At 47.5% G+C, this 63,912-nt stretch overlaps 1 protein-coding gene across 1 annotated transcript; it reads left to right on the top strand.

The window, feature by feature from the left end:
* The first annotated feature begins 15,606 nt into the window (after nucleotides 1-15,606).
* On the top strand, nucleotides 15,607-57,445 carry Mapkapk2 (MAPK activated protein kinase 2). The gene is made up of 10 exons (XM_063240091.1): nucleotides 15,607-16,211; nucleotides 52,433-52,572; nucleotides 52,749-52,813; nucleotides 53,030-53,109; nucleotides 53,532-53,658; nucleotides 54,155-54,230; nucleotides 54,628-54,752; nucleotides 55,036-55,121; nucleotides 55,239-55,319; nucleotides 55,902-57,445. Exons 1-10 carry the CDS (start codon nucleotides 15,924-15,926, stop codon nucleotides 56,043-56,045), a joined length of 1,212 nt encoding a protein of 403 aa, XP_063096161.1. The 5' UTR covers nucleotides 15,607-15,923; the 3' UTR covers nucleotides 56,046-57,445.
* Nucleotides 57,446-63,912: the final 6,467 nt, after the last annotated feature.

The raw sequence follows: 63,912 nt of genomic DNA, 5'->3' as shown, positions 1-63,912 counted from the left end.
TTTAAAACAATGTTTTAGAATGACTGCAACTAACTTCTCCATCCTCTTATTAATCTGTCCTTAAAGATCAAACTTCTCAAGAGGGTGTTCTTGGTTTTGGGTCCAAAATTGCCTGAAGATCTTCTATGAAGCACTAGGGAGTCTGGCCTATTTCTCTGGGCTGAGGGAGCCATGGAAGGTGTTTTAAACCCTGGAATAGTGTGATGAAATTTCTAGTTAAGTTACTGGGGTGATATTAGGAGAATGAATTGAAAGGGGAAAACCCAGAAGCCAATCAGGAGGCTGGTACCACACTCCAGATGGAAGCTGGCAGGGCCCTGCAGCAGAGAGAAAGAGAGAGAGAGAGAGAGAGAGAGAGAGAGAGAGAGAGAGAGAGAGGAAACAGCAGGCAGGGAGGTGGGATGAATTGGAATTGGTAATGTTTGAATGTTGGGATGAGAAACAGTAAATAGTAAAAGCTGGCCTCCTGCTTCTACCTTTGGCAATCAGATGGAGAACAGTACCGAACAGCAGAATGAAGGAGTATGCATTTGTGTGCTACAGATGATGAACTCAGTTGTGCGAATATTGAATTTAGGTGTTTGGAAAGATCTAGTGCATTTGCCAGTGTATTTGGCTCCTGGTTTCAGGAGATTCAGTCCATGGTAATTTGGCTCATGGAAGGCCGAGGGACAGCAGAGCTACTTAGCTCATGCTGGCTGGAAAGCAGAGCAGAGGAGCAGTATGAAAGCAGAGAGGCCCAGCACCAGATGTAGACCCCAAAGTTACTCCTCCATCAACCACCCAGACACATCCATTTGTGTGCTTTCTAATCCCCTGGGTGGCTCCCAAACCAATCAAGTTGATAGTTTAACTGTCACACCTAGAAACAGAAGTCTACTGTGGATATAAGTTCAAGAGAAATATTTGGCCTGTATTTGTAGATTTGGGAGTTATAGGTGTGGTGTGAGCCAGTAGTTGAAACTTGGGAAACAGCACAAACGATTAGACAGTTAAGGGTGGAGCCTGAGAACACACTGACATTTCAGAGGTTGGCGGGAAAGAAGAGCTGTGGAAGGAAATGAAAAGTGGGGGAGAGATAGAGATGTAAAAGCCAGAGTGATATCTTGCAAATCAACATAGGAGAGAAAAGGATTGGTTCAAAGTGTAAAATCCAGGAGGGGGGCCTAAACTGAGTGTATATGCTTAACAGGAGAAGGAAAACTCAAAGAAAACTGAAGGAAAACTCTCTCTCTCTCTCTCTCTCTCTCTCTCTCTCTCTCTCTCTCTCTCTCTCTCTGCTGCAGGGCCCTGCCAGCTTCCATCCGGAGTGTGGTACCAGCCTCCTGATTGGCTTCTGGGTTTTCCCATTTCAATTCATTGTCCTAATATCACCCTAATTACTTAACTAGAAATTTCATCACCTATTCCAGGGTTTAAAACACCTCCAAAATCAGACTTCAAAAATCAGACTTCCAGAGAGTTGAGTGATCAGGAGGAGAGGAACTGGAGACAGAAGAACAATTGCAGGACTCCTGCAGGGGGTTTTCTAATGAAGAAGGGAATAGGAGAAGCCAGGCAGGCGGCAGACAAAGGCAGGGCTGAGGATAGAAAGGAGGTACTTCAGCATGTTACAGATTCAGAGGAAGGAGTCCTCTCTGAGTGTGAGTTGCTACTCAAAATCCAGCCCCCTACCCCAACTGTGTGGTGCACTCCCATAAATCCAGCAGCTTGGGAAGCTGAGACAGGAAGATTCCAAGTTTTAACTCAACCTGGGCAACTTATCAAGTAAGAGAGACCATCTTTAAAAAATGATTGCGGTAGTAGAAGGACTTTTGAAATGTTAAAGTAAGCCACAGTAAAACATCTTTGATTGTTGTCTCTTCCCTACAGCAGCTGTCAAAGACTTCACTCTTTAAAATCATCTTGACTGTTTAAACAAACCAATTACTTTGCAATGGACCATTAAGATTTTTGAAGTCAAGTCTTTCTTCCTCTTGGCTAGGAGCCAAGCAAATAAACTTTCCAAGTGAGACACACCCATGGCTTCTCCTGATCATCCCCATCTTGCATTGGCCCATTAAAAGCAGATCTCCTTCATCTTTCCAACCGGTCAACTTGTGATGGTAACATGGGGTCAGGCTTTGGGTGTCACACTTTCCTCTGGGATTTAATTCAAAGGGAGTGCTCTCTCCATGGAGAGTTTAAAAACCTGAGCTATAGCCCAGCACAGGGACCTGACAGAAAGCAGAGGAGAGGGATGTGTAGGGAGGTGTTGCCTAAGTCAGCACAAGCCCTCCTCTAGGGCTACTGAAGGCTACGCTGGGGCTGAGGGCAGAAGGAGGTCCTGGGGCAGCTGACAGCCTCCAAGGTGAAGAGTCCTAAAAAGGAATGAATATGAGCCCAAGCTTAACAAGCAGGAGGCAGGGTGGGGGTGGGGGATTGGAAAAGCAAGAGGCTGAAAGCAAGCAACCTAGTTAGCGAGCCGGTGGAATGTTCTAGATGAGAGAAAACTAGGACGTTGGCAAAGGGGATGGAAAAGAGGACAGGATACAAGAGGGCTTGCTGAGATAAAGTCAGCAACGACTGCCAACCAGCTCAACATGGGATTAGGAGAGAGATGGATAGGAGGACAGATCTCCTAATACAATAAAGAGAGAGATCATAAAATTATCATTCTCCTCCAACCTTCTGGAGTCTTCCTCAACAAAGCCATGCAAGAAAGGCAAGGGTGGGGTGTGTTTTTCTCCTTTCTGTTTCTATGTGCAGGGGTTAGGCACATGCAGGGTAGTAGAAAGAAGACTCAGAATTGTTCTGTGCAAAAATTCCAGGAGGTTCCGCTGAGGGCCAGTTCCACAAATGTGAGACCCACACAGTCACATAGGAACCCATACTTAGAAGGGACTCGTATTTGGTTTAATGGTCTGCTGTCACTAGCTTGAAGTTCTTCATAATTTCTGCAGGAAGAGCTCTGCAGAACTGACATGGTGGTGAACACCTGCAATCCCAGCACACTGAGAGGCTGAAGTGGGATGATCTTAAGTTTTGAGTCCAGGCCAGGCAACTTAGTGAGACCTGTTTCAGGGAAAAAAAATTAAAAAGAGTGGGGGAGGTAGGTCAGGGCAGAGGTCTTGGGTTCAATTGCCAGGAACCCCACAAGATAACTGGTACTGAGGAGAGGTAAGAGACGAAGGAGGCCAGTCCTTGGACAGTCTCAAGGCTGCTGAGATGGGAAGAGCATGAATAAACATAAATTCAGAATGAACGTGATCAATAGCAGCACCTCATAGTCTGTTTCACAGAACAAATGCACGGCGAACATTCATAGCTGTGTCTGGTGCGTAGTGCGCGCCTCGGAAGAGTCTGGTATCATTATTTTCTCCCTGCACTGATTCAGCTCTGACAGCGTGAAGTGGGTTATTCACAGGGCCAAGGTTGACTTTGCGCATTTTCACATTTTCAACCTGCCACTCATCCTCCAGTCCGAGGCTCGTGAGTACCCTTTGAAGGACAATTAAAGCTCTGACAATGACAGTTATTATAGTAAATAAATGTGTGATATCATATCCTCTCTTCTTCCTTAGCGTAGCTGGATCTCTTTGCGTCTGCAGGGGAATTTTTTTTTTTTTTTAAAAACTCAATTAATTAGAAGTACTCTCCCTTGGCTCTATTTTTCGTTTATCTGCCTTTTTTGTTCATTTTGAAAGGGCACTTAAAGCACCTTCCTCCCCCTCTCTCCCCTTTTCCTCAGCTCCTCAAGGGGAGGGCAGGATCTAAAGAGCTGTGTCACTATTGTCATCAAGATAATGGCTCCCCCCTTCCCTCCTCCCCCGTCATTCTCCTGAAGGAGGCAGGAGCTCAACTGTTGTCCTTAGAGCTCAGCCCCTAAATGCTAGCCCAACACCTCTGTTCCAAGAGCCTGTTATCCCCATGGATGTCTGGCAGCTGCCCCTCCTACCCACCTCCTATCCTTGAAGTTCCCATTCTCAACCCAGGGGACTTTCTCTTCATCCTATGGTTCCAAGTTTGCAGGAACTACATACTTTTTTCCTTGGCAGAAATAGTTGTGGTTTTCCTAATAACTTCTCAGTTCCCCATAGAGTTGGAAATTCCCTTCTTTGTTACAGCTCTTGATAGATGCAGAAGCAGTGTCCGGTGCTGTCCTGTCTTCCTTCTTGCCTGCTGGGTGACCTGGGCCTCAGATCACAAGGAGTATCTGGGTTGGGAGGTAGATTAGAGGATGAGAAGGTTCAAGAACGAGTTCATTTTCAGAAGATCATGAAAGAAGGGTTCTACAAATGTCTCCAAGGAGAGAATAGCCATTTGGGAAACTACCCAGCCATGTGTATTCTTCATCTTTGAACAAATGAGTTTATGCTTTCTATTGCTAATTCCTGTTTCTCCACCTATGTCTCCACACCTCCTCCGCCCTCCACTGTGGGTTCCACTGTGGGCTGATAGAGCAGATACGTGGTATTCTCCGCCTCCCACTTGCCCACATGCTGATGGGAGGCCCTAGATAAATAGAAGGCAGAGGCAAGGCTGTGGAATTATTATTATCATTATGGCGCTGATTATACTTTCGGTATGAGAAAACAGGAAGTGAAACTGCCCGGTAATAAATGCCTGGCCCCATCTTCTTAGTTGGATCTAAAGTGTGTGTAAGTGTGTGTATGTGCATGTGCATGTGTGTGAGCATGTGTGTGAGTGCATGTGCGTTTGTGTCTGCGTTGGGGGGAGGGGTGTACATGGGTGTTACAAGGAGTGTCTGGGAAGATGGAGTTTCCAGAGTAGTCAATGGTCTTTCAGTCTTATTTAGTGCCTGTCCTTCCCTCTTTGCGTGATCACCCCAAGTTGCTTCCTTCCCTGTTTCCTCGAGAGAGTGTCCCACAACTGTGGGAAATGGTGCAGGGAAAAATCTGAGGCTGCCTCGCTTCCTGCTGGACACACCTCATCTGCACAAGCCAGGCCTCAGCTATGTGCCTTTCTTCGAGGTCCATTCTGTCCCTGCAACAGGCACATCCCGGGGCCAGTGACCTTTCTTCCCTGCCCCTTGCTGGGCGCTGTGCTTTTTCTCTTGTCCTAGCAGCCTGACACTCCATCTGCTTGGTTGATTATTCGTGTCCTTTGTCTTTTTCAAGAATCAATGATGGATAAATGGAAGACAGCACATTAAGACCAATGTAATTATCCCACATTGACATTTCCATTAGCAGCTCCCTGGCCTCTGGAAACACTGGGAACAGGACAGTGACCTGATTTTTTTTTTAAGTGCCTTGTTAGCTGTACTTCCCAGGGAGAAGACCACAGACAGCCACATGGGGAGCAAATGAGCCAAGCCGGGGTTTCAGAAACACCTCCTCATGTAGGCAATTTTCAGAAAAAGAGAAGTGTGACCAGGAGAGAAAAAGGCATGAGAAGGGGTAGCACAGAGAAAGGACAGATCACTGCCCACTATGCAGGACGCTGACCGGTCCTGGTTCCCCCAGGACTAATGCCTTTTTATAGCTTTTATACCAAGATCTTGAGCCACTTAACAGATTATCACAGTTTTGGTTTGAGGAAAACATGGCCATATTTCTGTTAATTGTAGCATTGTTCATAATAGCCAAGATGTAAAAACAATCTAAATTAACATTATTAGATGAATGGATGGATTTAGAAAGTGACATATCTATCTATCTATTATCTATCTATCTATCTATCTATCTATCTATCTATCTATCTATCTATCGATCCTGCTGAGGCAGGAGAATCACAAGTTCGTGCCCCATCTCAGCAACTTAGTGAGACCCTTTCTCAAAATAAAGTTTAAAAAAAAAGGCCAGGATGTGGCTCAGTGTGAGGGCTCAGGGTCCAATTCCCAGTACACCCTCCAAAAAATATGCTAAGAGGGTAGATGTCTTGTTAAGTGCTCTTAGCATGAGACCAGAACAGGACATGGCTTACATAAAATACACAATGCTCACAGCACACATGATATCATTGCGCATCTTATCTTTTCCATTATTTTTGCTGAACCTAAAATAGGGTTCTGGAGAAACCCACCAAGGGTTGGGGTGGGGATGAGGATCACACAGGAGAGCTGACTCGGAAAGAAAACCTGCAGAATGGAGCTATTTAGTGCAGACTCTCTCTAGGAGCTGGATGTCGTGCTCTGCTTTGGAGAACACAGTGGCTGAGAAAACAGGTGTTAAGTCCCAGCTTCCTGTGTTCCTACCCCACTCTGGGTCTTACTTTACTTATAACTTACTTGATTTTTTTTTTTTTTTAAACTCAGGCTCCCTATGTAGCTCAGGCTGGCCTCAAACTCACAGCAATGCTCCTGCCACAGAGCCCAGAGGCTTTCATTTAAATCACTTAAATTCAGGGAGAGATGGGCCTCAGCATCTTCATCTGGACCTCTCAACTCCAGGAAGGATGTTGGTATTTCTGACCTTGTTAGGTTGCTATGGAGCACTGAGTCAACACATGTGACGGGGGATAGTCATGCCTGGCACAATGCTGAGTGCTCAGTAAATGACAGCAAATACTATAACTTTTCACTTGTCTTTTTCTGTCTGCCTTCTACTTCCTCCAGTCCATTCACCGAGCAAAAAGAAAAACAATAATTCTGTGACAGGCATTTGGCAAGTTGCTAGGGAGAGATACAGAGTTAGCAGCATGTAAATCTCCGAGGGCTCACCCTGTTCCAGGCTTGCTAGCTTCCCGATTTCTCTCAGTGCTGGGGATGAATCCAAGCCCTGCACATGCTCTGTCCCCAGCGACCTCCCCAGCCTCTGTTATTTCTTTACATAGAGCAGAGCACACAGTAGGTATACGTGGTGTCTCTGAACTCACTTTGTCCTGATTTCGTGCCCATTCTCTCCTGCTTCCTGACTCTTTCTTTCAGAGTTCTGTAGGAAGATAGGCCCTTGGTTTCTTGGCTGAATAAGGTCTCAGAATAATCCCTCCAGACTCCTTGTCTGGGTGAGGGAGCTCTGGGAAGGCCAGGGGCCCTGGAAACCTGCTGGCCCTTTTACTCAGCAATTCTCTCTTGGCCAGGCTCCCCTTCCTATGGCCCTGGGCTCCTCTACAAGCTTTTTTGGGGAGCTGGAGGAGGGCCACTGGTCTTGTAATAACCACATTTCTTAATGGTAAACAAAAACCAGATTCCTGGGCAGTGACGCAGGTGGGAGCTCTGGCCAAGGCAGCTGTGATTATACCAAGTCATGAAGAAACACCTGTACTCTGTCTGTGGGGCAGGCAGAGAGGATGCCCACAGGCCCCACTCTGTACCCATTCTGATCAGTTGTTCTTAGCCTGAGTTAGAGAGATGTTGGCACTGACTGGCTCTTCAGACCCAGTAGACAACCAGTCAGCCTAGGGCAGAGAAGCAGACTAGCACCCTACTCATCTCTTCCGAGACCTCTCCCCCTCTCTTCCCTGCTCATGGGCCCAACTCTCACACTTAATTGTCATGCCCAACTCCTATCCTTGTGCCTCCATGTACCTGGCCCTCCCTGATGCCAGGAGAAAGGCACCATTCCTGTGAGGACACCTCGACCCCAGGAACCCCAGGGTGGAGACTGCAACCGACTTTGTTCCTGGCTCAAGTCTGTCAGTCTGACTTCCCAGGGCATGGTCTAGGCCGAGATTTTCCTCTTAACAATGTGACTTCTGGATTAGGATCAGAACTCCTGGGATTTGTGCCAGACACAATCCTGGTTGGCCCCTTGGTGGGCACAGGAAATGGCACAGGAAACTGAGGTGAGACTGGCAGGCTGAGGGGTTAGGGTGAGATTGACATATTTTATTATGCACCCTTTGGCCTTTTGCATTTTGTGCCATGAGAATGTTTCAAAAGGTTAAAAGGGGGAGGATTCTACAATCTTTAAATCCTTTATATGTCAAATATAGAGAATGGCTCCTTGCCTCTGTCCTCATGGCAGAAGGGACACGAACGGTTGTATCTCAGAATCCTCATTTGGACAGGCTTCAGGTTTAAAAAGGGCTGTTAATGGCAGATGCTTCTCCAGTTTGAGATTTTTCCAGCATCTGAATGACTCAGAATCTTGCACTACAAGGAGACTTGTACTATGTGCAGTGGGCCAGGAGGAAGGAGGATGGGCCTGTGGTCCCTGCAGCCCTGGAAGGTCACTACTCTCTCATGTGATAGATGGTAGGAGCCCCATGACCCTCAGGAGTCAACAGAAGCAGGCTATCTGTGCCCCTCAGTTCTCTCTGTACAGGGAGGGAATGGACCAGTGCCTGTACCCTGGGAGCCACTGTCTTCCTTCCAGGTAGATGCTAAAAGCTGCCAGTACTTTCCAGGCACTGTGTACAGAGGGTGATAGGTGCGGGGGTTCAGTTTTGCAAAATGGAAAGAGTTCTGGAGGTGGGTGGTGGTAGTGATAGCACAACAATGTGAATGAACTCAATGCCAACGCATTGTGTATGCAGAGACATCATTCTGGATCCTAGCATCACTTTCACGTACATTACCAATAGCTCTCCATATTCGCAGTCCAAAGCCTGACAGACTGTCTAGCCTTTCTCGCTGCTTCACGCTTCGCAACTTGAAATTATGCCTCACAAATGCCACCATCCAGTGCTGACAGCCCAATGCGTCTAAAGGTGCCCCACAGTCTCTTATCTACAGTTTTGTGCTTGGGGTAAGCTCTTCCTGTACGGTTTTTTTTCTTCTGCCTGGGGAATTCCTGTTCATGTCTGGAAACCCGGGTGACATGTCACTTAATGACACTCCTTGTGGACTTTCTGGGTGAATCTCTCCTAGTTTGAACCATAGGGCACCATGCTTAAACTTCCCCGAGGCTACTACTATTATGGTAAAATTACTTAAATGTAGCCAAAAAATAATAAAGGTGATCCAAAATATGGGGAAATGGGGCTCAGTGAAAGCTGGTGATATTGTAAAGTGGCACAGGCACTATGGGAACACTACGGTGACTCCTTAAAAATTAAACATGAGTTGGACTTGCTTGTAACCCTAGCACTCTGGGCGGCTAAGGCAGAAGAATCATAAATTCAAGCCCAGCACGGGCACTTAGTGACTTAGTGAGACTTTGTCTCAAAAATAAAAATTAAGGGGCTGGGGATTTAACTCAGCGGCATAAGTGCCTGCCTTGCAAGCAGGCAGTCGTGAATTTGATCCCTGGTACCAATAAAAACGAAAAAGAAAAAAGACCAAAAAAAATTAAAATAAAATAAAAATTAAAAGGCTGGGCATGGTGGCACATGCTTGTATTCCCAGCATTTGGGAGGCTGAAGCAAGGGATTTCTGTGTGTCTGAGGCCAGCCTAGGCTATCAAGTAACTTCAAGCTCAGTCTAAGCTGCAGAGTAAAACCCTGTCTCAAAAAGACAAAAAAAGAAAAAAAAAATTAAAAAGGACTGGGGATGTGGCTCAATGAGAAGGCCCTAGGTTCAATCCCCAGTATTGCAAAAAACCCCAGAAATATAGAATCTCTGTATGATTCAGCAATTCCACTTCATCCACATTGAAGGCAAGGACGCTGATACATGTACATCCATGCCCACAGCAGCATCATTCTCAATAGCCAAAAGGTGAGAGCAACTCAAGGGTCCACTGATGCATGAGTGTGGATAAATGGTACAGAAATACAACGAAGCCTCATTCACCCTCAGGGGATTCTGACATGCTGCACTATGGACAAACGTCAGCAGCAGCATGTTAATGAAAGAGGCTGGCACAACAGGACAAAGAAGTGTATACCTTCACCCATATGAAGCAACTATACAGTCAAATTCATAAAGACAGTGAATCAAGCGGGGGTTGCCAGGCACTGGGTGGAGAGCTGTATGAGGAGCTACTGTTTAACAGGCACAGAGTTGGAGTTTTGCAAAAACTCTGGAGATGCACAGTGGTGATGGTTACACAATAGTGGGAAGATGCCCCAGAGCTGGGCACTTGAAAATGGTTAAAATGGTAGACTTTATGTTGTGTACCTTTTACTCCACTTACATAAATACATGTGCAGTGTCCATACGTATGTGAATATGAATATACACTAATATATGAATGAACATTCTCAAGCCATTTTGAACTGTGGCCCCCCTACCATGTGACAGAGCAGCACAAGCCTCTGGCACCCCTTACCCACTACAGCATTTGACACTAACCTGTGCTCAATGATCATTGCCATGAAAGAGAACACAAAGTTGATGGTATGTGTTGGGTAAATGCAGGTCCCAGGATGGCCCCCATGCTGGCTTCGCTCTTCCAGGACATCTGACCTGTGACTGCCCTCCTCTAGGAAGCTGTGAATATCCACCCAGGGCTGTGGGCAGACCCTCCCCATAACTGATGGATGCACTTCCACAAGAGAGAAAGACCTGCATGCAGCATGTGCTACAAGGGCCACACAGAAGGAAGGACTTCCTCTTGCAGTACAAGGACACAGCAGAGGTTTTGAGAGCCTAGAATTTTCAAGGTCACACATTAGATGTGATGGTATAGATGTGCCCTGTGGAGGAAGGGGATAGAGTATGACTCTCCATGGGTCTCTTTCATGTCTGCAAGCTTGTAGCTTTTATAACCTTATGAGAAATGTGGGGTAAAGACTTAGCTCCTACCTCCATCTGTCATGGAACGAGCAGGAAAAAAGTACAGTAGTACAGGCTGAGGATGCCTAAGCTGAAAACCTAAAATCGGAATGTTTTTGATTACTGAAAAGACCCTCAAAAAGCTCAAGTTTTAGATGATTTTGTAAATGTATGCACATAGTCCAACATCTGAGAAATACCAAAATTTGAAACACTTCTGGTCCCAAGTATTTTGGATAAAGGCCCTCAATTGTATGCTTCCTCAAATGCTAGGAAAAAATTCTATTGTCCTGGACAAATTCATTGTCCTTAACTTCTTCCTTAAATGGAGAGTCTCTGGCAGCCCAGGTATTTTGCAATTACAGGCTACTTCCCTTTTTTGAGCAGTGCATATGGGCTGACAGGTATCAGGGCTGCTTCCAAGAGCACTTCAGAAGAGGAGTTCTGACATACATGGACACACCATTGCTTGGTTGTGTCATGTCTTTGGCTCAGGTGTCAGCTGTTACTGCAACAATGTATTGGAAAAAACCAATTTAAAAATAGGAAACATTAGCTCAGTGTCAGGGACATGTTTGTAATCCCAGCACTCTGGGAGATTGAGGCCAGGAGGATTGTAAGTGTGAGCTCAGCCTAGGCAATTTATCAGTTTATTGATACCTTCCTAGTCTCAAAAAAATAAATCAAAGGAAAAATTTGTTTAAGTTCATCATCTTGAAATCTTCAGTTCATGGCATTCGGCTCTGTGGCTTTTTTGGACATGTGGCAGAGCAGCACATCATGGCAAAAGTGTGTGGCAGAAAAAATCTATTGGTCTTCTGTCCAGGAAAGGAGACCAGTTTTCCACAACCACCTCAAAATCACCTTTGAGAACATGCATTCCCACCCCCGCAAAGACCTAAACTCCCTCGTAGGCCCTGCCCCTTAACCACCTAATCATCTTTGAATAGTGTCACTTGGTAGGGACCAAGACTTTTTTTTTGTAACCCATGGGCCTTTAGGAAACATCCAAAATCCAAAGTATAGCACACAGTTTTTCACACTTTCTGAGCAACAGTGTTTTCACTGATGAAAATAATACTATTAGAGCACTGTTGAGAGGATTAAATAGGTGATGGTTAGAAAGAACAACCACATAACAACAGCTCACACGTACAGAGGCTAAGTGTTATATGTTGAGAATGGTGCAAGATGTCGTTTTGTGTTTAATCTAGGAATATTATCTCCTTTTTCACTGTACAATGGGACACTGAAGTACAGTTAGGATTTGAACTCTGAGTTTGATTCTACCATGCTCTGCTGCCTCAAAATTATGTTCTGTGAAGTGACTCCCTATACATTCTTGCACACTTCTCTATGTTTTCTGTTCTTGGACTTCCATTTAGCTTGAGAAAGGGGAAATCCCCCCGCCCAGACATCACCAGGTCTCCAAGCAAAGATCCACTGATCATTTTTGCTGACCCAACCTGTTGTGTTCCTGGACTGCAAGTTCCCTTTTCTTTTCTCCTTTACCCAATTCATTGTCCAGGCTGCATGGTGAGGGTCAGCATCTGTCCGACAGTACATGGCCTGGGGCCCTAGTGAATGCAGACCTTTCTTTCCTTCACTTTCCAACTTAAATAGCAGGATTTATAATGAGGCAGCCTTTAGTTCTAATTAGCTTCATTTGGAGTCACTTAGAACCACACTATGTCTGTGGATGTACAGAGGTGAAGTTTCTCTTCTCCTTTGTGTACTTCTTTCTTTCTCTTTCCATTCCTATTCTTTGCTCCTCTCTATTGTGGTTTAACTGTCAAAGGATGGGGTGCAGACAAGGGCACTGCCAATGGGGGAGCAGAGCTTTCTTTTTCCAGGATACCATCACAAAGGACTGCTAACAACACTTGCTTTAGGTAGAATGCCTTACTGTACATGAGCCCTTAGCACTAGGGAGAGAGTTAACATGGAAGGAATGATAGAGGCTGTCGAGATCACAAGCTTTGAAATCACATTCTGGGTCAGAATTTTTGCAACTAATGATTCATATGCATCTCTTACTTTTGCTTTGGAGAATTTCTCACTTTATCTAAGAAATATCCTATGATAGGAAAGCTGCTTATTTCTCCCTGGCCACAAGTCACTGTCCTTTAGAATGGCGAGTTGTTTAGAACTGTGCCTATTCTGTGATATTCTGTCTATCACACTAGCAGGAGACAAAAAGACCACTTCGTGTGTGCTGGCGTTCCACCAGCCTAAGGGTGGTTCTGTGCCATCCAGAGACACTACCTGAACATTTCCAAGGAATCCAACTCTGTGTCATCCAGAGACACTACCTGAACATTTCCAAGAAATCCAGTTCCATAGATTTCCACCATCTAGTATCCATTCATAATGCCATATTGTCGTAAAATGGGAAATTTTACTTCTTGGTGGAGGAAACTTGGGGCAGAGATTGTACAGGATTTCTAAGATATAATCCATTCATGCACATTAACGTATAACAAGTTAGGCCACGATGGAAGGAAATCAAGACGTGGGCAATTTAAAGATGAAAGTTTATCTAAAGTAGAAAGGACAGCCAGTAGAACAGAGTTGGTTGCACTCATTCCAAGAGAAAAGAGGAGAAGGAAAAGGACCTACCTCTTCTCTTCAACCTCTTCCATTTCCAGATCATCAGGCAGAACTTAAACTCATGAGGGGCAAGTGACTTTGGTGGGGTCATTTAGCTAGCCAGGACTAGCAACGAATGTAAGACTGTGAACCACATGCCTAACACATCTTCCTTTGGCTCACTGATTCTTCAGTTATTCCTCATCAGGCATTTACATGGTAATGTTACATGGCAGGCACACTGTACCTCCTTCTCCTCCTCTTCTTTTTGTCTTTTTGAGACAAGATCTTGCTGTGCAGTTCAGGATGGACTGAGCTCACTTTATAGCCCAGGCTGGTTTTGAACTTGCAATAATCTTCTTTCCTCAGTCTCCCAAATGCCAGGATTATAGGTATGTGCCACCATGGCTGGTTCACCATGCTCCTGTGTGGTGTTCATATATGTGTGTACTTGGATGCCATGTATGCAATCTCTATATACTGTGTACATATACTCTGGCTGCTTGTGGATCCCCTTGGCCCATTCTGCCCTGTAACCCCAGAAAGAATCTCCAGCTGGGGTTCAGTTGCCCCTTTATGCCTAGGTTCTTTGCTCAGGCACCTTCTCAGAATCCCAGCTAGACAGAAAAGTGATTCTGATGTCAGACACAGTTCCCTAGGTGGGAAACACAGTGCAGAGAGGCACGTTAGCAATGCCTGAGAAATGGTGATGTTTAATATTTCATGACGACTTACAGTTCATGATTCATGAAGGGGTCTCATAAATACTCCCTCATCTGATTCTCACGTAGGTCTAAAAGCAGATTTTATTATTCTAGTTCTTTCCAGATACACAGAGAGGTTAATGGGCTTGCTTGCTCAAGGTAAGTCACTTGGAGACTTGGATTCTGCTTCTGTCTCTAGAAGGATCTAGTAGGGAACTTCTTCTTCTCTCTCATCCCTGTGCTCCTTCCTCAATCCTTGATTATCTTTGTGCTTCCAGGAGGGGACAGCTATACTACAGAACTGGTGAGGTGATGATAATTTTTATTCCCTATGACTTAGGTAGTGCCATTGTCTTTGAAGACGCAGGGGATATTTGCAGAGTACACTCTTGACCTCCATCTTCGCTTCTTGCCTAGGAGGAAGTGACTCTGCCTTCCACTCCCAGGCCTGTGCTGACCACACTTCTGACCCCTCCAACTTGTCTGTCTTCTCCTCAGATTAATAACACCATCCACCACCTCAGGGTTGAGCATGATATCTTGTACACAGTCAGTACTAAATAAGTTCCACTTGAAAATAGCAAATATTCTTATTAGGAGAGCCTTGCCTGTGTCTGAAATGGAAACCCGCCCCCCATGCCTGCCTCCCTGCGGATACAAGTGTCTTTGGGTGAGAGGAAAGAGAAAAGAGACACTGGCTTTTGTGCCTGGTCCACCTTGGCATGCTCCCAAGAAGTCCTATCTCAGGATGTTCTTTGGAGTTTATTGGGACCTGTGTGGCCACAGGTCAAACCTCATTCTCTGATAATTTGTATCAGCTGAGGTTTTATCCTCTCCCATTTGTTCCTCTGTCTTACACTCACTTACTCTACTAGCTGGAGCATGGAGGCCAGCAGGAATGGACCTGGTCTAGGATGTGTCCAGCCAGACCTTGGTTCTGCATCTTCTTCAAAGACAGGGGCCTAACCCGGACTAGAATTAGGTTTCTTTAGAAGTACCCGCTCTTCCTATGACTGCAAGCTCGGAGACCAGTATTTCCACACTGGGAGTTAGAGCCATCCTCCCTCCAATCTCCTCTGCCACGAAGTCTCTGGGGATTCTGGCCAACACCCTAGGAAAAGGTCTAGCTCTCCTAGAGACAGGTACCAGTCTTGTCACCGTGGCACTGCAAGTCGCAGGGAAGCAGGTGAGGATGGAGGCAGCCTCCCTCTTAATGCACCCTGTCCTCTCCCTGGATCCCTTTGAGTTTATTTATATAAAAATATACTCAGGGGCCTAATTACTGAAAGGTCCATGTAACAAAACTTTACTAGAAAAATCAGAAGCTCTGGAGAAGAGGCATGTATGACTCACAGGACAGCGCTAAGGACATACTTCACGTTCGTCATACCCTCGTTCCCTCTGCTCCCTCCTAGCCAGCAGCCTCGCACTCCAGCCCCACGAGGAGATCTTTCCTCCTGGCCATGGCCCTGCTTCCCACAAGCGACAGCCCCTCTCCCAATTCACAGCAGCAGGTTTTCTAGCTGAATTACTTGGTAACTTTCGCATGTCTCCTTCTTCTCTCTGAGTTGCCTTAGCGAAGGACTAAGATTTCTCCTTGCCCTCGTCCTGTGCCCCAAACCCCGACCCTCAGCGCCAGGTCCTTCGAACCACCTAGACTCCTTGCGTCCTTCCCTTTAAGGGCCGCCCCTCCCAGGCCCCGCCCACCACCAGGGCCCGCCCAGTGACCCTCCCCTTTAAGGACCGGCCCCGGACGCAGACGAGCCTGTGACGCGGCCACCGGCCCGGGGCTGGGTACTTCGTCGCGCGGCCGCTTTCCCCCGGCCGGGCCCCCGCCTTCGCGCGTTCCCCGGAGTGCCAGGCCCCCGGGGGGCGGGGAGGGAGCCGGGCCGGTGGGCGCCGGCCAGCGGCGCGCGGCGGGACCCACGGAGCCCAGCGACCCGCCGAGCCTGGAGCCGGGCCGGGGCGGGGGAGCCGGCTCCGGCCCGGGGCGCACTTCGCCGCTGAGCGGAGGGTGGCGGGGACCCCGTCCCGCACCGGAGCAGGGGACGGCCGCCGGCCCGCCCGCCTCCACGGCCCCGGGCATCATGCTGTCCAACGCACAGGGTCAATCGCCGCCGGCGCCCTTCCCCGCCCCACCGCCACCGCCGCCGCCGCTGCCGCAGCCCCCTGCCCCAGCCGCGCCGCACCCCCCGGCCCAGCCGCCGCCGCCCCCTCAGCAGTTCCCGCAGTTCCACGTCAAGTCGACCCTGCAGATCAAAAAGAACGCCATTATCGACGACTACAAGGTCACCAGCCAGGTCCTGGGGCTGGGCATCAACGGGAAAGTTTTGCAGATCTTCAACAAGAGGACGCAGGAGAAATTCGCCCTGAAAGTAGGTGTGGGGCTTGGGAAGGGGCGGGGCCGGGCCGGCTGGGGCGCCCGGGGTCCGGCGGCGGACGGGGAGGTCGGTCCAAGTTTCCGGCGCGCTCGGGCCACGCGCGGAGACCCGGGGACTGGGACGCGGAGGGCTCTGCCATCTTGGCGCCTGAGCGCGTCCCGGGGACGTGTTCTCCATCCTCTCCGCCCTCTTTTCTTCCTTTCTGCGGGCACAAAAGGCCCATTACTCATTGAACGGGTTGGTCGGTCGGTTTGGAGAAGTCGGAGCTCCGAGGTTTATTTCGCCTCGCTCCTTATTTGGGAGCCGGAATGTGTGATTTCACTTCCCTGGGCCTCGCGAGGGCGGCCGCTCCGGCCCGGAGGCGCAAAGCTGGAGATTCCGCGGGACGCCGGCGTCCCCCCCCTTCCCCCGGCCTGCGCGGGGGAGGATTGTTGTGATTCGCGCGCGGGCCTCCCTTGCAGCGCCCGCCCACCTCCAGATGGGCGGCCCGCCGGCCCCGCGAGCTGACTGCTGTCTCCATAAGCTTCATTGATCCCTGCAGGCCAGGTCTCCGCCAACTGGAGACAGCCACTTTGGTCCTGGGTGCGGGCCGCTGATGGACAACAGGAGCAACGCTATTCTTGGCCTGGGGAAACCCAGCATTTTTTTCCCCCTAACTTTCTTTCTTGAGTGGGTGTGACAGGGGAGCATGACGATTTAAGTGACCACACCACTTCAGAAGTTAAACACAATAGACTGCTGCATTGGAATGGGTCCCAGATGAAGTCTGAGCAAGTCGTTCAGGGTCACCAGAAAGGTTTTCTTCCTAGAAGTGTTTCAGGTCAAACCACATCCCTAAAGGTGACAGAGTAGGTTTGTTTCCCCTGAGTTGCTTTAATGATTGGAGGAGGAGAGAAATACTTCCTGTGTTATGTTTTTTCTCTTCCTCTTTGGTCTGCACAGCTGGCTGGATTTCAATTATCAAATACTAAAGTAAGCTATGATTTACTTTAAGGCCCACTTACTGTGGGCCTATTGGCATATGCAGTCAAATGTATAAAACCTGGTACTTTGCGATAGGGCAAGCGTGTCTAGTTTCTGGATTTTAAGAACTCTGAAATTGTTTTCATTATGCCTTTACTCTCAGTGCTGTCAGATTTCTTTAGTTTCTTCTATAAGTCCCTGCCATGGGATCTCTGTGGTTGCCTTGGACTGTTGCAGAGGGAATTTATCAGTGTCTTGAACACTAGCATTTATGCCTTTGACCTTCTGTTCCATGATGAGGGACAGCGTGGGAGGAGGTGTCCTGTTGCTTGACCTTGTGGGTTGGAGGTGAGTGAATACAGTTTGCCCACAGTTGCTCTGCACCCTTGAGGAAGTGACAGACGCGCTTTCCAGGAGTGTTTTCTGTCTCTTCTGGGATGCCATCTGCGTTTGCCTGTCAGCAGTGGCTGTTGTTGCTCTTGGATAGTTGGAGTATAAAGACTAAAGAACAAAAATTCTCAACATCTCCGTATTCTGTTCAGTACACATGTACACACACAGATGTACGAACACCATAATCCAGAATGTTTTTGGGTGGCAGTTCAAGTTTCTGTCATAATTAAGAGGACAGAGACTTGAGTATTTTTCTCCTTTGAATAGTTTTAACAGAAAGAATCCAGCAGTATGTTAAACAGCACTTAGTTTATCCTTGCCTGCTTAGAAGTGGGTGATGACTGAAGTCAGTCTGTTTTGACAGGCAGCTTGTTCCCAGCTGAGCAGTTGACTCAGCTGTTAAATTGTAGATTTCCTACACATCTTTGTGTTAAAATTTAATAATAGAGGAAGAAAGGAGGGACAAGGGATTTGGTGACGGACAGCACTGTCAACAACACTTTCATATCCAAATATTGGCTAAGACATAATTATAGCTTTGCAGGAATCATGTTCAAAGGATCCTCCTGTTCCAGAGACATGCACCAGAGAGACTTCCTGATCTTGAATTTTGATTAACTTCAGGTGCTGAGTAGTGAAATGATTTTCAAAAGTAGGGGCCTTTTGATTATAAAGCAAGGGAGGAAGTTGTCAGGCAGGCAGGATTGATGACCCCATTGGGAAGATGCTTGAGTAAAAGGGAAGCGACCTGTCCTCTGTGCTGAGCTGTTCCTGAGGGGCAGGAAGTCTGCTTTCTTGTGGCTGTAACTTTGTTGGAAGTGGTGGCTGCCCAAGTGTTCTACTTGCTTTCTGTGGTCTTGTGACCTATTTGTCCTGTTCAGTAAAGTCAGTGTCTTATGAATGGTCCCAACTCACTCTGCTGCTCTTCGGCTGTCGTCCTGCAGAGCTGGGTTAGAAATGCTTTTGGTGAGTGCTATGACCCCATCTCATCTCTCCTGCACAGTTCTGAGTCATGCTCAGAAGGAACTTCCAGGCAGAGTTGGAAGAGACTTGAGTGATCACCTCATTTTGCAGATGAGAAAGCCATGGCCAGAGTGAAGAAGTGTCTTACTGTGGGTAAAACAGCCCTGCATTTGGCAGAGGCAGGATTAGAATCCAAGTTGCCCTGCTCCTCCTCTGAGGCTTCTCTGTTTCCTGATACTGACAGGCAGAGGCTGGTGCTGCCCCCATAGGGCTTCTCTGACCCCAGGCTGTCTTTTGGGTATCTGCCACCTTCTAGTCATATCCCCAAAGCAGCAGTTCCATGAGTTTTAGATCTGTAGTGACAAGCTTATTTAGCTCCCTTCTCCATTTCTTAGGGAGCATTTGATAGAAATATTATTTGTAGAAGAATATGGTAATTCTGTTATTGCTTTGGACCAGACTCCTAGTCTTGACTCTTTTATGTTTAATTGATTGTATTTCCCATGGAGTCTCTTAGCTGCTTTTTGCCTCTCTGTATCATGGTAACTTTCAGATATTAGCTGAACAAATTTAATTAAAGTTTGTACTGTTGTCCTGCTCTGCTATGCAACACTGATTTGTTGAAGCATGTTACTGCTTTACAAAACATGGAATGTTGTCATAACTTATCTCTGTTTATCTTTCCACTTCCTAGTCTAGAGGAAACAGTTTCCTGTAGTTTCTTCTTTCCTTTCTCCAGCAGGCCTCCTCCATTCATGTGCCTCTGTGATGTAGTTTCCTTTGGTGTCACCAAGGGAGGATTATTAGACCCTCGCTTGGTTGGTCTGGACCCTGTCGGAGGGGAATAGTCCTCACATCCTCCCTCCACCCCAGGCACTGCCCTATTCCATACAGCTTATCTTGCACACCTGAGAGATTGAAACCAGGTAATACACCTGAGTGAGAGGCAGTGTCTCAGGTTGAGGTTTGCTAGTGGTACGACAGCATGATGAAGTCACCCTGACCAAGCCAGCCTCTTCTGTCCAGTATGGTTCTGAGGAGTTAACGGTTTGCTGAGCACTTGCCATATTTTTTTCCTGTATAAAATCACCTATAAAATTTTGGGGTGTCAAGGAACCTATCTGGAGAAGGCAACATGAGCAAATGTAGTCAAGGCTGCCCCATTGAATGTGCTTGCCACTACCTAGATGTGGCTGCTAAATTAGAATTAATAACCATGGAGGAATGAAACTAACAAATTCACCTGCTGGCCACATTTTCATGGGTTGTGGAGCTGCATGTGTAGAGGCTGCTGGATGGGGCTGTGTGGGGGGGTGTGGATGAAGGCGAATGTATAGAGCAGAGGGAAGGAGTAGGAGAGGCAGGCAGTGGGGCCCAGAAATGAACCTACCTCGTGTTTGTGTTGAAGCAAGTTTTATAATGTTGGAGGGACTTGAGGATGTTACAAAGAAAGATTAGGCATGGCTAAAGTGGGGTTTATGGATTTTTGAAGGAAGGGCCGGTTTCTGCTTTCAGAGACCGTCCTTGTGAGCAATTGCTCCATGTGTGCCGTGCTGGCCTTGGCCCCAACTAGTCAGCCGCAGCAGGACTTCTGACATCACTGAGGCAGTATCGAAGCTGGATTGGCTCATGGTCCTTTTTCACTTTTGAATTTTGGGTTTCAGTAGAGCTTGAAAAGATTCTGCAGCTAATATCTAGAATCTGTGGCTGATGGGAGGGGAAGAAAGAAAGTCCTCTCAGGGCCTCAGGGACATGTATTGGTGAGGTCTGGGAAACAATGGGCTTTTTATGGTGAGGATGAAAGTATTGGTATCCACTTCTGAGAGATGTTTTGATTGCTTGGCACCCTGAGGGACTGGACAGCTTTAGTTCCCAGTTTCTTCAAGAAGCAGGTGCCAGGGATTTGGAGGAATGTGGGGAGGAGCCACGCCTCAGGACTGCTGGAAACAGTCCCTGGCTGAATCCTGGGACTGTGGAATAACAGGGATGGGAGTGCTTTGTGCTGGCGGTACCATGCCACAGTAAGCAAGAGCACAGTACCAGTACCAGTGTCTGAGTTGTTCATGATTCCTGAGCTGCTTTGGTGTCTTCTGAGCTAGGAATCTCCCTGATGGCCCAGGATCTGTGGCATAGGAATTGCGCTTTGCTGTGTTTCTCTGTCTACCTCAGGCCCTTTCCTCATGTCTTCTCTGCACTGCAGCTTCCCGGAGGCTCGGTGTCTTGCTGGGAGGCTGGTGGGCTGGGCAGAGTGATTTGCTGGGCTGCAGCTTCTTTTGTTTATGGTTTAAGGCCCAGGAGTAAATGAGCCAGACTTCCAGCAGTCCAGAGCCAACAGTCCTTGCCATCTGCTTGTCTTCTTTCTCATAGAGGAAGAGACAGGGCCTGTGTAAAAAAGGTTCAGTGTTTTACTTAGGGTTGGCATCTGAGCCATATCTTAGCACCTGGTTCCCTGGACCCTTCTCTGATTTGGGTTTCTTGGGTTTTTAGTTGTCAGAGGGTGGTAGTATTGGGGCTGTAGACCTAGAAGTGCAAAGCCAAGGTCTAATAACCCATCAGGTAGGATCTTTTCACGGCAGTGGCCATTAGACGGGCATTAATAAGGAGAGCCATGCCACTGGACAGCTTAGTGTACACAAGGGATATGACCCAATCAAATTGTGGGTTCTTTTCTGGCCTTTAAGACAATACTGATGTTAATGTTAGTATTTTAAGATGTAGGTGCATATATTTATCCCCTTGTAAGTATAGATATAAATAAGTAGAGAAGAGCTTGCTTCTGGGAGGTAAGTGCTAGATAAGAAAGTGAAATAAAACACAACAAAAACTAAAACTTCAAAAATAGTTGTGGTCTTTGTGTCCTATCAAATTGTGTGGCATTGCAAGGTCAGTTAAACTTTCTGGGCCTTAGGGCCCACATCAGAGGGTCAGGGTCCAGGAGTTTGAGAGTGCTGGCACTGTGATCAGGGAAGAGGTCATGCTAGAGGCCACAAGTGGAGTGAAGGCAGGGTAGGTGCTGACTGGCTTCAAGTCTGACCAACAGCAGTACTGGGGCCAGTGTGGATGCCCTTTAATAGGGCGGCTCGTGTCCAGTTAACTAACGGTTATCGCTGACCATTGGTTATATGAGGACTTGGAAAGTGTTCCAGCTAGCTGTTAGTAAAGATTAGGCTTATAAATCAGTGAGGTAGGTATCTTTTCTTCCATTGAAATCACAAGAATCTTAGTGTGGTGGGGATAGGGACAAGGATTTCTTTATTTCTCACTCCAGAGTCCCTTCTCATTGGAAGTCCTGGGGTATTTTTGTTTTGTTTTGTTTTGTTTTTGTTTTGGTGCCGGGGATCGAACTCATGACCTTGCACTTATCAAGGAAGTGCTTGAGCCGCAATCCCCAGTCCTGTCCTGGGGTATTTGAAGGCCACTGTGATTAGCTGCACAAACCATGCCCAGTGCAGGGCTCCTGACAAAGGAGTTAGTGTGTTTACTAATCACTTGCTGGACTCTGCCTTGGTGTGTGGTCAGTTCACTCACAGGGGTGCCGTCTTTCACATCACCCCCAGACACAGCTATGGGCTGCCAGAACTGACAGTTGGGGACTGCTTGCCAGCACTGATGAGAAAGTTAGATTTGTATCTGAGTCCATTCAGCCCCCAGAGAATGCTGGTCAAGATGAGAAATCTGGAGTCTAGGAAGCAAGAGGTGGAGAGGACTCCTGAGGATGTTTGTTCTGTCTTGCCCACTCACAGCAAGAGCAGTGGTTTCAGCTTTAGGGGTTTGAATTGTGGGGTCCTGTGTACTGGGTTGTTTCCCGTTGCTTTGGAGGAGGAAGCCAGGCTTACAAGAAAGGGGCATGAAGTTGGGCTTGGCCTCTGCCATTGTAGAGTTCTTGGGGAGTTTATTTCTCGGTCCAGTAAACACCTCTGTGTGCCAGCTGGCAGGTCAGGTGATAGGGCCCAGGACAAGGCCTCAAGGTCGGTCAGTCCCTATTTGTATGTGATGTTTCCTTCCAGGATCAGCCAAGCTGTATGTTCATTGTACTAAGAACCCAAGGTCTCCAGAAGGGTTATGTGAAAGGGCATTTTGTTCTTGAGGGATACTCGGGCAGCTCCTGGCCAGTGCCTATGTGAGACTCATTTGACAAGTGGGAAGTGGTGCCAGGGTTGAAAGTTTGGTGGCCCTTTTTGGAGCTGGTTCTGTCTCCGAGGAGGTGGTAGCATGGGGAGCTGCACTGAAGATGACATGTCTGTCTCTCTGGCTTATCTCTAGGACTGTTCTTTCAAACCTGAAGCAAAGGTGCCATCTCTCCATGGCGAGCGCTAAAAGGAGACCCATGGAGCCTTCCATGCCAGTGTCTGTACTTGGTTCTGCCATTTCTCTGTGGAGATACAGAGCTGACCACCTTGCTGCCATCTTGGGCATCCATATTGTTAGGAGGCTTCCAGCACATATTCACCATTTGCTGCCAGCCTCCTGCCTGGGGACTAGGACTGTTACTCAGCCTCTTGGTCCCAGTGGCTAAAAACAACCCTGCCACTGCTGCAGTCCTCCCCTCATAGCCAGGCCCTGATAGTCTGTCCCAGGTCTTCCTGCCACCCTGCTGAACCATTTATCTTACTTTTCACCTGCATCTTCCTCTTTGCCATCTCTTTCCGCCTGAGCTTCGAGGGCAGTTTGGGGCCAGTTCGCTGTGCTGAGTACAGCTGGTGCTTCTTCAGGTGCCTGCCTTCACATGGACAAAGGCGCTGCGGTGCTGCCTTACCCATTTCTCAGTAGGGAAAGGGTTGGACAGAGGAGGGTGAACTGGTTCCCCAGAGCTGACTAGGCCTGTCACTCTGCCATCCTTCAAGCTCCACCTCCAAGCAGGCCTCTCTGCCAGGAGCCATGTGGGGATGAGTCCCCTTACCCTGATGTCCTGCGAGGGAGCTTGCTCCCTGCTCACACTGCACTCCTGTCCCGAAGCTAAGAGAGCCTCTCCACTTCAATGTTGGGCTTCGGGTTACTGCCTCCTGGAGTATGACCTCATCTTGTTGGCGTCCAAGAATAACTGGGCCCTGGCTTTGGGGCCTCCTTCCTGAGTCTGGCCCTAGCCCCTCTGGCCCTCGCAACTCAGCCACCTGTAAAATGTCACGGAGAACTTGAGTTTCTTTTTCCCCTCTGACTGAAAAGGCAAAGGTGTTGGTGATCTCTGTGTACCGTGTGGCCTCTGCCTCCTGCCCGAGGATCCTGGAAAGCTTTGGAGCCAGAGGAGGAAAAACCCAGGTGGCTGGAGCATCTGCTTAGCTGAGAGATACAGGGCAGGGTGCTTCCTTCAGTGTCACTCTGGTATTCTTGTCTTTGTGATTATTCCATTCCCTGGACAGGTGTTGGTCCTAACCGTGGCACAGGAAGATTCTGTGGGTGTTTTCTGGGATAAAGGTTTATTTAGGGGAAAGGGCTCATGGGGAGCCAAGAGGTAGGAGGAGTTGGGAAGCCTGCTGCCTCCATGGAGGTATATAACCAAATCATGTCTCCCCAAGTGCCCTTTTCCTTCTGTCCCCAGGGGCTCATTTCCTATGCAGGAGGAGATTCATCTGCCAAGGCCCATTGGTCTCTGGAGGGGAGGAGCTGGGTGTAGTAGCTAAGAGTTTATTTTTAACTTAGACAGACGGAGCCCCTGTCCTTGGAAGAGTTTTTCCTTCTCTCTTCTTGGCCTGTCCGTGTGACCTTGCCTGGCTTCTATAATTCTTAGGAGAAGGCTGGGGATTCTAAAGAGCAGACTTAACAGGAGCTGTTTGAATCTGCAGATTGCTTGTCATGCCTGGCTTCTGCAGAACTCTGAGAATCTGGTGAGGAGTGGAGGGGCATCAAAGGTGGCTGGTGTGTGGAACTGGAACTCAGAGCATCCCAGGAATGCAGGTAGACTCTGGGTGAGGCCATGTGCCCTGGAGCTGTGCTGGAGTGGCCGTCCAGGAGGCCACAGAGAGCAGATGAGCCATACGGGACCTGTTCTATTAATGCTCACATTACAGAAATGCTGAGTGGTGATGTTCCCTGTGACCGCCAGGCCCACAAGCGTCATGTCCTGTTTGGCAGAGCTGTTTCTCATTCTCAGTGACACCCTGCCCTTCGTGTTCTTCTGTGCTCCTGCATCTTACTGCCCTCACTTTCTGGACGTGATCTGATTACTTTGGCTTAGATTCTTTGAAAGAACATAAAATTGGATTTGATGTATAATTAGAGAAGGATTAGAGAGAATCGGTGGCAAGGGTTGGGGGAAGGTAAAAAGTACAGCTGACTCTGAGCACCCTCTGTCCTGGAATGAAGGTTTGCTCTCTGCTCTTTAGCATGCAGTGGGAATTAGTTTGCCCAGAGCCCAGCTCTGATCTTGTAGCTTCCCTACTTAAGCCCTTCAGTGGTTTCTTTTGTCTCCTGAACTCACAAAATCTCCACATCCTTCCCAGATCTTGCTCTAGTCTCTCCATTGCACAGTTGAAGCAGTTTATGTGTTGTGTTCTTAGTAGGACTCTGCTTGCCATGCCACACCTTTGCAACTCTCTGTCTGTATCAATTTTTGTCCTCCCTGTGCCACTCTATCTAGTCCAGAGGCCTTGGAGTCCCTGTGCATGCGCATGAGGCTCTGAGGTGTAGTCCCCAGCATGGGCTGGCATGGCAGGGTAGTGAGTTTTACATCCTTCCCCATCAAATTGCTGTGACATTCTTGTCTGTGATAGTATTTTAAATTCACTTCTCCTCTGCAAGGTGTTTCTTTAGATACTAGATGTGATATTTGATAGTAATTTCCTTGAAGACTTACTTTCTCCTCCTCCTCCTCTTCATCCTTCACTTCTTTTCCCTTTTCTTTCAATGCTATGATTAGATGCCCTCCTCTAGGAAAAAGGGCATGGCAGGTCTAGGCATGACAGTTCTGGGCTGGCTGTGCTGAGCCTGAGCTAGGAACTCATGAAGATCCTGTCTGTCTGTCCGTTTTCTTCTGTCTGCTGGAAGCTGCTCAGAATAGCTTTCTGGGCATTTCTTCCCTCCACCCACTTGCTGCTACCTACTGGCAGAAGTATCATGTGTTTCTGTGAGTAGAGTTTTCTTTCAGATTCCCCAGAGTTGCAAGAACTACTTCTCCTCCTCTTCCATGTCCCAGCACCCCTCCCTTTCCTGTTGTTTATAGAGATGACCCTTTTGCCCCTTGGAGGACATTAACTGAGGGAGGTACAGGTGGAATATGCCAACTTTCCTACAGTTGGTAGCATTTACTCTTTAGCTTCAGCCATACACAGGCACACAGACACAGTCCAGAGTCATCTAGTGGCTGGCCCTGTGCCTGCCTATGCGTTATAAGATGGACCAGCTTTGAGCACCAAGTCTTGGGGACTGAGGTTACAACCTAGACCTTTCTGGGCCCTGTATCTCCATGCACAACAGGTTTGCACAGGAAGGAGAACCTGAACACCTGGCTTTCCACCCTACTATGTGTCCCTGAGCATATCCAAAAGCCTATCTGCACCTCATTCTTGCTTGTAATCACAGGGATCAGATTGCCTTCCCGTGGCTTCTGCCCTGACTGCCTCTGTTCATCACTCTATTCTTCACGGTTGCTGTAGTTCGGCTGTTGGGAAGATGATCTGTTGTTGGGAAGGAAGTGGTCAGTGTGGGTCCTCGGTAGTCCTGGGGCAGACAGCCATTCTCTCAAGTTTCTGCAGCCCAGTGTTATTTCACCCTTCTCTTCATTTTCCCGGTGTTTATAAACATTCTCCTCCATGCCTGCCTCACCCTATCTTCCTTTCTGGCTGCTCATCAGGAGGTCCAGATGGTAGGATTAGCCCAGGAGGGAAAAATAGGGCCATTTCCATGGGTTCAGACCCCTGTAATGTGCTTGCCATCTGAGATGAGAGGAATTTAGAACAATGAGGCCTGATTGTGTCCAGCAGCTTAGAAAGGACCCCTGCCTTTCTTAAACAGGATTTGCTTTCTAGCCTCCTAAGAGCCAAAATAGCTTACTACTCACAATTAATTAGCAGTTCAAAGAGTGACTTCTTGGCTTCTCTAAGGATAGATCAGAACAGCAGATTGACTTCTGTACTTTCAGATCACAACTCTGAAGGGTTCTTGGGTCAGTTGCTAGTCCTCACTGAGCAAATATTAAGTACTGTATCAGGTATTCTATTAGATATTTTACCTAATGCCCTTTTAATCCTTGAAATAATACTGCAAAGTAAATTCCCCTTTTTATAGAGGAGGAAACGTGTTCAAACATGTTTAGAATAACTCATTAGCAAGTAATTATTGAATATCTACTGAACACTGAGCACTATTTTAGGATTAGTGTAAAAGACAGATGAAAACCACAGTCCTGTCTGCATGGCACTTGGAGTCTAGCAAGGGAAGACAGACAAACAGACCATAATCAGTTCAGTGGCACAGCTTGCCTATGGTGGTGGGTATAAAGGAGAAAACAGAGTGGGAAGGGAGCCCTGGAGTGTATGCCTGGCATCAGAGTTGTAGATGGCAGACCAGGGAAGGTTTCACTGAGGAGCTGTTGAGTGAGCCTTGGAGATACATGTCTTGGGTAGAGTAGGGGATGCCAGGCAGAAGAAGTAGTAAATGCAGAGGTCAGAGACTACATATGAGAGTACAAACCCTGAAACACAGGCTCTTATAACTTACAGTACTACTTTTCTAGGAGTTCTTCCATAGCCCCATTAGAATATAATATGCAAAAAAAGAGAATATAGTATGCAACCTAATAATTTATGTTTTATCAAATATTTAATTTGATAGAATGCTTATTTTATATAAATTGCTAATACTGATAAAAGTTGGTCCTGCCTTTGGGAGCTTAGAATTCAGAGGAGGAATGATCACCTGTGAGTATACCATGCATAAAAGAAGTCTGCCCTTCATACTCCGAAGGGTACCTTCTCAGATACTTTCCCATTCGAACCTTGGGGGCCAGGCACTCTGTGGCCTAAAGAAAGGTTAGAGTGGTGGTAGGTGAGTGGTGGAGGCAAAGGAAGGAGGGTTCTAATCTGGGCTCTCCGGGGTGGGGAGGGAGAGGTTTGGATCCCTTTGCTTGGTGCAACTGGGTGGGGACACCTGAGACCATCCCAGGAGGGTGAGACAAAAGTGTGGTTGGCAGCCTAGTTTCCAAGAAGGGGGAGGGACTTCACTGGGTGTTAAGCTGAAGAGGGACAGATGGTGTCTCCCCAGGTACTGTTCTGGTATAAGAAGGGTTTGAGGTTGGGTTGTTATATCATCCAAAGAGAGAGGAGAGGAGTTAACAAAGCAGGTATCCAGAAACGAATGACTCGGGCTATGGCACAGGTTTTTTAAATCTTCCTTCGGGCTCTGATAGGAGCCCTCTCATTCCAGAGGATGGAGCCTCTCCTGTGTTTAGCTGGTGGAGGGGTGAGTGGGTTCATCGGGAGCTGAGGGCTCTGTGAGCCCTTGGCCTCCTGTTTCTCTGGAGCTGACACACTTGAGGGCAGGGTTTTGGCTGGGAAAGGAGCTGCTGGTTAACACGGATGGGAAAGTGAAGCAATGCATTAGGTCTGTCTTTTCCTGAGCATGTGCTGTGACACAGGAAGTTGCAACATGTTTTTATTTTTCCTTTTTCTTTTTATAGAATAAGAAGGACAAAAAATTTCCAGTAACTTCAGAAAAAGGACTTAGTTTTTGATGTGGTGTTGCCCTGCCCCCACAGTGCTCTTTCTATATAATATTTCTTTCACCTTTCTTCTTTGTCTGCACCTTCCAGTCGCCCTACACTGAGACTGAGTCTGTGGATCCTGAGCGGGGAGGAGGTGAGATTGGACTGGACCAGGAGAGCCTTAAGAGGAGGCTCATCCGCTGTTGCTAGGTGGCTAGGAGAGTTCTTTAGCAGTGTACACATATGAAGCTGCTAGCTGCCTCTCCCTTGCTGCTAGGAGCTGTTTGAATAGGTTAGGCGGTTCCTGGTGCCCACCTGTTGTCTCTGCTGCCACTCTGGTCCGTGTTTACTTAGTGTCCCAGATAACAACTTGGTGGGTAGCTTCAGACTGTTTCGGGAAGCACTGGGCCTACAATAATTGTTGGAGGCAGAAACCAAGTCTGGAAGACCATGCGTGTTCATCTGGAGTCCTTGGTTGGTTTGATTTTGGCTTTTGTGTTGGAGCTGGGCAAGAATCCAGTTGTATTTGGAAATATACAGATGATAATTTTTTTTTTTTGTTTTGGTACCAGGGATTGAACTCATGACTTTGTGTTTGCCAAGCAGGCACTTACGCCGCTGAGGTAAACCACCGGCCCCAGATGATAAATGTTTACCAGAAAACTTTTGAAGTTTGAAAAGTAGTAGAACTGACACATACACCCCCTTCTCTCCTCTCCTTTTCTTCTTCTCTTCCCCTCCCCTCCCCTCCCCTCCTCTCCTCTTCTTCTCTTTTCTTCCCTTCCTTCCCCTCTTCTCTTTTTTTCTTCCTCCTCTCCCCTCCCATTCCCTCCTCATCCCCTCTCTCTTGCGTGAGATTCCTTTCCCATGGCTTTCTATACCTTAATGTAGCCCAAAAGTTGCAGTAGGATTCTGGGGGACAGGACTGCTCCAGGAAGCTGAACACTGTGGCAGCAGGCCTGAGTCTCTGCTAGTGTTAATTGCCTTCTTGGCAGAAGAGGGTAAAGTCCTGAGGAGTGAGAGTTTTGTTTGGATGCTTTGTTCCCTGTACCCCATTGCATCAGGTTCAGGGGACACAGAGCTCCTTTTGTCTGTTTCCTTTGAAAGGTGATCTCTGGTTCTCAGGCCTGCTGCATGCTCAGAGAATATGGTGGTGGAGGGCATGGGGCCAAAACTGACTTGTTTTCTGGATCCCGCATTCCCCTTTTCCACAGGAAGCTGCCCTGGCTAGTATGGTAGCTAGTAGCCACGGGTGCCTGTTTAAATTAACATTGAAATTAAATAACATTTAAATGACGTTCTTCAGACATCAGCCACATTTCAAGTGTTGCATAGCCAGCTGGTGCCCAGGGAATGCTCTCCTAACATCGGATTATGGGATAGTTATTCTACTCTTGGGTCAGGCTTCGCCTGTGGTGGAAGGGAACCTGTGGAAGGCTCGAGAGGATCGAGGCCCTTGTAGGAGTGCAAATAGAAGGCCATCACTTAGAAAAAGACCTTGAAAGCATCTGGGTGACCTTGTTCAGGACCGCATCCACACACGGAGGTGATCATCTGGTTGAATAGCTCCCAGCCCAGGCTGATCTCTTGTGGGTGACTTATGAAGCACTTTCATATCTCATTGTGCCCAGGACTCTACAGTGGCAGTGTTCAGGGATGTGTATTTTCATTCTGCTCCCCGGTAACCACCCATCTAACCTATGTTCATCCTGTAGGGATAGAGAACTTAAGCCTTTTCAAGAAAACCTTGCCATTACAAAGGTTAATATTGGTACGGTTCTGTATTTCCTGAGTCAAAAAGTTGGTTTTGTGACCTTGTAAAATCCTCTGGTGCTCCTGGCCTTTTCCAAACCCTTACAGAATGTGTCCCCTCCTTTGCTTTGGCTTAGGCTTAGCACATATTTAAGCATCCTGTGATACAGTGCCTGCCACTGGGCGTTGAGACACATCTTGCCTCATCTGCCAAGACCTCTAGGGTGATGCAGAGACAGGACATTACTTCCATGATCCTTCCAGCTGTTGAACTTGTTGAAAGATGAGAAAAGGTGTGAGTCTCAGAGGGAGAGTTGCAAGGGCTGTGTAGCTACAGCCATGTGTTCCCTCCACCTCTTCATCCCGCTTCCCGCTGGGACACATCATTAACACATGCCCTTCAGAGCACGCGCTTGGCTTTCTTCAAGGCACTGAGGGATTCAGCCATCCATTCCTATTCAGATATGACCACAAACATTCTGTTCAAGACACCTTAGGTAGACCTCCTCTTACCTCCACAAAGCACAACTCCTAATCATGTCATGGGAGCAAGCTGGGCGTGACCTTCCTTTCTGCCCTGACCCTTCCAGGAGATTAAGCACTCCTTCCCACCCTGCTGTGCATGTTGCTGTTTCTTTGTCTTCTCTTGAGGTCTTCTATTTGGTCATCCTTGTGTCTCCCTTCTAGTAAAATTGTGTTACGCTTCGAGGCTCATGTAAGACTTTACCTGCCCACGCCTCCAATTCCAGAGCCTACCGTACTAGATGTATCAGGGGCAGTTCTCATTGCCAGGAAGGGTGCTATGAATTGGAGTGACAGTCACCACCATGTCCTCCTTTGTTAGACTCAACTCCTTGAAGTCAAAGACTGTCTCATTGGCTTGGTATTCCCAGATGTGCACACAGTGCCTGGTACTTCATGAGGTGCAGTGTACACGATATGAGAGGATCCATTTTCAGCCTGTCTTTTCTTGGATCTCATAAAGCTGCCACTGGGAGCTGAAGCCCTTTCCAGGCACTGGTATTGTTGCCCTATGTGGCCTGTAGCTGATCAGCTCCAATGAGAAAAGTGCTACTTTGCTGCTGATAATGAACAAGCAGTGCGTGAGGCTTTGGCAGCTTTAGAGGCAAGATTGGTATTTAAACAATACAGTTTTTTTTATTCAAGCATTAAAGTGTCAGCTTCAGAAGCAGTTAGTTCCAAACAACTCCACCCAGTTATAGGAGATAATTGGAATAATGAGCTGAACCAGAGAATTCTCTTAGCCTGGAGAAGAGCCCAAAGGGAGTGGGTCTGGGTAGAGTGTGGGCTGGGGCCTGGGCAGGGTACTATCATGACTTTCCTCTTGCTCTAGGAGATAACTGTCCAAGGAGTTGAGGGTGGTGGTGGTGCTGCTGCTGCTGCAGTAGAAAGGCTGTTATTGATCTCTTTACACCCGGGATCTGTGGATTAGACTAATTATGCTAAGTGGGCACGAAGAGAAATTGGGAAATAGGGGAGGAATAAACTGGCTGTTATCCTAAGTTGATAAACTGCACATTAAAGAAAAATAACTGACGTTTATTTTTCAGTAAGAATCCTCCAGCACTGCCTCATGATCTCTCGTCTTATTTTCTTCTGAGACTACTGGGGGGAGTCGGGGGCAGGCTAACATTCGGGCCTTCTGCCTTCTAGGTCAGAACCACAGCAGGAGGAATTCCCCAATCTCTTGATGGTACCTAGACACTAACCACAGCTGGTGTCTTCACTGAAGGTGTCTGAGCAACATGCTGGGAACAGCCTGGGCTTCAGCATAAGGGCCACCTGCCCAGGAGGCCGTGGCTTCCTGTGCCAGGATGGGTCCTGGAGTCCCTGTGACCTGGATGTGGGATACACCTGCTCCTGCTGTGGGTAGAGTCCAATGGGAGACCCTTTCAGAATCTGCTTTGTTATGAACAAAACAAAAAGTCCACCTGGGTATCAAAGAGGCCAACTACAGGGTTATTTCCCCAAATTTGTTCCAAGGTACAGGAGAACTATATTTTTCTATCCCAAAGCCAGAGTTTGACAGTTTTTCCTCCAATCCAAAGGAAAATTTGAACTATCTAGTTTGCGTATGAAATTTCTGGGAAATTTTGAATAGTTGTTCTATGTCTGGGTGCCTCCTCATTGTTACCCGGCCATCTCTGTTTAGACCATGGTGGAGGGGAGTTGGATAGGAAGCATCCAGGCCGCTGGCTAATCAGGCTTCATTGGCCCTCCTCTCCTTTCAGGTTTCTCTCCTGACATAAGTGGTATTTTTAGTTGTGCTTACCCAGACCATATGCAATGGTTAGGGTGGTAACTTCTCATTGAGCACAAGTGTGTCCATTGAATGCAGTCACCCACTTATACAGCCAGTTGTAAGCAGCTGATGAGGTGTGGGGTAGGAGAGGATTTGAGGGTCCAACCCTTCTCCTTGGTGGCGGAAGCACAATCAAGGTTAGCTTGAGTATGTGCATAGGTCCAGGTTTTCTTATGAATTGATAGTCTTCACACTGGGCGTGTGCAGTGACGACAGCACCAGTGCATTGTGTGCTCACCATTCTGTTCATCTCATGATGAGTGGAAGCTGATGGAGAGGAAACATGTAAGCAAGGCATTTCTTAAGTTCTCCAAAAGGTAGAAGAGCTGGTACACTGAAGGAGTCACTCATTTCCCCAAGTACTGGTGCCAGTCCTGAGGTGCTCTGTGATGCCATAAACTGGGAGCGTCCTGTAGTGCACATTGCTCTGTTAAATCCTCTGTGAAGTTCTACAATAATAGACTGTTTATTTTACTTAGTGTTTCTGACACATGGAACTTTGTGCATTCTGCAGGATACTGTTTGAAAAGGACAATACAGTGTCCGCCCTCTGGGAGATCTGTACAGTGATTCAGACAAAAAATCACCTGACTTGGTTCAATGAAGGTTTGAGAGGTTTGAAAAGAAGGTGTGTATGTGTTGTGTGCAGGGAGGAGTGGCAGAAGAGGGCCTGGCAGGTGGCTTCTATTGAGGTTGACCATGTCTGCATTGCTGTTGCCTTGTGCTTCTGGAGAAGCTTTTGTCCTGGCTTGAAAGCACTGAATAGCAGCTACATCTGGCATGCCTGGAAAGTGGTGGTTTGCAGTGTGGGGAGTGAGTGAGTAGTCAGCAGACATCCATCCCTGCTTGAGACCCGGGCAGCCCAGGGCCCTTAGGTGTTGGAGCAGGTAGGGGCTAGGGATCCTGAGGCAGCTTGCTAATTCTGGTAGTGGAGACGAGCAAGATTTATAGCTCCTTTATCTCCCTGTGTTCTTCTTTTCCGAGGGGAGATTGTCTGGATTCCTGAGGGGCAACTAGCAAGAAGTAGGTGGGTTGGAAATTTCCTTTCCTTTCTACCAGGAAGTGACCATGGCAGAGGCACTTAGCTCTCTAGTACTTGGGAGAGCTGAAATGAAGTCATTTTGGCTGAAATGATTTAGAATTGTGAGGTGGATTTACTGAAGTTAGTGTAGTTTTTAGCATTTGAGAGTCTTGGCTAGAATTGCTTTTAAACCAGTGATGATGGAAGCGAGGTATGAATGAATGGTCCCCAGATGGCCAGCTTCCTAAGAAATGCCTGGGAGGCCTCACTGGATTTTTCCCTTGGAATAGACCCAGGCCAGGGGATTCCCAGGGCCTGTTGCAGGCCTTAGGGCCCTTCTGGCATGGCTTTGGTGGCCATGGTTATTTCCAAGGACCCTGGGAATGAGAACAAATGGGAATGTAGAGCGGGAATCAGTCACTCTTCCTGAGGATTGTCCACTTCCAGTGTAGAGAGCTGGTGTAATAAAGGCAGAGCCAGAATTTCCTGTCTCATGCCTCCTTTATTGATTGATTTAATTTTAAGGCAGCGTTCCTCCTTTCTACCCTCCCACAGTGATGGAGGAGGATCAGGCTGTCCTTGGCAGGAAGTAAGCTGAGGCATCCTCCATCTCCCGGCTCTTCTGGCTGGTTCCCTGTCTTTCTTCAGCTCCAACCACAGGCCCCAATTTCTCAGATGGAGGAGGGGGGCAAACTCATCCAGAAGGGGGTTGCCCTTTGTTAGAGGACAAAGGGCAGATTCTGTTCCCCAGACACCCCACCCCAAAAGTTTTGGTTTGAGAAGCAGCAGTGTTAGCCACTGCTATCAGCTAGAGTGGTGCAAAGACTACAAAGTCTTTGTAGTCCCAGCATTTCTGGAGGGGTCAGCAGTACCCATTCTCACCCCGTCCTAGAACTTGCTGTGGCTTCCAAGGAGGGAGCCTTGCCAGGAACCTCTGAGCTCATCAAAGTGAGGGCTGGGGGTTGAGAAGGCCTGTGCCCCCTGAAGGAAGGCGGGAGAGCTCCTCCTTCCTCTATCAGCTGGGTGCACCAGTGCTGCAGCAAGAGCCTCAGGCCTCTTTTAGACAAACTATCAGGATGGAAATTCTTTCTTATCCCTTAGTGGGACTATACTTCCTCAGACATCTTCAGTTTTTTTATGTCATGGCATTGGCTGGGCTCGAAGTCTTTGACCTGCTGTGCCCAAGACTACAAGGCAAGGTGATATCTATGCCCTATCCCATGTCTCTTTCTGTCCAAATTCTTTCTTCACCTGCTCTTCCTTCATCTGGATTGGCAAGTGGTCCTTTCTGCCTCTGGTGTTAGGAGGCATGTAACTTGGGTGGGTGGCTTTTCTGTCACTTTCCTTTTCCGCATAGGACCCACCATTTCTGGGCTCCATATCCTCTTGGGGCCCTGCTTACAGCTGTGGCACATCTGGACCTCAAAGGGTGTCCTGTTGTTCATTGTGATGAGAATCCCAGATTTTTCCCTTGGTGACTAGCCATAGTTATTCCAGGTGCAGAATGGGACTTCCCCACGTGCAGGCATTCCCAAACTTCATCTGAGTCCCCATTCCAGACTCCTGACTTCTAAGCAGTCTGCCCACCCTCCACCTCGTCCCCAAGGAGAATGGTGGGAAGGAAGTCCTGCTGGAGGTTTTCTTTGGTTTGTGAGTAATAGTATGACTTGAGAGACATATCTCTCTTTACGATTGGCTAGAAGTACTAGATCCTTGGGTTTCCTTGGAAACCAGAGTGATTGAGACTGAGAAAGAAGGGGCTGATTGAAAGTACTGAAATCAGGAGGGGTTCCCTGTGCTTTTCCAAGGCATCTATAGCATCTGTTTGGAGGTAGCTTGTACAGAGGAGGAGACAGAGTCTGTAGGTACTCAGTAACATAACTGCAGAACTGGGCTAAAATAGGTTGTTCTGCTTTCTGAAATCTTCTCTCTCACTTGATAAACTGCAGCATATGTATCTTTGAAGCATATGATCATCAAATAGATAAACTATACCATAGAAAATTATCAGTCTTGTATGCAGTCAGATATAAGTGAGCAGTGTCATTGGGGGTGGGAGGAGATAGAGTAGGTGACCTCAAAATTACTGAAATAGAACTTTAAAAATATTAGTGAGTTCTTTTTCTCTGGCAGCTATGTCTCTTTTATTCTTAAGAGTTTTCATAACAAGTGTCTCAGAAACCTGCTAGATACAGGTGTGGGGCTGTAGGGGCAGAGGAGAGAGACCTCTGCTTATTGACTGAGTATTCGCTGTGCCTAATCTACCAAGTGCATCATCCCCATGCTGATAGTTAAGAGCTGCTTGTACCCAGGCTCTTTCTTAGAGGACATACTGATAAAACAACAGGCTTCTTGCCTTTGTTGAAAGGATGGAAATTGTCTGAAACTGCTGGAGCTCTTTGAGCTGTGATTGGCACCTGCATTTTTTGGCACCTTTCTGGAAAAGCGGTTTTTGGAGATGCTGTGAAGGTGAAGATGCTAGAGCTGGAAAGCACAGGGGATCTTTTATGTGAGCCCTTTCATGTGCATGGGTCCCTTCAACCAAGGCAGAGGGCAGGGATTTGTCTCTGACCATCCAGACTGTCTCACAGTAATGGAACTGGCCCATAGGAATGAGAGCTTATGATTCAGAGTTCTGAACATCACCCTCACAGGTGTTTATCCTTAGCCAATAATGCTTCTTCCTGGGTCAGCTCGGCCTTTTGCAATTCTGACCTTGAGAAGCCTCTGTGGGGATTGAAATGTCCTGTCTTCCCCTTGCACTCTCCTCCCATGACCTTCCAACCACCTCTCCTTTTTGGTTCTTGCTACTGGCTGTCACTTCTTCTTCCCCACAATGCTTTATTGTGAAACATTAAACATAAGTTGCAAACTTGAAAGAGTTGTACACCCATGTGGTCAACCATCTAGATTCTGCCATTCACCTTTTACTGTGTATTTGCTTTATCAAGCCTCCTTCCACCTATGGTTCAGTTTTATTTTGGGAAAGCATTTCATAGTAATGGCAGACATTAATGTATTTTACTTGCAAATATTTTGGCCTATGTAAGCATTAAGTAGAGTTCAGTATTTGTATGCATCTTTTTTGGAGTGTTAAAATGTATATAACTGAAATGTGTACTCTTATGTTAGTTATTACAGTGTTGGGTGAGTTTCTATGAATGTCTCCGTGTGTGCAACTCAAACTTCTGCAACACATAGGACAAAAAGTTTTATTGTCCTAAAGAGCTCCCTCATGTTCCTTCCTGACCATTCCCTTGGAGAAAATCATGATTCTGAGTGTTTTTTCACTATGGTTTTGTTTTCCTGTTCTGAAACATCATAAAAATGGGATAATCAGTATGAACTCTTCTGTGTAAGGTTTATCCAAAGTTGCTTATTTTGCTCCGTTTTACACTGAATAGTGTTCCATTGTCTTGATACGATATAATTTGGTTATCCACTCTCCTGTTGATGGGCATTTGGGTTGTTTGTAGGTTTTAACTGTGATGAATGATGCTCGAGAAAACATTCTTGCACAAGTCTTTTTGTGGATGTAATATTTCCATTTTGCTTGGGTAGATACTCAGGACTGTGACTCCGTGTTACCGGAGGCTTCTTGCTTCTTGTTTCTCCTAGCTAGCTCCCTGCTCTCACATACTCTGCACTTCAAAAAGTAACTATTGTTTTTGCTCATCTAGGTGAATGTCTTAGCCAAAGTCTGATTTGTTTTGAGAGCTCACCGAACTCTTCTGCTCTATTGATGTGAGAGAGACGGGCTGAGCATCTTATGAAGTTTCTGCTATGGAGTAGCTCCTGGAATCCCCTTGAGCCACATAGGACAGGTCCATTAAGACTGTTTTCTGTGACAGCTCTGTAGAATTTTAAGACTTTCATCATACTCGATTCCTCAGCTGCCTTCAGGATGTATCTCCCTTGGGCCAGTGGTCTCAGCTCATTGAACTGTTTTTCACATGTCATGGTTCTGAGGTCCATTATATTCTTGTTGTAGCAAGCTTGAAAAAATTGTACAGTAAAGTACAGGGATAGGGATTTAGCTCAGCGCACAAGCACCTGCCTGGCAAGTGTGAGGTTATGAGTTCAATTTCCAGTACAAAAAAAAAAAAAAAAAAGAATTGTATAGTGAATACCTGTATGATCAACCATGTAGATCCTGCCATTTGCCTTTTAGTGTGTATTTACTTTATCGAGCTCCTTCCATCTTTCCATCTCTGTTCATTTACAGTCCAGTCTTATTTGGAGGATGCATTTCATAGTCATCAGTGTATTTTACTCCCAAACATTTCAGCATTTGGAAGTTTTGGGCCCTTTTCAAATGGCTTGCCTAGAACTGAGCACTGGAATCTAGATATAGTCTAGATATGAATTCTAGATGTGTGAGAAGTAGGCACAGAGTCTGTATGGATTTGGATCCCTGCCTTGATCCAGGTACTTGATCTGTCACCAAGCTGAAGGCGATACTCTGGTGGCATCACGGTGTCAGATCACATAAGTATGTGTTAAAAGTACTACAAATCTAAGGTTGTATTAAAATGCTTAGCTTGAAATAATGTTGGCGTGTCTGAAACTATAACATTGATTGCATATGTTCTCCTTGTCATTGCTTCATTTAATCTTTGCTACCACCTGATGAGAAAGGAATTAACATCAATTTAGTAAAAACCCTGGATTAGAGCGATATTTTTTAGCTTTGGTACTACGGACCTTTTGGATTAAATATGTCTTTTTTGGTTGGGGAATTGTCTTGTGTTTCGTAGGAATTAGCAGCTTCCCTTGCTTGTACTCTATAGATGCCAGGTGAAGTTGTCTAATTGTCCCCTCCAGTTGTGAAAGTCAAAAATTTCACTGGCATTACCAATTATCTCCTGAGGGAAAAATCAGCCCAGGTTGAGGACTGTTTCCAGGGAAATTTCACTGGTCAAGAGCCATTAATGAGTCGTGTACTTCCAGATTGTGGTCTTTGTACAGTTTTTTTTTTTTTTTTTTTTTTTTTTTGTGCCAGGGATCAAACTCATGACCTTGTGCTTGCCAACCAGGTGCTTATGTCACTGAGCTAAATCCCCAGCCCACCATCTTCTTTTTTATGGTTCTAATATGCATGAATTTCAGTTTCTAGGCATTAGACAATGCCAGTCCCCCAACAACTTTACTTGAATTTCACTTGCTACAGTACATTAATTCTGAGTAATTGCATGGGGTTTAAATTTTGCTGTTAATACTTTAGTCCACAAGTCACTGTGTACATAAAAGATGCTCACAATTGTCATGGGCCAATCATGTTTCTTCAAGAGCCAGTGATTGGTCACTGCTTCTCTCTTCATCTCACACACAGACAGGAAGGTGGTGCCTCCTTATCTTCTTGGGAAATTCATATGAAGGTTTATAAAATGTGGTCAATCGATAGAAGGAATTGGCCAATGGCATGAAATTTCAGCAAAGAAATAAAAAGTAGTAATGCTGGAAGTGAAGTCAGAGCCAGAAATAAGGGGATTACAGAATAAACAGCTGACCGCAGGAGTGTGGCCACTGCTGCTGTCCAGGGCTCTACGTGTGCAGACAGAGGAACTCGGAGAAGGTGGTGGCACAGAGACATCACTGGGGAAGGTGGTTTTCACAGAGGTGAGGTGCCTCTGGGGAGAAGCTTCACAAGAACAACATTCTTGGATATGCTTCTCTGTAATGAGGGTACAAAGGCTAAAAGTCAGCAGCTAATCCAGAGGAGCATAGGCGTGTGAAAGCATAGAAAGGTGTTCACTTTCAGTGCCTGTAAAATGATGAGCTGGCAAGCACTGTCCGCAGGACTCAGGGTGGGAATTTCACAGAGAATAAACCACTTTTTCTGTGTCTGGAATGTCCTAAATTACAGTGACTGTCTTACTTCTCTTGTTGCTGAGACACAATACCCCATGCTTAAAGTTAAGGAAGGAAATATTTCTTTAGTTTGTAGAGGTTTCAGTATGCAGTCTGCTGGCTCTAAGGCGGGTGACACATTGCAGAGGGACACTAGTTCATGGCAGCAGAAAATAGCAAAACCAACAAAAGAGCGTGAGGCAAGCCTCTTTCTGTCCCTTACTTACTGGCATTAGGGTGGTGCCAGGCCAATCAGTGGACTGACCCAACTGTCACCCACTCTTAATCCCAGTACCCTTAATCTCAGTGTTGCTGTATGAATCAGTCACAAACTCTAGATTCAGCTACCTCCAAGAAAGCCCCATGTAAAGCTACATGAGGCTCTGGGAGGACATCTAGATGCAAACCATAACAGTAACTAAAGATGCACTTTACTGTTCATTTATAACTTGACAGTGTTTTAATAAGGTTTGACAAAAAATTTTAAAGGTCATGAAAGAATTATGATTTTTTTTTTCAGTGATGATTAAGATTGCTTTGCATAGCCATTTCACATGACTTTTTAAACCAAGGTGAGCACATATACACACGTGCACACACATTTCCTTTGCATTTTCTCCTTTGCTTTTTCAAAACATTTTACAAGCTAGATGTGGTGGTACAGACCTGTAATCCAAGCACTCTGGAGGCTGAAACAGGATGATTGCTGCAAGTTTGAGGTCAGCCTGGGATACATAGTACATTTAAGGCCAGCCATGAAATATAGGGTGAGACCCTATCTCAAAAAAAAATTGTTTTTACAATAATAGGATCATACTATGTATATCGAATTGCAACTTGCTTTTTTTCATGGATAAATACCTATTTGAAGGGCTTTCTGTATCTGTATATCTAGATCTACCTCATTCTTTTTGATAATTGCATATTAGCCTACTGTAGGGTATACAATAATTTATTTTACTGGCTTTTTATGCATAGATATTTTATTTCCAGCTTGCAGTATGCAGTGCTAAAATGGGTATCTTTCCTGGAGACTGTCATTAGCACCTTAATGGATGAGGGTAATGGAGAGTTAGATGTGAAGCAGCTGGTTAAGACCAGGCAGCCTACCAAGCTTAAAGCTGGTATGGGAAATTGGGGCAGTCTAATTTTAGACTTTTGCTTACAACCACAATGCTCTATACTTTCTCTTTCCTTTTCTTAGAAGCAGCTTTTAATAACAAAACAATAACAAACTAAAAGTTTATTGGCTAGAGCAATTCTAAATGCAGTTTCATTGTCATTATTAACTAAACAACAGCCTGATGAGATAGATACTGTTAAACACTTACTCTGTTTCAATACATTCATCTAGAAGCCTAGCAGCAGGACTGGGAGGGAAAGATGGACTTGAGCTCTTTTTCCAAAGATACATCTGGGTCAGTTCTGTGATGGAGCAGGGAGTACAAGAGGCTCCACAAGATTGAGTACTTCATAACTTCCATGTGGAGCCTGACCCTGGTGGTGATGTCATTGCCATTTACTGAGGTCCTGGAGCAGATTGGAGGGCTGTGGGTTCAGCTTGGCGAGTGTTCAGCAGCCTGTCCTTGAGCTATTAAACACCACCTTATGATTGGTCATTTACAGCCACTGCAAATATCTTCTAAATGCTTTGTCCTTGCACACCCACTTTCATTGTCACCCCAAAGGTCTGCTAGCAGATTGTGTGCATGTGGGAGTTAGGGCCTCTGTGTCTGACAGTCTTTTGGTAAATAACCTCATTCATTATGCTAAAAAGGAAATGAGAGTAGTTTGCCATTGAGTGGCACCCACCTCCTGTGCCTCAGTGGTGCTTCTCTGGAACCCCACCCAAGACTTCTTGCTACATCCTGGGATGTGGTTCTTCCAAGATAGACATTTTGTAACTCTGTCGTTTGAGGGCACGTTGTTTCTTGGTCTAGCGTGGGTTTGAGATTTCCTTAAGAATACACAGATAAAAACTTAAAAATAAATCAGTCACAGCAAAAGCGCCTGCCTGGCAAGCGGGAGGTCGTTAGTTCAATCCTCAGTACCAAAAACAAGTTCCCATAAGCACTTGGGTGATTGTAAATGTTCAGCTTGTTCTAGTCTGAAGAGGGTTCATGATGGAAAACCTGGGTGTATTGGAGATGCACCCCACCCCCATTCTGTGTCTTTTTTGTACATGAACACCTCCCCAACCTTCTGTTTGTCCTACAGCTTTGGTTGTATGCTTCTGGTAGTTCTGCCTGTTCTGTGTTGTGAGCCTGTGCTCCCCTCTTGAGGGCCTCAGCTTACGGGCAGTTGCTTGTGTCTTTGGACACATCCTTTGGTATCTGAGCTCTTCAGTTCTCCCTGTGCTGTGACCAGACCTGTGGTTGCTGCCTCTTGCCTCCACTTTCTTCTTAAGGGGCTTTTTGTGTCCGACCAGCAGAATTCACCTGTTAGACACTTAGTCTTAATTTTTCCAAACACATTTCTTTTGGGGATCATTGATGATGCGGCTTCGTTGACTCTGCGTTGGATTTTGGTGTCTAGGCTAAGTGATTTGTTTTGTCTCTGGGGTTTTTTTTTTTTTTTCTTCTCTCCTTTGAACTCTAAATTATCAAGGTTACTTCCTCCCAGTGTGGCACTCTTGTTGTTATTGTTTTTACTAACCAGGGAGAGAGTGAGTGTGTGTGTGTGTGCATGCTTTTAAACATAATGTACTAGATTTTCCTTCTTGGTGAGAATTCAGTTCAGAGTAATACCTCCCATGCTTAGATCTTCATTTTTAGTGTGAGGTAATGTCTTCAGTAAGACAGGAATATATCAGGTGCCCTGCTTATAGCAGAAACAAATTTCACCTCTGTCAGGGATACCCTCCTGTTTGTAATACGACTTGAGCTCTGTTGTGGTCTGGGCTAACAGTGTGGGAGAGTGGGTCATGTCTTCTCTTCTCCCCAGGGGTCTCCCCTGTGTTCTCACAGTTAATGCTCTGTCTTCTCCCCACCCCCCCCTTTTTTTATCACCAGCTGCTCTCTCCAGTGTTAGTTGCGTGCAGTTATGGGCTAGGCGTGTGTATGTGTGTCCACGTGTATGGAGTATACTGTCCTGAGTAGTGGGAGCCTTCTTTCCCCTCCCTCTGCCTTTCACCAGGTCTGTTGATTTAGATATACATTGCCAGGAACTTCATTTCTGCCAGGTTGGGGCAGTGAGGATGAGACTGCATTTATCACTTCAAATTAAAATTTTAAATTTGGAGGCTGGGGATTTAGCTCAGCAGCATAAGCACCTGCCTTGCAAGCAGGTGGTCGTGAGTTCAATCCCTGGTACCGATGAAAAAAAAAATTTTTTTTAAATTTGCTTAGCACTTGTGCAGGGTCAATTTGATGGGGCTGTTTAGGCCAGAAACAATACTCCTGACCTTCTTCCATCTGAATTAGAAAAACCTCTGCATTTTAAAGAGTTGTACCTAGTTGTTCATACAGTGTGGTATTTCTCTTCCTGCCAATCAGATTAGAGTTTAAACCTGACTTGAAGAGTTTCATGTGTTTCCTTCTCACCCCACCATCCCTGTCTCCCAGGAAAGGATGCCTGTGTTTTGCTGGAAACTACAGCCTGTGAAGTTGCTGTAAGGCACAGTCTGCCCATTTAATCAGTAAATGTTTGTTATGACTCTGCTTGCCAAGCACTGCACTGGGCCTCGAGGATGTGGAGAGGCCTGCCTGGGAACAAGGAGGGATGGGAGGCATTTGGCAGGGTGAAGCAGGTCAGTGGTAAACTCATGTTAGCAGCTCAGCTGCGTTTGTCTTGAAGGTTAAATTGATCAATCAATCAGATGTGGAGGCTGGAGTCTGAATTAGGTCTGAATCTTGGCTTTGTTACTTACCAGCTGGGTAGCCTTGGGCAGGCTGCTTCATTGAGCCTTGGTGGGTGCATTTGCACAAGGGAGCCAGCCTTTTCTTTCAAAATCCTAATGTTAGTCATCCTCTGGAAGAAATAGAAACCCCCAGCTGTTTGGTTTCCTACCTAAGGTTCGTGAGTGGCCCTGTGTGTTGTGTTCATTTCCATGTAGGTAAGAAGTGCTTGCTTAGCGGTGGTGGTTCCAGGAATCCACGCCCTTGGTCTGACATGGCCTTCCTGCGAACAACCTCACCAGGCCTGTCTTCCTCCTGTGGCACAGTGTCAGCCCTCATCTCTGTTCCTTTGCTTCCCAGCAGGAAGGACAGGTGGCCCGAACTGCATTGCCATCTTGGGGCAGGGTTGTATGAAAGCCTGAGAATCCAAACGCTTTGGTTTCATTTGTGGAAAAAAATTCAGGTGGATGGTAAAGATTCAAACAATGCATAAAGTATAAAATGAAAAGGGAATAAAGAAAGACATGCATCCTTTTCTGCTTCCTATTTCCTGGTGTTCACCACTGTTTAATTTTTTTAAAAATTCCTCCAGAAAGATTTAAGCAGCCACAAATGCGTAGACACTTCCTCCTTTGTTTTAAGATAAGAAATAGTAACAGCAAGAAAATGATGCAAAGAGAATTTACATTTTACTTAGTACTTTCCTTTTCTTAGGTTTAGAAATTTTAAAAATACACAAAGAAAATACGACCCATGTACTATAATTTATAATAAACCACTAATTAACCTTTTGGTGTGTTAGTTGTATGGAGCTGAATATGGCAGTGCATATGTGTAATCCCAGCTACTTGGGAGACTGAGGCAGGAGGATTGCAAATTTGAGGCTTACCTGGGCAATCTAGCAGGATCCTCTGTCAAAAAAAAAAAAAAAAAAAAAAAAAAAGGGCTGAGAACACAGCTCAGTGCAAAATGTTTGTGTAGCCATGTCCAAGGCCCCTAGGTCCAATTTCCAGTACTGGGAGTGGGGAGAAGTTCCATTTAAAAAATTAGAACATTAAACATAAAGCCAAAACGTTACTTTATTCTTTGGCTGCTCTGTCCCATTTAATAATATCCTGTTCCTTCCAAAAGAGGAGGTAAGAAGCCTCCTTTTATAAGGATGCATAGCATTCTGTTGTATGGATTTGTTGTCTTTTTATCTGACCACTTCGTTATTGGTAGACGTTTATGTTATTACCAGATTTTGCCATTAAAATACTTCATAAATGCAGCTTATACGATAGATTCCTGGTGGGGTAATTATCAGGTCCAAGTATGAACATTTGTACTTTCAATGGATATGACCAAATTCCTCCAAAAACAGCTAGTGTGTATTTATTTATAATGAGCGAGTTCATGGGAAGAGTGGCTTTTCTCCCAAAATCTTTGCATGAATCTGGAAGTTTTGTTTTGGTCAAATGTTAAGCTTTGCCAGCCTAGTGAAATTATCCTTGTTTTTCTAACGAATTTCAGTGAGCATCTTTCCTTTGGCCGTCTGTATTTCTTTTACTTTGCACTGCATGTTCTTACCTTAACCATTTTATATTGGGTTGTTAATCTTTTATAATTGATTGGTTAGAGTTTAGCCTTTTATCCATGTTGTGTTGCAAGTACTTAAAAGTTTGTTTTTCATTGTGTGACTTTTAAACCTTTTGGGTTTTGGTTGAGCCCCAATCTTTTTTTTTTTTTTTTGTGGTGCTGGGGATCAAACTCACAACCTTGCATTTACCAGGCGAGTGCTTGTATCATTGAACTAAATCCCCAGCCCCAGCCCCAGTCTTTTGTGATGGCACTGAAGGGATGTCACCATCTGTAGAGGTGGCCTGTCTTGCTGCCAGTATGTTTTAGGACATTCAGTACTGGGATATCCCATTGTCAGGTTAACTTTGTTGTAGATGGGGATTTTTTCCCCCCATGACATTCTTTATAGTCAGTTACAAATAGAGAATTACCTTTGCCTACCATCAGAAATGTGGGAATGTGTATGCCAACATGAAGAGCAGTGCTTTCATGTATCTTTGTCTTCTTTAAAATTTGTTGGTAAATTTCTGTTTAGAACAACTCTGGCAAAGTTCTATCAGACCCTCAGTGAGCAGTGCAGAACTTTTGAAAGGAGGACATGCTCTTTGATCCCTCAGTAGGATGAGAGGAAAATGAGGTTAGCCAGGTGTCTGCCTGTCGTCTCTCATGTTCCTGAGCTGAGCTGGGGAGCAGCTGCATCTTGCAGGCAGCTGTCTGTAATCTGGGGACGCAAGAGACATCCTCAGCACCATTCCTGTGTATGTGGCAGAACTATTTGTTTCCTTTGCTGCACAGATCACACTGTAGAACTAAAAATTGTTTTGAAACTTATTTCCCATGTCCTTTCTGTGATATGGGATGAGTCCCCCATGGGCATAGGCCTTGTTTGTTCTGTTCTGAGTTATCCTCACACCCCCTCGACCAGTGTGGGCACATGCTGGGCACTCCAGACTTTGCTGAGAGAGCATTCTGTGTAGGTGGGATCAGGTGCCATGTGCCTCCACTGTGACATTCTCTGACTCTAGATCCAAGGATGGGAGCTCTGCATTGACTGACCCGACAGAGGTAGATGGTGTAAGGACCACATCCTGGTCCTATAGCCTTGTGGCTTCTTCATGCCACCCTTGTTGGCTAATATGATGCTATCGGGGCTTAGTTCCCCAGGCTTCTGGCTGAAAGCAGAGCCTCAGAGGTCTTGAGCCAGGCACGATGCCTGTTTCTCACCGGCAAGGCTGTGTCTGGTAGTGAGGGTGGTAGAAGAGGGTGTGAGCTACTTCTGGCTCAAGACTCCACAGAGTGCTCTGTGGCCTGCAGACTGGGAGCAGTGGAGCTATTGGCAGGACCGCTCAAAAGTCCTGGACACTGCCTGTGGTCACAGGCCAGGAGTGGAGGGCACTTGGATTAAAGTTTGGAGAGCTAAGTTTCTTTGTCTTTTAAAAAAGTATCAGACACTAATTATAAAACATCTTGGAAATAAAAATGTAATGAAGTTGAACCATCTGTATTTCTGTCTTCCAGAGATAATTACTATTAATTTATTGAACATTGGTGTCCTTTCTGTTTTGTGGACATCCATGTATGTGGACATCCATGTTTGTGTGTGTGTGTGTACAGCTGTATATATTGTAAAGAAATACACCCAGGGCACTGGGGCTATGTAAAGTTTTGCAGCTTGCTTTTTTGCTTTACTATTAGCTACTTTCTGGTGAATAAATTGAAATTAATTACCGATTAGGATTTGTGCAAGAATAGTGTGCTGCCTCAGACAGACACAGAGATGGTAACTGAGAATCTAATAGATATTTGATAGACAATAGGGGAATTTGTCTCCCCATAAGTACCCTTGAGAAACATTATTTCCATGACTGTAGATGGAATGAACTCAGAGATAAATGGGGCTGAACTGAGACCCAGCCTTCAGTCTTTGTGCTGCAGCTTTAGCTCTCGATTTTTCAAAAAGCAGTGTCTATCACTTGTGGCTGTTAACATCAAGCTTGTTAGCCATTTCTAGTTAAGGAGAATAACTGTTGGGTTTGAGTATACCCTTAAAGCTGCATCTGTGATTTGAAGAGTAGGATGAACTTTTACAAGTGGAATTTCAGTATTAGAGAATTTGGGCCGAAGTCATTGACAACCTTCATTTCTGGCTGTTGGTTTCCTTTCTGACAGCTCTGGGCAGATGTTGTAGTCTCTGCCATCCAAGGGATGCTGGGAATGGAGCTTTAGAGGAGCCCCAAGAGCAGGGTTCACGTTTTAGCCCTGCCGTGGACAACTGGCCAAAGGGCCTTGAGTAAATCCCTTAGTAATGGGTTATCTCCTGTGTGGATCAGGTCAGTCCCTCCCAGGGTAGGTGTGACAGGTCATGGGAGGGGAGCTCTTCCCCCTTTCCCTACTGTCCCCACCCCCACCTTGGCTGCTGCACATGTAAGCACTGTGCTTAGAAGGTTGCTGGCACCTCCCACCTTCACCTTGCAAAGCACCAAGACACCCATCCTCTGTGTGTGCGGCAGAGGTGCCTGTGGCCCAGGGACAGGAGTGGACAGCTTGGCTTGAAGCCTAAGAGAGTGAGTGTGTGACACATAGGGCTTTCCCTCTGACCCAGCTTCCTCCGGGGCATGCAGAAGTCTCATTTGACAACACATACCACGCAGAACACGTGGGGCTCCTGAATCAGGCATTTGCGTCATCCTTGGCATCAAATCAGAATCAGTCTTGGGAAGGGATGTCTTCCTTCTCTTGTTACATCCACCCCCACCTCCAGCTGTCCAGTTTTGGTGGTGTCAGGTGGGAGAGCTCAGGGCTTTGGTGCCAAAGTCTGCTTCCCTCCTCCTCCCTGGACCACAGTACCCTGGTTCCCCCACCACTCAGGGCCTTGAATTATTAATAACACTGAGCGTGATCGGGTTACCAGCTGCCCATCCCAGTAGGACTAGCTGGAGGCAGGGAACAGAGTAGTTATACAAACACTAGTGCAATGCTCACTATGCTGCAAGCTCTATTCTTGGTAATTCATGTAGAGTGTGTGTGTGTGTGTGTCTCGTTTAATACAGCAACCCCATGAGGTGTAACAACATTTATTACTCCATTTAACAGATAGGAAGATGAGACACAGTTTAAAAGATCCCTAATTCACATAAATAGTAAGCAGTAGAGCTTGTGTGGGGTTAATCACGGAGGCTTGGGACTTAGTCCTTCCCCAGCTTGTCCTTGTAGCTGCCTGCAGGTGAGCAGCGCCTCAGGCTGCAGACTTTGTATTTCTTCCCTTTTCTCTGGTACTCAGCTTGGGACCCTGATGGCAGGTCTGGTGGTGGGGGAGATCATGCACAACCGAAATGGAGGGCCCATCATTGTACTCCAGAGAGGCCTGGAACCACCTGTGAACATCTGCATTTCACTGCCAGGAGACCCATCCCCAGTTGCAGACCCCGTGGCCTGGCCCTGTCCCTGTCACACTTGGCGGGTGGCCTTGGCTGTCACACTGTGTTGAGTACACACAACTGACCTTGTCTACAGTGCAAGAGGGTTTCTGATATAAACCGTGTCCGGGCTGAGTCCAGTCTAGTATTGGTGCCAGGGTTAGCACAGGCTCACACATTTCACTGTTGCTCCTGGGCTCTCCTTTCCACGTGACTCCTGGCTGCTGGTGCACCTGCTACCTCTGCTCTGCTGGTGGCTCCTGGCAGTGGACTTTGCTTGCCTTCGTTCTCTCTGGCCTGGGCTTAGCCACCGTCCCTCTCTTCACTTGTCCTGCAGATGAGCACGTTCTTGGTTTCTCTCACCAGGCTTTCTGCCCCACAGTCTGTAGGTGTCTGTGGCACTTTGTGCCCTACTCCTGATGCCATCCAGCCTGCCTGACCAGTGCAAAGCTCTTACTCCATGGTGCTGGTTGGTTTTCAACTATAGTCAAGGATTTCTGATCAACCTGTGCCCAGTGGATATTAATTACCTTTCTTGGGTGGGTGTCTTCTTGGGAAATTGTTACTGTTTCTCAGAATTAAAATCTTTTTTCTTTCTTGAAGAGAGGATCAAGGGAACCTGCTTGTAGCTTCCTGCTCAGACACCTTTGGGGGAGGGCATCTGTGGGACAGTTCAGGTCACAGGAGCAGTAGGACCAAGTGTGCTCATCAGAAGCATAGGAAAAACTCAGCACATCCACCACTGGGCAAGGGAAGGGCTAGGGAATGGAGAGGGAAGGACCAGACAGAAATCACATTTGATCTTGACCTTCAGAAACTCAAGTTGGGGAGAAAGGTATAAATATGCAAAATGGCACTTTTTTTTTGATACCGGGGATCTAACTCACGACTGTACACTTGTAAGGCAGGTGCTTATGCCGCCGAGCTAAATCCCCAGCCCTAAAATGGTACTTCTTTAAAAAGTAGAAAAATATTCTATATGGTGTTTCTCAATCATCTTGAAGAATATTATTTAAGAAAGTGAATCTAGCCTGACAGGTGGAGTAGATTGGCTCCCTGACCCATGTGGAGAATGCAGGACTGGGACTGAGCACGCTGGCATTCCGAAGCTCGGGTTCATTGGTCTATACCAGCCTGCCCCCTCCACAAGGGAAGTGTCTGTAGGAGCCTGCAGTATGATGTAAACTGGGTCTCAGCTTTTTTTTGACCTAGATCTGTGGTCCGACCCTCTCAGGCAGAAAGAGCGTGCTCGAAGGCTGGGCGCCAGGTCTTGCACTTGTCTGGGGCGTCGTGTCCTCACTGTGAGCAGCAGCAGCAAGTGCACTTGTGGTTCCAAGGCCGCAGACAGGAACCTGGCCTGCAGCCTCACAGGTTGCAGTGGTGACCCCACTGGCCCCTGCTCTGTGGCAGTGGTGGTGAGCAGTGTTCCCTAACAGCACACTTTAAAGGCTCATACAAGGCTCTGTGAGGGAGAGGCCAAACTAGGGTCATTGCCTCCACCTTGCAGACAATGCTGGTTTTAGGAGTTCCTGACCTCTCCCAGGATGCAGAGTCCCAAACTGACAAATTCCAGACCAGGGCTCAAGTCCTTTGTGGTGGTAAAATCCACAACCATGCAGTGATAGCCTCGGAGTAAATCTGACAACTTTTAACTTCCTTTCCTGGCCCTGTGTGCCCATAGTGGGTGAAGGAGGCCCCTCCTGCCTGGCTACTCTGGAAGGCAAGCACTCAGTGCTCTTACAACAAACAGATTATCCTATGGGTTATAAACTTTTTTTTAAAAAAAGATTTTACCAAAAACTTAAAAAAATTTTTTTGTTAGTAATGGAGGTTCAACACAGGGCTTTCACACTGAGCAACATCCCCTGCCCATTTTTTTTTTTTTTTTTTTTTAATTTTGAGGTAGAGTCTGGCTAAGTTGCCCCAGCTGGGCTTGAACTTGTGATCCTCCTGCCGGAGTCTCCCAGAGTGCTAAGATTAGAGATGTGCACCACCATGCTTAGCTCACTGAAAAATTCTTATTGGCCTTTTAGGTAGAATTTGCCAGGTAGAATGATGTATCATGTTGCTGGGAGCACACATGACCTCCCATTTGCTGATTGTGTGCCTGTACAAGGCTGCCTGTTCTGCACTTGTCTGCGGTATAAAACCTGCACCACGTTGTGGATGCCAGTGTTTGGGTCCTATTTGATCCCAGTCGTTTATGTTCCTGGATCCCAAACAAAAGTTTACAGTATCTGAGAGTTGATCTTTCTTAACTCTTACTCCTGTACCTTTGGCCTGAGGATTTCTTCTACCTCTTATGCAAGCACCCATGGGAATGGCACTCATTTCTCCTGATGCCGTGCTCCTAGCTCTGAAAGACTCAAGGGCTCTGCATGGAGCTGCCTGAAACCTCCGTGTCCCCATCCTCCCACTAATGTGGAGTGGAGTTTGTATTTAACCCGAAAGAGAGCTGGGCCGTGAGCATTTTCTGTCTCTGCCCTCTGCTATATTTTCGCTTCCCCTCCTTACCAGCCTAAACTTTCAGATGAAGACTCCCGTGTTCAGTCTTGACTTTCAGTACTGTGCATGGCCTGTACTAGGAGCTCAGTAACTGCTTGTCAGGTTGAGTTATGTACACATAAAGTTGGCCAGTGCCTCCTTCTCGTCCTCCTAGAGCATGAGAAAGTAAAATACAATTTTTCCTGCCATGTCCATATGAATGAAGTGGAAAGTGGCACATCTCAGGACTTGTGGCCACAAGATGGCAGTGTGACTCCACAGGGACCTTGCCTCCTGCAACTGTTGGTGTGGGGTGAACGTGACCTATCTAGTGTTGATTCCGCTTGGAAACCCGTTAGGGGAGTTGCTTCTGCAGAGTCACTCCAAGAAGTTTCATCTCTAGCATCCCCTCCTGAGCTGGGTGGTTACGGTGGGAGGGCTTAGAATTTTTAAGGCCCAGATTCCAGCACTGGTTCTGCCTTCTTGTCTCAGAAATGTAGTTGTGGGCGCTACTTCTCTAAGCCCCAGTTTTCTTATCCTGCAAAATGGTAAGTGTTTTACAGTGAGAAGGAGTCCCCCTCATCATGGAATATATCATAAGTGCCTACAGGTTTTATTATTGGGAATTCCTGTTTGCCAGCAGTCTCCATTTCCTCTCTGCTGCGTCACCTGTTTATACCCACCCCGGTGCTGCTCTGTGTCAGTGAATCATTGCCCCATTCTTGCCTTGTTCTCCAGCCTGTCCCATTTGCTCCCCAGCCCTCTGCCCTCTCTCCCTGTCCCCCCCCTCCCCCCAGGCCATGAAATACCTCAAGCAGTTGGAGTTTGATCTGTGTGGGGCTGATCCTGACTCCCGCAGAGGAGGTCTGTGTGGGCCCTGTTGTAATTATTTTGGCACCTTTGCCGGCAGCTTAGTAGACACTATAATACAGATAACAGCTATTGTTATTGATAACATGGCCGACCCTGTGCTAGTTTCTTGGCAGAAATATTTAACACTCAGAGCATCTTTGTGAAGGAGATATTGTTCCTCGTTTTACAAAGGAAAGGTGTATCAAGATGCTTTTGACTCCAAGCATTCAAAATATTGTGCTAAAATAAATTTAAGCAGTTAGAAAAGTTTGTTATACCACAGAGAAGTCATAGGGATTCTTGGTGATGTCAGCAAGAGTCTTCTGCTTGATTCCTCAGTGAATCGGTTTATCCTCTTGGGACTCCCTTAGCAGTGCCGATCGACATGGTCCCAGGCACCACTTGCAGGAGAGATGACATAGTTCCTTGTCCTGCTTTGTAGTGGCCTCTCCATAGATTTTTCTACAAAATTTTTCTGGGTCAGCTGGTTGTTAGGTTTGTTCCTAAGCCAAAGCTAGCCAAAGCACTGTGCTAATGAGCCTGGCTTCACTGGCCACAGTTCAGCCCCTGAGACTGGCGAGGGCCCGGGGGCCTTCCATACTCTGCCCAGCTGGTTAGGGAAGAGGAGGGGGTACAGAGGAGGCCAATGAGTTCTATAACCTGCTTAGGGTGGTAGCTGAATTACGAAGTTTACTTGAGACCCACACCTGACTCACCCAGGGGCCTTGTGTTGTAGTCAGACAACCACAGGTAGAGAAAGGCTTACTGTGAATTTGTGTGTGGTTTTAAGTGATTTTGGAGGTGCCTTTCCTGCTGAGTCTGGGTCCTTCTGTATTACAGTTTTGTTTCTTCCCAGCCTACCTTTCTCCTCTATCCCTTACCCACTGTTCCCTTCTGCTGGTGCCGTCTGTACACTTTAGACCATGAGCTCAGGAAGGACTGATCTCGGCCTCCCTGTGGAGGCCCTGCAGGAGTCATGTGGAAGTTTCTGCAGAGCAGTGAAGTTGCTGCAGAATCTTCAGGATCTAGCCAGGGAAGCTGCCTCGGGCTGGCAGGAGTGGGAGTTTGGGGTGTATCCATGGCAGTGCTGCCACATGGGCTGGGGTGTGAAGCAGTACCATGGAGAGTGCCAGAGTTGCACAGTGCTCAGGAGGGGTTTGCCTTGCAGATGCTACAGGACTGCCCCAAGGCCCGCAGGGAGGTGGAGCTGCACTGGCGGGCGTCCCAGTGTCCTCACATAGTGCGCATCGTGGATGTCTACGAGAACCTGTACGCTGGAAGGAAGTGCCTACTGATTGTCATGGAGTGGTAAGCGGCCTGTTGTGTGTCTGGCTGGCCTATCCCTGCCCTGCTCAGGAGCCCCACCCCTGAGGACACCCCTGCATGGACCCTGAGGTTTGGAATATAAATGCTTGACATCCTTGGGGGGGTGGAGTATGGTGGTGGGCTTTGTATTCTCCCACTTACACTGCAGCTTCTTCCAGTTTGGATGGTGGAGAACTCTTCAGCCGAATCCAGGACCGAGGAGACCAGGCATTCACGGAAAGAGGTAGGGAAGGCCTGCTGTGGAGTGGGCTGTGTGAGTGTGGTGCAGGGTACCTCTGCTTTTCTACTTGCTGTCTACCAGCATGGGTCTAAGCTTGTTTCTGGAGTAGAAGGGTGTGGGGGCTTCAGGCTGCATAGGGTTGGACAAGATGGGGGTTTGCAAACCTAGGAACACAGCTTTGTGACTTTCTTTTACTCCTACTTTCTTTCCTTTCTATAGAAGCATCAGAAATCATGAAGAGCATTGGCGAGGCCATCCAGTATTTGCACTCAATCAACATTGCCCATCGGGATGTCAAGGTACCAGCTGGGCCTGGATACTGGCAGGCCGCAGGGGTGGAGCTGTGGTCACCTGAGAGGGCTTGCCAGGGCTAAGCAGCGTCCTGCGGACAGAACAGGGCAGTGTGCCACTCTCTGCCTGAGAGGCCTGCTTTCTCTGCCCATGGTCAAACCACAAACTGGCAGTGTACCCTCTGGCCACGCCCAGACTGTGGTTCTCCCAGTCGGCACCCCACCATCACACCCTGGGCTTCTCTGCCCTTGTGGTGTTTACCACAGCCCCATGAGTTGGCCTCATCCCTCCAGATGTTCTGTCAGCCCTGGACAGGCAGGACGGGCTATGTGGGTGAGCACTTCTCGCCGTGTACTGTGCAGAGGTGGTTGGGTGGATGGCCACTCTTGGGGTCAGTGGGGTTGTTACTTACCTGTCTCTCTTTCTGTAGCCAGAAAATCTCTTATACACCTCTAAAAGACCCAATGCTATTCTGAAACTCACTGATTTTGGCTTTGCCAAGGAAACCACCAGCCACAACTCTTTGACCACTCCTTGTTACACACCATACTATGTGGGTAAGTCCAGAACTTTTCTTATTCTCCGTGTTGCAGAGCCCAGGGGTCTACAGGTCCAGGGAAGTTGTGTTCTCATGGGCCTTGCTGGTTCTGGCGGGACACACCAAGGAGTTGAGGGAGTCATCTGTTTGAGATTATGGCAGGATTTTGTCTGCCTGCTTAGTCTTCCTGAGAAAAACCATGGTCTCCATCACATTCTCCATAGACTTGGCTGCATTGTCGCAGCTGACAGGCACAGAATTGGTGCCAAAGCGTGTTTATGAGATGAAACAGACAGTGTAGGACTGACAGTAGCAGCTGGGGAAGGTTTTCATCTTAAGATTCTGCCCACAGGGTTCCTCCGGAGGAGGGTCCCTGCTCTGTTCTTCCCACCTTAGCTGCTGTCCATCGTCGCGGGATGCAGGGTTGGGATGGGGAACATTACAGAAAAACTGGGGTAGGTCTCAGTGTTCCCAGCACCAGGACAGTCCCACCCATGGTGACTTTTGGTTTGCAGCTCCAGAAGTGCTGGGCCCAGAGAAGTATGACAAGTCCTGTGACATGTGGTCCTTGGGTGTCATCATGTATATCCTGTGAGTGTACTGGGCAGGGGACCAGGCCAGGCAGGGCTGGGCTGTGCTAGGGCAGGGGCCTGGGGAGGCCCGTGCCTTTCCAAGACAAGAGGAAGAGGCAGCTGCTACCATTCCCCTTTCGGGTGGGGGATTCCCAGGCGATCCCCTGTGTGCCCCTGCTTTCTGTGCTTAGTGAGTTTTGACTGCCAAGCAGTGGGTGGAAACCAATGGGTTAGAAAGTGGTTAAGATTCTTTGTGTGTTAGGTTTCTGGGCCCTGTCCTTGAGTTTATGTTTTGTACCTATATGATGAGCTATAGCCTTTATAAGGTATAGAACTTATTTCTCATTCTATTTCTGATACAGGCCCCCTAAATAACACCTGCCTTGTCCCTCTCTTTCTGCCTCTTCTTGGCACAGGTTGTGTGGGTATCCCCCCTTTTATTCCAACCATGGCCTTGCAATCTCTCCGGGCATGAAGACCCGTATCCGAATGGGCCAGTATGAATTTCCCAACCCAGAGTGGTCAGAAGTATCAGAGGAAGGTAGGAACCCAGCCTTTGGAACAAGAGGAAAACCTTGTGTGCATGCGTGAGTGTGTGACATCTGTCTCATGCGGCTAGGTGGCCCTGCCTGTGTGGAACTTAAGCCAAGGCCTGGGTGAAGGCTGTGGGGGACTACAGAGTGGGGAGCACACGGGTCCTTGAGACCACTGCAGTGTGCCTCAGTGCCAACCCCTCTTGAGCCTGGTGTCCTTTGAAAACTGTGGCAGGGAGCAGAGCAGGGAGTGGCCCCTGAACTGTCCTTGTCACTCTCATCACCTAACAGTGAAAATGCTCATCCGGAACCTGCTGAAAACAGAGCCCACTCAGAGAATGACCATCACGGAGTTCATGAACCACCCCTGGATCATGGTGAGCCCAGTGTGCCAGGCGTGTGGGGAGTGAGGTCTGCAAAGACTGTCTTTTAGGCTGAGCCTTTGCTGGGTCTTTGTGTTTTCTGGCTCTCACTGGAACCCCTTGTTTCCCTAGCAATCCACGAAGGTCCCACAGACCCCACTGCATACCAGCCGGGTCCTGAAGGAAGACAAGGAGCGGTGGGAAGATGTCAAGGTGCGGGTACAGCTGGTGGGAGGGTGGGGGTGTGGCCCTGGCAGGCAGAGTATGGTGGGAGGATGCCAAGGTGGGGTGGCTCGAGCCGTGGAGGGGAGCCATTCTCATGTGTCTCTACCAATAAGAACAGCAACTGGGAGCCACTTCCCTCACCCCAGGGGTAGCCAGAGGTGTCACAACTTCGCTGTGGCTGCTGCCCTTACTCCGCAGGTCTCTAAGGGATATGAAGGGTCCTCTGGTGTAGTCTCCTTGTTTGGTACAGGAGGAAACCAAGGCCCAAAAGGGAGTGACCCATTTAAGTCATACAGCTGGTGACCATCTGGGACCCCCAGGGCTCCTGACTCCTCTAGGGTTCTTTCCCTGCAGGGTCCTGGGAGGGCTCTGTGGGTCCAGCCCTGGGTGACTCTGCTCACCTGCCCAGACGCACTAACTGGCCTGCCCTCTTCTTTCCTCATACCTGCCCTGCGCCTGCGCCCCGCCTGCCTCGCGTTGCCTCTCATACCTCTTCTTCGTGTTTCCCGCCCCTCCTGTCATTCGGCTTGCTTTTGCTTTGTGCCTTCCTTCTGCTGCCTCTGCCCCCAGGAGGAGATGACCAGTGCCTTGGCCACAATGCGCGTCGACTATGAGCAGATCAAGATAAAAAAGATCGAAGATGCATCCAACCCTCTGCTTCTGAAGAGGCGGAAGAAAGCACGGGCCCTGGAGGCTGCAGCCCTTGCCCACTGAGCTGCTGTGCCTCCCGCCCTGGAGGACGAGCAATAACTCTCTACATGAATATATTTTTTAAACGAAGAGACACAGACTGTCCACTTCCGCCTCCTCTCCTCCTCAGCTGCATGGAGCCTGGAGCTGGGTCCATAGCTGAATTCTGCCTTTGGCTCTGGCCGTCCTGGAGCTGGAGGGCCTGGGAGACTGTGGAGAGATGGGAGCAAGGTGCTCTCGAACCTGTGCTCATTTTGCAATATTATCAGTTATTTGACTTGAGTTTTTATGAAATCTTTTATTGTCCTTTACCCTGCCCCCCTTCCTTTCCACCGGACCCCTTTTCTCTGCTACTGCAAAGATCTGGTTGGGATAGAAACAGCTGCAGGGAATGTCCCTGTGTTGTCCCACCTGCCCTGTTTCCCACTCTAGCCCGGAGCCCCAACTTGTTCAGGCATTCTGGGAGCTCAAGGCCTCCTGGATAGGGGTGTCTGGAGCACTTGGCCCTCACCAGTGCATTGGACAGACAGGAGTGAGTGTGTGCATGTGTGCACATGCACGTGCCCAGACTTGTGCCAGGGACAGTGCATTCAATGGGCCTGGACTGGCAGGGCTCCAGAGCCTCTCCCTCCCTGTCCGTACTGAGCCTGCCTAAGTGCCTGGGACACTTGTCCAGATCTGGAGCCAGGCTTGCTAAGACTGCCTGGTAGCTGGGTTCCAGGGGCCGAAAGGAGTGACTGGGCACTGGCACAGCCATCAGGAAGACTGGACCCCTCAGGACCCCTTTCCCCTGTAGTGTAGTGCTGGTCCTTGGTCCTCAGAGGTGCTGAGCTTCTGAAGAGCCTCTGGACTTCTCCTTACCATGATCACCCATGCTTGATGATTTCCTTGAGGTGTTAGCCATTTCTCAGTGGGCGCCTCTTAGCTCACGCAGATGAGCCTGGGCTGCTCAGGCTGTGATGCTTTGGCATTTGTGCTTCTCTCCCGGCTCAGGGCAGCAGCCAGCTCTTCCTTGTGGGTGAAGGCAGGACCATTCTTTGTGACCCTTCCTTCCATCTTCATTGCGTGGCCTAGTGGATGGGGGCAGTCTTCGCACCAAAGATGTCCCGACTCTGCCCCTGTCCATTAGTCATTTTACTGTTCCCCAGCTCAGCCTGTGAGGAAAGGGGGCTCCCCGAGTATTGAGGAGCAGTGTGGGAGAGTCCTCTGTGTTATGTTCCCACATTTGCCCTCCCTTCTGGGAGGAAGGGGGTGGCACCTCAGGGTTGGTGGTGAAGAGGCATCTCGGTCCTTGGCCTGAGAACAGGGCCCTGGGTGCCTGCAGCACCTGCCTTGTCTGTGATGGTGTGTCCAGCACTCAGACTGTTGTAAACTGTTTTGTATGAGCAAAATTGTCTTTACTAAAACAGATTTAATAGTTGAAAGTTTTTCTTTCTCTTTCTTTCTTGAGGTTCAGGCCCTTGATCCTGTGTACTTCCTGCTCATGGAGAGAGACTGTGTGTGCTGGGGAAGAGAGAGTCAGTGCTCTGGGAGGTGCAAGGAGGCCTTTATGTTGGGGATGTGTCTGCTGTAGGGGAATGAGTGCTGCTCCCTTTCAAATGACAAGCAAGACCTGGGGACCTCTCTCTTTGCCAAATACTGACTGAATCCAAGCCCCTTTTTGGCCCGTTACTCCTGGGTATCCACTGCCAGGTGCTGGCACTGTCAGCCTGGCAGACTACCTTTGTGGGGTCCTCGGAGAAGGGTGTGATACTGAATTTGGTTCAGTCCAGGGAGACATCAGGGGGAGAAGGTTGGTGTAGTACCAGGGATCTCCAGGAGGGGGCGGTAGGGGCCCAGCAGAACCAAAGAGACCCCCCCCCCCCCTTAGGAACCAGAAGAGGCTTTAGGTTTCCCTGGACCTTCTCACCTATGGGTGGGAACTGAGGCTCTGGGTTGGTGTGAACTGAATTGCAGTACAGCCTAGAGCAAGAGCTGGTCCACCAACCCCATCACTGCCCCTCCCTGTCAGGTAAGGAGAACAGATCTCCTGGTTGGGTTCAGCTTGGGGCTGGACTAGGCTAGCTACTCATATACCCTGTGTGACATGCAGAGTTAGCCTGGAGAAAGACAAGCGAGGTGGCTGTTTGTCCCTGTTCTTGGGCAAGGAGACACACTTGGTGGTCACAGATGGGTTGGTTAGGAAGCAGCAGGATGGGATTGGGATCATCCAGATGGTCCTGGATAATCCTCTCCATGTAGTCCCTGCCCATAATGCCATCTGTAGACTCCTTTGCCACGTAAGGTGACAGCTACAAGCCCAGGAACTAGAGGTAGGCACAGCTGGTGTTGCTCAGCTGCCTTGTCCTTGGGCCCAATGTTGCACCCAGTATCTTGTTTCCTTGTTGGGGTTGGCCCAGCTCAGGAGGCTTTTGTGGCCAGTGAGACTCCAGCCTGGGCTTGACTTTTTGCACAGATGGCTGGGGTAGGGTTGTACTTCACTCTTCTCCACGCCCCAGTCTTCCATGCTGGCATAGCCCCAGGAGCTCCCATCTCTAACTTGAGCAGCTCCTGCTGAACTCTTAAATCAGGTGACACAGTAGCTCGTTCCTAGAAGAGGCAGGCACTAGCTTTCATGAGGTGGGCTTGGGGCCAGACTGGGTGAGTGAGTATTCAGATACCTGAGTGCTGTTAGATAGGAAGAGGGTAGCAGTCAGTCTGCAGTTGTCTGTGAGGAAACTCTGGCTCTGAAAAGTAGAAATTTGCCCAGGGTCTCACAACCTGGGGTGAATCCCTGCCATATTTAGAGCTCCTGTAGAAAGTATATGGAAGGCTGAATATACCAGGGGCAGGGAAGGAGGATAGTCCCACAGGGCTGGAGCAGTGCTCCCAGAGCCAGCTCCGGGCTCCGAAGGTGAGTGGTCTGAGCTGGGCTAAGTGTGCACGCTTTGCGGTGAGGAGGCAGTTGGGTTGGTAAACAATAACAGTAAATTTGGGGTTTTCCTTTGACTAGGTTGGAGACAGGAAATTCAGAGGGCTGTGAATGACGAGTGAGTAGGCTGGGCTTGTTAGAGGTGTGAAGAAAATTCAGTTATTCAAGGGAGGTGGTGAGGTTGGTGAGTGGGGGAAAGTGGCCTCCCACTGAGGAGATTGTAAACAAATGGTGCCTGGATTCCTGGGACAATGGGTGGAGACAGGAAGTTGAGGGGGGCAGCCTCTGCATCCTCAAGCCAGAGGAATACAACCTCTTCTGGATCTGTCTTCTTTGGGTACTGGGGTTTGAGCCCAGGATTATCAGCACTGAGCTATACCCAACCCCAGCCCAACAGCATCTTGCTGAGTTACCAAGTTGCCTAGGCTGAGCTGGATCTTGAGCTCCCTTTGCCTCAGCCATCCGGAGTGCTGGGTTCTAGGCCTGCACCTCTCAAAGCCTGCGTAGGGTCCCAGCAACTCAGCGAGCATCTGGGTGAGTTTGGGACCAGCTGCTCTTGAGAAGATCACCTCAGCTCCAAGTCTGGGGATTCGTTCAGTGACTGTCCAGCTCCTGTGCTTTGTCCAGCTCCTTGGGCTGGTGTGGAGAAGCTGCCTGACGCCACACCACTGAGCACCTGGGCCTTCTCTGTGCCCTGTGCTGAGGGAACGGGAGACCAAGACCAGGCCGTGCCCTTGGATACTTCTGGGAGAACAGAACACCTGTGTGCAGTGACAAGTGGCCTCCCTTTCTGTCTCCTGCACCATGCACCTGGACACTTACAGTGGTCCAAACAGAGAAGTATGTACCCCAAGCCCAGGCAGCACCAGAGCCTCAGGCCCTGGAAGTTTTGAGATAGAAGAAAGGAGTGACAAGAGGTGGACACCAGCTCCTCAGCCTGTTTGGAAAGCCCTCACATCCTGCCTTGGCTGCAGGTGCTAGTCCCTCCTACCCCTGCCCAGGTTCTGGAGGATTGAGCAAGGTCATGCTGAGATGTGGAGTGGTGGAGAAAGCACTATTCATATATATGCAAGTTTAGGCCAAGCTGTAGTCCACTCTTGCTGCAGGTCAGAGGTCTTCAGCCTTACCGCAGAGCAGAGATGCCACTCAGTGTAGGGAGCTCGCTGAGTCAGGTCAGCACCCAGGACCTGGGTGACACAGGTGAGAGACAGATTGGGTCCAGCTCTCACGAAGCTCCTTGCACCAGAGTGGGTGGCGTCCCTTGGCAGAAGGCAGGAGAACTGTGCTGAGGCAGAGGGGAAGCAGGTGGTGTGCAGACAGCGGGCTTACTGTCACTAGACCCTGGCAGCCCTTCCAGCTGGTGGTGAGGCACAGTTCTGCAGTATGAAGGAGACAGTGACACATAGGTAGCTCACTCCCATGGAATCGCCACTCTGATGTGTCTGCCACAGCCACATCCTCCCTGGGGCAGGTCCTTCTGTCTTCTGCTCAGATGGAACTGTCTGCTCTGTTCTTCAATTTGACCTTTAACTCAAAAATCTGGTTTACCCTCCACCCTGAGTGCCCAGTGGTTTCGGTCCAATTTCTCTTTGCTGTCCCTTCAACCTGGATTCCCATGAGAGCAATGGCTTCTCAAAATTAAAATTTGGGAACATAGTCTGGCAGGTTTTTCCCTCCGATTTTTCAGTTTGCTAATATTTAAAAAACCTTACAAAGTCATACTTTAGGCTTATTGTAGTTATGCTTTTTTTTTTTTTTTTTTGTCTTTGAGATATGGTATCACTATGCAGTTTCAGGCTGGCCTTGGGCTCACTTTGTAGCCTAGGCTGGTCTTGAACTTGCAACAATCCTCCTGTCTCAGCCTCCTGAGGGCTGGGATTACAGGAGTGCGATACCATGTCCATTTGTAGTTACGCATTTTGTGAATCATTATTGAAGAGGAGGGCTTCACGTGAAATTGGAGGCCCTCCTAGAAGAGCAGCATGAATGATCGGAGCTTCCTTGCTCGTGCCCCTGCCACTCATGAGCCATAGCTCTTTGCGGCCGTCCTCATTCACAGCCCTTGGGTCCCTGCACCATCTGTGAGTAGCTGTAAAGCCCTATGGCAATGGGAGTGGGGCAGATACTAACATTAATGTGCTCACACGTCTATCCTTTTTATGTTTCATGCACCAACATCTCAGACATGGGGTTATCTTGGAATTAATGTTTTTCCTCTAAAGGGAAGGATTATTGCTCCCAAGGTAAGTGACTTTCTTAAGCCTTTGGTCAGGAAGCCTGGGCCACGAGGCCTGCAGATTCCAGGTGGGGCCCACAGTGGAACCTGTGCCTGGTAAGTCATTTTTAGGGACCAGGAGGGGCATGCAAATACAGTCATTTGCATAACTTCCTCACTCTCAGGGACAGTGAAGTTTCCTACTCTCATCTCACACCCTTGCTGGGATTTGCAAGTGAAATATTAGGACTGGCTTTTCCCTTTGTCACCCCCCTCCCCACAGTGTGGCTACTAGGGCTCACGTGACCACACAGTAAGTAGTCTTCACCTCTGATCCTAAGAGTTTAGTCATCCCAGTGCCATGCCTGGTTATGCAGTGTCCTCAAAAGCTGTGCAGATGGGGCTGGGGATTTAGCTCAGCGGCATAAGCACCTGCCTTGCAAGCAGGCAGTCGTGAGTTCGATCCCTGGTACTGATAAAAGTGAAAAAGAAAAAAAAAAAAAAATTGATGTAAAAGCTGTGCAGATGAGTGCCCTGTCTGATGGCTCTGGCTCCAGCCCAGTGGTTGCTAGCACAGGCCCCTCAGTCTGAGCTCATGTCAAACGTGCTCTCGATCCTTGCCCAGCCCAGGCAGCTGTGGGTCTCTTGTTCCTCAAAACAGCTGGAGGCCTTTAGGGTAATAAGGCCTCTGGTTTCAGAATGAGCAGAGTGTTCCCCGTCCTTACCCCGTGCTTTAGAGACGTGTGGTTCTGAACTCACCAGTCAAAGGTTTACTTTTCAAAGAAACCACGATCTCTTCCGAGGCTGACACCAGACCTGGGTTAGCGGGTATCTGTGGTGCAGAGAGCTGGCATTTGCAGTAAGACCTAGAGGGGCTTGCAGTTTTCTGGCACTCAGCTGTCTCCTTTTCTGGTCATGAATATGTCCAAAGGAAATAGTCCTCATGGTGAGACTGGAACCCTGCCTGTCATCTACCCACCCCCCTGCAGGAGGGGCAGGAGGACACAGAGGGGACACTCAGTGGCAGTCTGTAAGGAAGAGGAAGAGGGAAGATGCTAAATACTGTCTGACATGATTCCAAAAGACAGCAAACTAGGGATAAGTGCTTATTATCTATTGAATGAATGAATGTGTCTTAAAAAATGCATGCAAGTAATTTAAGTAATTGAAACCTTATGCAACAGAATGAAGTTCCTCTTTAGAACTCCACATGCTATGATGCCACTTCTCTTCAGAAATAACTTGTAGCAGCTTGCCTTACATTGATTTTTAGTCAGTTGTTTCTGTTAACATATCTAGATGCATATATTCTTATACAGATGATTAAGAAATTTCTTTGATGGTAATAGCAAATGGAGATGTAATCTTTAGGTGTATTATTGTCCTGCAACCCACTTTCATGTAGAATAAAATTTACTACCTTAACTTTTTTTTGTACTGGGGATTGAACTCATGACTTCTTGCCAGGCAGGTGTGTGCTACTGACCTATATCCCTGGCCTTACCTTAATTACTTTTTTTTTTTTTAATCTTTTTTTTCCTTTTTATCGGTACCAGGGATCGAACTCACGACTGCCTGCTTGCAACGCAGGTGCTTATGCCGCTGAGCTAAATCCCCAGCCCTCACCTTAACTATTTTTAAGTGTAGAATTTAATAGTATATTTATAGTGTTGTGACCCACTATCCAGAATCTTTTCATACCCATTAAGCAACATGCCACCTGCTTTTTAACTTAATCTCAGTGACTTTCCAAGATTGCGGTCATAGAAGTATCTTACTCTAATTACTTCATAGTGTTGGAGTTGAACCCTGGGCTTCTCATATGATGAGCAGGTGCTCTACCACTGAGCTACCCCTCTCCATTGTGTAGATGTTGCAAAGTTTGTGCAAAAAAAAATCTTGCACAGTACCTTTGAGCATGTGCATAAAGATAGATTCCTTGAAATGTATAATACCTGAATCTAAAGATCTATATATTTTGATTGTTGGCAAGCACTGCCAAAAAGACTATCAATTCATTAATGACTATATTTTGTACATTGCTTTGTGAATGAGAAGTCTATAAAAGGACTTTTATCAGCAGTGGAGCAATCTAGGGGTAGAGTAAGTCAGCTGAGAATAAGAAGACATTTGAAGCACTTCCTAAAACTGATAGATACATACTCTTGGCAAAGTTGTAGCAACTGGAAAAGTCAAATCTAGAGAGAGGTAGGGGATTCCTTCAGCCTCTCCCCACACCAGTAGCTCTGCTCACTCAATTACGGTTATTTGCATACATTTTGAACATGTAGACAGAATGGCTCAAAGACTAAAATTGAGCGTCAGCCTATTCAGGCTTCCTGGCTGGCTCTTGGGTTGTGGTGTGAGTACCGCTGGAGACGAGTGTGCTGAAGGTCATGGCAACATTCGGCAGGCTGCTGGGTGGTGTAAGATGCCCAGAGTGCCAAGGGCATCTTTAATTAACAATTTCCAGAGAAGGTGTGTGGTAGAGGAGGTAGCTCTTGCTCTGGGTCCCAAGTGTGATGGCATAGGACACGTGCAAGTATTTTTTCTTATTATATAGGAGGCCTCAGGTAAGGCTTGTGATGTGGCCATCAGTAGCTAGGTATGTACTCCCAGGAGAATGTCTAGGAGATAATGGCAGTTTTCTCAGATTGTGGATAGCAATAACACGGCCACTGAGCCTTCGTTTTTCAGCCAGGAAAATATGGGTAATTGCTGAGGTCCCGATTGTCCTGTAAGAGGGATCTTAGTTGTCTAAAGGT

The sequence above is a fragment of the Cavia porcellus genome, unplaced genomic scaffold (genome assembly GCF_034190915.1).
Source record: "Cavia porcellus strain 051 isolate PalLab524CR breed Dunkin Hartley unplaced genomic scaffold, mCavPor4.1 scaffold_29, whole genome shotgun sequence".
NCBI classification, from domain to species: Eukaryota; Metazoa; Chordata; class Mammalia; order Rodentia; family Caviidae; genus Cavia; species Cavia porcellus.
The sequence above is the reverse complement of the archived record's forward strand: the minus strand, read 5'-3'. Positions and strand labels throughout refer to the sequence as shown.

Excerpts from the sequence above, each read along its gene's own strand:
- Mapkapk2 (XM_063240091.1), top strand. The coding sequence starts at position 15,924 with ATGCTGTCCAACGCACAGGGTCAATCGCCGCCGGCGCCCTTCCCCGCC. Across the intron at positions 53,659-54,154 it reads TTACACACCATACTATGTGG|CTCCAGAAGTGCTGGGCCCA; the intron begins GTAAGTCCAGAA and ends TTTGGTTTGCAG. Across the intron at positions 55,122-55,238 it reads TGAACCACCCCTGGATCATG|CAATCCACGAAGGTCCCACA; the intron begins GTGAGCCCAGTG and ends TTGTTTCCCTAG.